This window comes from Sturnus vulgaris, chromosome 14 (assembly GCF_052056855.1).
Source record: "Sturnus vulgaris isolate bStuVul1 chromosome 14, bStuVul1.hap1, whole genome shotgun sequence".
Taxonomy (NCBI): domain Eukaryota; kingdom Metazoa; phylum Chordata; class Aves; order Passeriformes; family Sturnidae; genus Sturnus; species Sturnus vulgaris.
Window position 1 is genome coordinate 11,055,323 of NC_142256.1, and position 64,323 is coordinate 11,119,645.

Consider the following 64,323-nt stretch of genomic DNA (forward strand, 5'->3'; position numbering starts at 1 on the left):
CTTCTCCCAAACCTCTGCAGGGCTGCCCCATCCCAGTCCATGGGCAGCCCCCAGGGCGCTCGGCAATGCCAGCAGGGCAGGCGAGGAGTTCCACAGCTTCTCAGCTTTGTTATTTTTGGTAAATTCTCTTTTTGTGCATTTATTTTCTGCACGCATCTTGTAAACATCTCTGGAATGTTATCCGAGGGGAGCATTGGAACATTCCCCAGGAGCCAGGCTCTGGAGCTGCTGGGGGTGGGAGCAGGGCAGTGCCCGGTGCCCCAGGGCGCTGGGTGCCCAGGGCTTGCACCAGCCACACGCACAGCAGGGAGCTGGGATGAGTGAAAAAGTCTTGCCAAATCATTTCCATTCACAAAGATTCTGTCAAAACGCCCACAGGATGCCAAAACAGAGGGGAGAGGAGGGAGCAGTCACCTGTCCATCTCCCACACAGCCTGGCTAAGGGGACATCCACAGTGTCCCCAGTCCTGGCCCTCGGTAGCACAGGCAGAGCCCTGTTCAGGCTGGGAGAGCTGGGGGTGCTCACCTGGAGAAGGGAAGGCTCCAGGGAGAGCTCAGAGCCCCTTCCAGGGCCTAAAGGGGCTCCAGGAGAGCAGGAGAGGGACTTGGGACAAGGGATGGAGGGACAGGACACAGAATGGCTTCCTTCCACCCCAAGACACAAAGAGAAGGGTCAGGGAATTTTTCCCTGTGTGGTGAGGCCCTGGCACAGGGTGCCCAGAGAAGCTGTGGGAGTTCCCTGGAAGTGTTCAAGGCTGTGCCACTTGCTTCACTACACAGGCCAGACAGAAGAGCCCTGAAACTTTTGGTCCAAATTAAAGATGGTTTGTTTTGAGATGCAAATAGTTTGTAATCAGAGGGGGGAAGGTGGAAATAGCCACAACTTAATTTCTACAGTCTAAAATGAACTGGCATATGTGGGGGATTTTTTTAATATGTATTTCTTTTAATAGGGTGAGTAACTTTTGTGTGGGCTGAATTAGCTCTAAATGAAAGCAAACAAGGCATAATTAGAAACTGGTTCCCTTTTTTCCTGGTTTCTTCCCCTGTGGAAGGGCAGCAAGGTGTGCATTCAAGGTGTGCATCTGGAAGAGATGGACGAGCCCTGCAGTGGGGTCCAGCTGGGGGGGTGAGGAGGGGGCAGCAGGAGCTGCCAGCACAGATGTCACAGGAGCTGGGCACACACTGGGGACCATCCAGTGGCTTTCAGGTTTCTGGAGGTGCAGGATAAGGTCCCCTCCCAGCTGCCAGCCCCACCAGTGGCTGTGTGTGGGTCCCTGTCCCCACAGCCAGACATCCCTCTGTGGGAACCTGCCTGTGCCCAGCAGCAGGAGAAGGGCTGCTTTGCACAGGCAGCTCCACGTGTAAATCTGGGAAGCTCCCACTTGGGAAGTACATGAGTTTCTCATTTAACGTGGTACCACACTGCATTCTTTCTTTATAAAGAGCCCTCATTTAACTTTAGGCGTGTTTGTACATCTAATTAAAAATGGGTCATGTTTAATTGATTTCATATATCACTGCTGCCGCCGCCAGCACAGTCCAGGGATGGTGGCAGTGCTGCATCCCTGCCACATGGCTGGGTCCCTGCTGTCCCTTCTGCTCTGCCCTCGTTCCCTTGACATTGCCACCATCCCCAGGGAGCTCCCCTGGCCAGAGGAGCACCAGGCTCAGCAGGGCAGGGAGAGCCTCTCCAGCTGTTCCATGGCTTCCCTCCAGCTCCGAGGTGCCCACACACAACCACTGTGGGCTGGTGGTTTCCAAATCCTTGGGCTGGGGAGGAGGACGCTGCTTCCAGGGCAAGGCAGGATCTGGAGAGCTCTCTCCACATCGCTGCCACCCCGGGCTGGGGCTGAGCTGGGCTCGTGGCACTGCCTGTGTTGCCCATCACCCTGTGCTCCATGTCCCCAATGTCCCTGCTCTGGTACCACCACGGCGAGGGACGCACCACTCCTCGGGGCAGGGCACAGCGACAACAGGACAGCAGAGAAGGGGGACAGCACTGGGGGACAGGGAGCATCACTGGGGATGTCACTGGAGACTCGCAGGACATGTGTTGGATTTTATAAATTTGGGATTTTTGAGTTTTTTGTGTTGTTTGGTATTGATTATTTTGAAGAACATTGTTTTTAATTTAAAGTTTTAAAGAAAGTGTTTAAATTTAATAACTTTAAAATTTTGAATGCATAATTAAATAAGTCGTGTGTTTTTCCATAGTAAAGAGTTTTCAATTTAAAATTTTTTACTATATAAAAACACATACTTTTATTTAATTATACACTCATAATTTTAACTTTATCACTTAAATATAGAAGCTTTCTTTAAGGCTTTAGGTTAAAAGCAGTGTTCTTCAGGGGGTCAGTGTCAGACAGCACAGAAAGCTCAAAAACCCCAAATTTCTAAAATCCAGCAGACATGTGCCCCGTGTGCGTGCCCCGTGCCTGTGCCCGCCCTGCCAGCCCCGGAGCTGCAGCAGGGCTGGGCTCTGCTCGTCCTGCTCCTGTCACAGCTCTCCCGGGAATGATCCCAACACAGCAAAGAGGGGATGATGAGTCAGCTCCCACCAAAGGCTACACTATTACCTAGCAGCTTAATAGTGAAAAGTGTCATCATTCCTGCAATAAGGAAAGATAAATAAGTTATTAAAAGAAGAGCCTGCCACCCTGCCCGGGCAGGGCGTTGTGCCAGAGGGATATTAACTGCTGCCCACAGCCTGTCAGGTTGGGGAACAGAGAGGGATGCCCTGAGTGCTCCCAGGAAGAGCTCTTTCTCCTCCAGCTGGCTTGGAGAGAGATTTGTGTGCCTGGCACAGCGAGAGCCACCACTCCTGCCCCAGCCACCCCTCCTGCCCCAGCCACCCCTCCTGCCCCATTCACCCCTCCTGCCCCATCCACCCCTCCTGCCCCATCCACCCCTCCTGCCCCATTCACCACTCCTGCCCCATCCACCCCTCCTGCCCCATTCACCACTCCTGCCCCATCCACCCCTCCTGCCCCATTCACCACTCCTGCTCCAGCCACTGTTCCTTTTCCCATTCCTACTCCTCAAGGCTGCAAAGAAAAATACAGGCCCGGGAAGGGAGATGGGGCTGGAGAGGAGGACTGAGGGTGAGGAGGGGCCAGAGCAGGCTCTGAAGATCTGATCACCCCAAATCCAGAGCAAGGAATGCATTAATGAGAGTTTTGCTGAGCACTGTCAGTGGGACCCTCCTCTGCAAGAGCACCAAGGCAGCAACCACCAGAGCATCCCTGTGGCAGGACCTGCAGCTGATGCTGTGCAGAGAAGGGGCTGCTGCAGCTTCCACACTGGACCCTGCTCAGATCCACAACCAAAACCACCTTCCCCTCCCTGCCAAGCTCCCCTGGTTGGGTCTCAACTTTAGCACCTGTCCATATGTGACACAGCTCTGATGTGGTGAGAGAACAGTAAAGGAAGGAGGAAAGAAGTGACCTTCCTTGCCCAGCTGTATTTTACTGGGAGAACATCCACGAGCTGTTCCATCTCTGGCCAGGAATGGTGAGGCCCTGGCTGCCCTACAGAGCTGAACAGAATAAATGACCATCATAACAATTTCACTCTGAAACCCTCCAACTTTCTGCTAATAAACAATGTGGTTGTCAGGGCAATCCAGTCACTTTATCTAAAAATTGCTCTTTCCTTCCTCCCTGAACAGTCAGAGAATCTTCCCTGGACCCTACAGCAACACATTCTTCTCCCTGCTGTCTTCTGGGGGTGAGTTCACCCCCTCCTGCATCCCCGGCTGTGCCCCTATCCCCACTGGTGTGAGCTTCTGGGGGCTTAAAAATATATATCCGCTATTGTGGAACCCTCCTCTCTGTCTGGGCTACCTCAGTGCCATTTTTAGCCTCAGCACAGCCCCTGGAACTGTTTTTTAATCGCCGTGTTTACACGCATCTTCACGGAGCTGCTGAAGTGTCCTGACAAGCCTCTGGAATCAAAGGCTTGGAGCCGCCCCAGGGGCAGGGAGCAGAGAGAAAGAATCACCTGGGCTGGCTGGGGATGGCCCAGGAAGGGCTGCAGGAACACGCCTGGCACGGGCGGGTGGGCTGCGTGCCACGGCCGTGCCACCCACGGCGGGGCGAGCCCCGGCACGCCGAGCTCTGGCTGCAGCTGCCAGCAGGGACCACAGAGAGCTCCCACCCTGGGCCAGGAAAGAGCTGTAAAGTTAGGGAACATCTTAAAAATTAAGCATCTAATGAGGCTCGTTGTGCAGCCTAGGGCTGGGTGCCAGCTGGGCGCTGGCTCCGCACCGTGCCCTGCCCAGATGGATCCCAAAGCGCCCGTGTGGGTGTGGGGCTGTGGGCACAGAGCTGGCCCCAGGACATGGCCACTGCTGCAATGGCCTGGGGACACTGCAGAGAACTGGGGAAGATCTGGCATGATACTGGCATCTCACCAAAACCCTTTTTCTTCGACTCACAGAAACGTTTTATTTCCTGAAAACCCACTTTCAGGTCTTGTTGTTCATGGTCCCTCAGCCACCAAGAGGTGGCTGGCTGGGAAAGATCAGCCTCCTGTGCCCTCAGGCTAAAGCCAAGGGCTTGTCCGTGGTGCCACCTCCTTCATGCCATGATGCCATCTCCTCTGTGCCATGGTGCCATGTCCTCCATGCCATGGTGCCACCTCCTCCGTGCTGTGCATCCTCACATTGGAGCTGGGCAGCAGCAGTCCCAGCTGTGGCCATCTCAGAGGGACCAGAGGGAAATTTGTCAGAGCTTTCCATCCCTCTGTGCATTCCTGGCTGTGAACAGCACAGTGTCCAGCATGTGGATGAGAAAGCCCTCGCATGTCCTGGCTCTGGCTGCAGGAGGGGACGGCCTCATCCCAGCCCACAGCGCAGGATTTCCTCTCACATCCCATTGCACAAAGCTGACCGGGGCTGTGCCCCCTCTCCAGCCACCCCTGCTCTGCCCTGCCTGTGCTGAACCTGACCCATCCCTCCTCCAGGTGCTGCTCCCCTGCCTCTGCCCCAGCCTAGACCCTGCTTCCAGGGTACTTGCCCACCTTGGTGCTCCTCTGGAGACTCTTTCCCCCACCCTCCCTCCTCCTGGCCAGCCTCCTACCGTCCCTGCCCTCTATTGCTCTCCTGCCGCCCATAAAAATATATAGAATATAGAACATTACTTTATGATGTTCTATAAAAAAAACAACAACCTGGAACTAGGAGACACGTGCCAAACCTCAGCAGCACATGCAGGAATGCCTTTGTCCCAGCTGTTGCTGGATTGCCTGAGTCTGAAGGCTTTTCAGGACAGGAACCTTGTTTTCTTGATTTATTGAATTTTTCCTGGCACTGGGCAGCAGTGGTGGCAGTGGCTGTGCACAGTCAGTGATGCCATCTGTCCTTTGGGTCCCATCTCCTGAGGGCCTGCCCAGGGCTCCTCAAACCAGAGCTGGGAGTGTGAGTATCAGTGGAACTGCAAAGTGAGGAGGGGCAGGAGCAGGGGACTCATTGTCCCAAGGATGCTGCTGCAGTTTTTGCTCCTCAGCTCCTGTACCTCTCAGAGCCCTCTCCCTATTCCCTCAGGGTTGATCCAGTGCCCATCTGGGACCCCTCAGCTTTTCACTGAACTTCTGGCTCCTGCACAGGTGGTTTGGGGCACCCATGAGCAGGGAACATCTCGTTTTTCCTATCAGGGCTGACATCAGACCATAAGCAACCAAGGGATTCCACCCCACACTGGTACCCACACCCTGAGGTGCCAGCCCCACACCAGGAGGTGCCAGCTCCTGGTCCTCTCTGTTTTCCTTCCCCTCCTGGGCTGGTGAACTCTCCTGCAGCCCTTCAGCCCTAGCTCCATAAAGCTCCCGATTCATTCCACAGATATTTCCTGCGCTGGGGCTTTCCGCAGCATCTGCTGGTTTGAAGTGCTCCGTTTATTCGTCCTGGGGGCACCATTACTTTCTGCTTTAGCAGTTCTGCCTGCTCTGAAGTCTCTGCCAGGCTCCATCCACGGGAGAGAAAATTGATGAAAGAATAATAATGATGATTGTTATAAATATATATTTCATTGCGGTGGCCCTTGGTGCACGTGTTCGTCACTGATGAGGAGACCAGAGGGTGAGGGGGTGCTCAGTTCCCAGCAGGCTCCCAAGGCAGATGTGTGTCCTCACCCTCCTGCCTTCCTCCTCCTCCTCCCCTTCCTCCTCCTCCCACTCCTCCTCCTCCCAAGGCACTCCTGTCTGTTCTCCCCAGAGGGTCTCAAGTGGGTCTTGTGGCCAGAAGAGCTGCACATCTCTGCAGACAGCATTCTGGTAGTGCCTGTGGGACATGTCCTGGGCAGGCTGGAGCCACTTCCAGGCTCATCCATCCATTGGGATGGCAGGAACAGGGATCAGGGGAGGAGAGCAGCTGAGATGGGAATAGAGCCTTACAAAGTGGGGCATGGGGAAGAGATGCACAGACAAGTCTCCTGGCCTCTGCCTCCATTTCTCCATGGATTTCTGCTCTCATACAGATGAGTGGAAACATAAATCACCAATAATTTCACCCATAAATGATGCCCACCGGCACCAGCAGCATATTTCCCCTCTCCTCAGGGGATTATCCAGCCAGGGATTCTGTGAGTGCGTGCAGAGGGGCTCTTTCCCCTTCTCTTTGAGGAAATCTTTTTCTTTTGTTTCACCAGCTGTGGATAATCCCTTTCCCTCCACATCCTCACCCAGGGCAAACTGAGGATGCTCTGGGCCAGTGTCCTGGCCCTCGTGGCCACTCAACCTCCTCCACTTCCATTTCCTGCTGCGCAGAGTTTCAGGTATTTCCTGTAGACACTTTAAAATTCCTCAAGGGCTTCTCCGTTTCAGCCGCAGTGGGATGGTCTGGAATCAGGACAGCAGGAGCAGTGTGGAGTGGGGTACCTGGGAAGGCTTTGCACAGATCAGAATTCCTTGGCTCATTTTCCTGCTGGCCTTCCCACTCGGAGCAGCCCTCCCCTCCCTGCAGATCAGAGTTGTACACGGGTCCTCCTGAGTCTGAATATCAGTAAATGCAATTCCATCTGCAGCAGGGATAACGTTACCACTGCTGGCTCATCCCTGCTCCGGCCAGGAGCCATCTGTGTGCTGGGGGCTGTTCTGGGGACACACATGGATGCATGCAGAGCACCAGCCCATGAGGGTACTGTTACCTACAGATGGAAATTCATCCCCGAGGTACTTGATCTCCCCTCAACTCCTTTGCTGTAACTCTTCCAGAGGACATCTGTTAAATCCCTCCAGGGATGGAGACTCCACCACTTCCCTGCGGAGCCTCTCTCAGTGCCTCACCACTCTTCTGGGGAAGAAATTATCCCTGATATCCAAGTGAACCTCCCCTGGCACAGCTTGAGGCCATTTCCTCTCATTTTGTCCCCTGTTCCCTGGGAGCAGAGCCTGATCCCGACCTGGCTGCACCCTCCTGTCAGGGAGTTGAACAAGAAATTCGACCCTGAACCTTCTTTTCTCTGAGCCCCTCCCGGCTCCCTCAGCCACTCCTGGTGCTCCAGACCTTTCCCCAGTCTTGTTCTCTTTCCTGGACATGCTCCAGCCACTCAGTGTCTTCCTTGTCTCTCCAACTCTACATCTTGCAGCCCAGGAAGACTGAAGAACGAGATGGAAATACATCAATCACCAGAGCTTGTGCAAATGCAGATGCAAAATCTGGGATTTTTTATTCCTTATCTGCTGTTAGACCAGCCATAACCTCTGCTGGAGTCCCCTCCCAGCATGGTCAGAGGCAGCAGAGCTCCCCTGTCCCCTCGGGGTCTCCTTCCCCACCTCCCATGCTGCTCCAGTGGTGCATCCTGCAGAAAGGAGCAGCTCCCTGCAGAGCACCCTGCTGTGGCCATCCCAGCCTCGTGCTTGTGTCAGATCCTTCCCAAGCACTGAGATCCAAATGCAAATGGACAAATCCATGGAAAACCCACAGCTCAGCTCAAGCAGCAGGTCAGGGAAAGGCTGAAAGGCTGTTTCAGAGCCCAGAGAGAGACCATGCAGCCCAGAGGGTCTCAGCTTCCCTTGTTTGCTCCCGAGGAAGTTGGTTCTTATGGCAATTTGTGCTTCAATAAACGTGAAATAAAATCCATTCTGCCCTTTCCCTGCTGGCGTCATCCCCATTTCCCTCTGTTTATCACATCATATCCATTGCCCCGGCAACCACGGCAGCCCAGGCAGGGATGTTGGTGCCAGGTGGGGCCTCTGCCAGACCCACACCCCGGCAGGAGGATCCTGCTGTCACACAGGTGTCTCCAGTGGGACACACCGCGGGGAGGGAGGGAGGGAGGGAGGGAGGCTGGGAACAAACCCAAAATGGGAGAGAACAGCCACAGAAAAGGATGCTCTCGGCAGGAGCAGGTGCTGGCCCCAGGCAGCACCCACGGGAGTGACTGTGGAAGTGTTTGCCTGTGGGATCTGCAGGTGTGGACGCCACCCCCATGGCCTGGCTCTGGCTGCAGGACGGACACAAACAGAACCCCCAGCTCAGACAGAGTGTCTGGGAGCAGTTTGGTGACCTGCTCCCAGTGCAGGTCGCTCTCTGCACTCACTCATGTCCTCACACCTCGTGGGACCGTCCTCTGCCTGTGCCTCCCCTGTCCTGTCACCCTCCGAGCTCACCCCTTCCCCCTGCAGTCAGGAGCTCATTCCCGGTGGATTCGTTCCCTTTAGCCCTGGATCGGTTCGGATTCAGAGCTCGTTGTGCCATCGCTCCCAACAGAGCTTTCGGACCTCACTGAGGACAGCGCAGCCCGCGGGGTTCCCCCCGCTCCCGGCTCGCCTCCATCCATGGTGGAGATGTTCCCATAGGAGCGAGATCCCGGCCCCGCGCTCCTCCCGCGGTCTCCGCCTGCCCCCGCGCGGCGGCTGCGGGCACGGACCCGCACCCACGGACGGACACACGGACAGACCCACGGACAGACCCGCACCCACGGGCAGATCACGGAAAGAGTCACAGAGAGAGCCACGGAGGGACCTACGGACAGACCCACACCCACGAACAGACACATGGACAGACCCACGGACAGACACACGGATAGACACACAGACAGACCCACACCCACGGACAGACCCATAGACACACCATGGACAGACACACGGACAGACCCACGGACAGACACGTGGACAGACACACGGATAGACACACAGAAAGACCCACACCCACGGACAGACACATAGACAGACACATGGGCAGACCCATGGACAGACACACGGACAGACCCGCAGCAGTCTGAGACAGACAGGGGTCACCGGGAGGGAAGAACGATGGGAAGGACGGGAGGGAAATGCTGAAACCCTGGGGGAGATTTACTGGAGAGGGAAGACTGAGACTGTTCAGAGGATGGGCAGGCCCTGGCACGGGTTCCCCAGGGAAGCTGTGGCTGCCCCATCCCTGGATGTATCCAAGGCCAGCTTGGAGCAACCTGGGCTAGTGGAAGGTTCCCTTAAGCTTCTCGAGGCAATGGGGATGGGATGGGTCCTGTCTGTGCTGGAAATGGAACCTCCTCGAGTCTCCAGAGGCTGCCTCGTGTCTCCCTGCCCCACACTCTCTGTGGGCACCAGAACCTCTCACTGCCACGTGTCCAGGAGGGACACAAGGGCTGTCCAGCAGCCCAGGGAGGGGGATGCATGCTGGGCTCACTAAGTCTTGTGCAAGGCCCCACTGGCAGTGTCAGTGAATGAAGATTAACCAGCCACAGGGAGTTGCTTCACCTCTTATCAGAGAGCTGCTCTCCCCTCCCCTGCAGTGACTCATGCTCTGTGAGCCCTTCCCACCTCATCTGGGACGTGTTACAGCCCTGGACCATACTCCCTCTCCATGCAGATGGGGATTCTGGAATGTCTGCCTCTTCCTCCTTCTTCTCCTCCTCCTCCTTCTCTCCAGTGTTTCTGCTTCTCAGGTGTCCCCTGCCCAGGTAACACAGCTGTCCCCTGAGCAGGGCTCCCTTTGCCTTGTCCCCACTCTGGAGCCAGCCCTGGAAAGGGGATGCTCCCCAAAGGCTCCCCCTTTGCCAGAAGCTGTTCATGCCCGTTTCTGCATGTTTGGTTTGGCTGCCAATCCTCCCCCAGGCCAGTGGAACTCTGCCCTGTAAGGGGAAGGAGGCAGACACCCAGATTGCAGGGAGTGAGCCCAGATCCATTGGTTCTTGGTGGTGAGCTGACATTTCTGAGGAGCTGAGCACGTGCCCCTCGGTGGGGTGAGGTTTAATTTAACCCTCTCAGAAGCACAGATGTCTTTCAGAGCCGGGGACAGCGGTGACTTGAGGAGGCAGCAGAGCTAAATCAGATGTCAAACACTCATTCCTCCACACATCTCCAGGGACTGACAGCTAGAGTCACTCTCACCATCTGTCTTCCCGCTGCAGCCCCCAGAGAAGACACACTCTGTTAGCTGTTCCTCCAGCTAACAATGGAGACAGCGAGACAACAAATGCACTCATTTCCAGTGCATTATGGATTTTCCATTCAGGAATTTCAGGAACACGCTGCATTGGGAAACATGCTCTGTTTGTCCCAGTAACAGGACACAGCTCCTGTGCTTTGCTGTTACAGGGACACTGATCCCTCCCCATCCCCTGCCCAGGGCACCCTTTGGGCAGGTGTTTTCTGGGCTTTCTGATCCCTGGAGGAAAAACTGTCTGAAAGATTGTATTTATTGTTCCTCCTGCTATCCTCCTCACCCCAGGCAAGCTTGGAGACCAAAGGGGTTGGCCAGAATCTTGGGACACATGATAAAAGCATTTTGTTTTTAGATAGGACACATCTTCTCGGGAACGAGTCCAGAATTAATAAACCATCTACCAGCAGCCAAGAGCATTGTGTTAACTCAGAAGTAATGAGGTCGTGGTGAATCACCAGGAGTCTGGGATGCAGGGGGAGAAACCAGCTCGGAAAAACACGGATTAGACCAAACCTGGATGCAAACCCTGCTTCTTTCTTCGTGACTGAAACCACTTATTAGTTTGTGTTCTGTCATTAGAGCTCCATTGCAAGCTCCCAGGGAAGCAGAAGGGGAAGAGCACAGGTACCACAGGAACCAGCCCAGCCAGGGGGATGCAGGAGCTGGTGAGGGGGTGGGGGGCTCAGGCAGGTCTGGTCTCTGCCCCCTTGGCAAAGGCCCCCTCAGGGATGCCAGAGCCCTGCCCTGGCCCTACAGGGACCTGTCCCCCCCCTCTGCCTGCAGCCAGTGCTGTGGGTGATGCTGCTGTGCCAAATGAACTGGGAGGGTTAAAAAATATTTATTTAAATTATTATTAAATTAAAAGAAAATTAAATTTAAAGGCAATAATTTATTTAAATTATTAAAAAGAAATAAATAACTCTAATAAATACACTAGCAATTTAACCAACACTAAACCCACCACAGAGGGCTGAAGGTTCTGCCAGCCAAACACATCCCAGGGAGCACAAGGAGGAGACTGAGGGCACCTTCCTGCTCTATGGAGTTGTCCCCCTCCACAGCAGCTGTCCCCAAAGAGTTCTTGCTCCTCACAAAATGTGGGCAGAGCATATTTCTGCAGAAGTTTTCCAGGTTACAGGTGTCTGGGGCTTTGGGAAAATGACTCCGTGGTAGGGTGACACCCAAATCAGAGTTCTCACATTGAGAGAGAGCTGCAGTGGGACAAACCCTTCTCCCCAGCTTTGCAAATTCATTAATTATGATTTACAGGCTAATCCTGTGCCCCTCCCTGCGCCCTGACAGCCTCAGCACCCACCCAAATTTGAATTACTTTTTCCCTGCAGACTCTGGCTTAGGCCACCCACGGGAGTGCCAAATCCTCCTCCTACCCCTGCTCGGTGTCTCAGGGGAGCCACCTCCCTCTGAGAGTCACCCAAGGGTGTGGAGAGCAGCTGGGGGCAAACCCCAGCTCTGAACATTCCTGTGCATGTGGGCTCAGCCTCAAAGCCCAGCCACGGCCCAGCCAGAGCTGGTCTCTGCTCTGCTCTGTCTCTGCCACACTCTTCCCCAGTCCTTCTTCCCAGGCTTGTGTTCTGGCAGGTTCTCCTCATCTTCTCCATCCAGCCACTCCAGAGGTCGCTTCCTCAGCCCCTGGAGGGGTGCAAGAACGTCTCTTTGCACAGGCACGGTGATGCCTCATCTTCCTCCTGTCCTCCCTGTGGGTCCCTGACCCACATTCCCACTCCCACTCTCAGTATTTAGCTGTGCCATCAGTCCACGAATCCCCGAGGCACTGCCTGCAACAGGAGCATCATTCCAGGGCTGGTGAAAACTCCCGGGGGCTGCTGGACAGAGGGTTCCTGCCCTCACTCCTCAGGAACTCTCTGCTTTTGTTCTGGAAATGCTCCTGGACAATCCCAGCACCGTGGAGGTTAATCCAGGTTTTCTTGGGCATGAAAACCAAGCCAGAAGAAGGGATCTATGAGCTCTTCAAGCTGCATAAGGACAGCAAATCCAACGGACCAAGGGTTCAGACACGTCCCACTCGGAGCAGTGATGTTTTATTCAGCACTGATTTTCAGGTCTTTCCATTCACAACAATTTTGAAATTACTCTGGTTTCCAACAATGGCAAAACCAGGCTTGGGCGGGAGGGGAGGGAGCTCATCCTCTCCCTCAGCATTTCACACTAGAGCAGGGAACAATTCTGCAAACCATGAGCTGAAAAGTGACATATCGCCCTCCTTTGTCTTCTCATCCATCAGCTCAAATTTTCCTCTTCCCTAGTTCCTGGAAGGCTCTCGTTGTAATTAACTTCCAGGAACACGAGCCCCGCCGTGCTCTGCGTTCCTCGGCAGCAGAGCAGGACAATCCATGGGAAGCTGCTTCGGGAACCCTTCCCCGAGGTCCCCCTGGGTGTGTGGACACGGATGGGATGTCCAGAGAGAGCAGGGCCTGAGCACACCCTGACCCCTGGAGGCTCATCCCACATCAAATCTGGTGGTTCCCCCATCCCAAAATCCCTGGATTTTGTTCAATCCAGGTGCACTTTTTATTGGATTTTGTTAAATTAAATATGTGATCCCATATTATCTGACCCAGCTCTTAAGTCTCCCAGGCCCAGGCAAACTCTGCTGCCTCAGCTTTTCATTTCCATGTTTATTTACTGCCTTTCAGATCGCCTGGGCTGCACGGTGCAGCCTCTGATGAATAAATAACCAGTGCCCTTCCAGGCCAGATTGATTAGATGGATTTAATTAACGAGTCCAGCTCCCCTTGAGGACTATCCCAACTAAAATACTGGAACCAGCCAGTGTATTACAGAGCCAGGACCTATTGATTTACTGGAATATGAACAAGGGATCATTTAGTGACTTCATCGATGCCATAACAAGAGGCTGTGAGGGGTTGGGTCACAGCTGGTTCATCAGAGAAGATTGTTCTCTCCCACTGCTCAGCCAAATAGTGCCTGCAAACATCCATCCATCCATCCATCCATCCATCCATCCATCCATCCATCCATCCATCCCCACCCCGACCTGTGTGGCCGGGGAGCAGGGAACCAGAGCAGCCCACTGGATCTCAGTGGGATTGAGCACACACGGGAGCTGGAAACCTCAGGGGGAAAGTGAAAATCTTCAGGAGAGCACAGGGGGGTTTCTCCACACTAAAGTCAAACCTGGAGCTTTGCCGGGCAGGGGAAGCAGGGCAGGAGCACAGAACCCACGCTGGGTTAAGAGGGAACTGTGCAGTGCTGGGGGAGCTGCCAGGACCAGCCCGAGCCCCCGTGTGCCCAGGGCCACCTCTCTGAAGGGGACAGACAGTGACAGGGCGCTCAGCCTAGCTGTCCCTCCCCATCCCCCTGGCAGACAGCAGCTCCCGCACACACCTCACCCCGGAGACCGTGCCGCATGGGTTTATTAATTAGTCCATTAAATTACTGCAGAAGTAATTGGGACCCGCGTGTTCCCCCTCCCCGCCAGCCGTGACACGGGATCTGAGGATAATGAGCGGCCGTGGGGAGCATCCAGTGCCGAGCGTGCCGTGCCACCTGCCCTGTCCCCTGCCACCTGCCCTGTCCCCATCCCTGTGTGCCACCTGCCCCTGTGTGCCACCTGCCCCTGTCCCCGTGCCACCTGTCCTGCCCCCGTGCCACCTCCCCTGTTCCTGTCCCCGTGCCGCCTGCCCTATCCCTGCCCCTGTCCCCACGCCACCTGCCCCTGTCCCTGTCCCCCCGCCGCCTGGCACGGGCAGCTGCCAGCCTCGTCGCGGTGACAATCGTCAGGTTTTAATTAGTCTCCAACACGACTCCTGTCACAAACACTCTGGCGGGGGTTGTTTGTTTTAATTTGATCAGGGACAGGCACAGAGAGGGGGAAGAAGGAAGGTAATTAAATGTGACTAAAAATCTTGGAATGCCATTAAAGCGGATATCCTCATTTGCATAATCCGCTCCCCGCGGCGCCCTAAACTGCCACCAGTTCATTGTGACTGTCCCGAGGTGTTCCAGGGCAGCCTGGTGTGGGTGACCCAGTCCCAACCAAGGGACAGGGGAACACGGGGGTGCCGTGTCCTGCTGGGGACAGGGCACCAGGGGCACGGTGACAAAGCAGATGTAGCCAGCTGTGCCCCTAGAGCCCAGCCTTGGGAATGCCAAAGCTCCTGGAGCTGTGGGTTCAGGCCCCTGCACAAGCCAAGCTGGAGATGGTGTAGGGTCAGAGCAGGTGTCTCTCCTCATTTTTCAGCCTTAAACACCAACTCTGCCCTTTGGTGCTTCTCTTTTCCTGCTTGTGTTTCCCTGTTTGACATGGAGAAAATGGTGTTCCCTATTGGTTGTCCATAGAGCAATTACCGGTAATTATTTCTGCTCATTGAGTGTTGTTACTAATGATGTTTGCTAAAGGTTTGATTATTACGGCAAATGCTGCTTCTACATCTGGAGTTGGGGCTGGGATAGGGGGCAAGTTTCTGGGAAAACAGGTTTCCCAGGGAGGGGTTGTGCTTTATGGAGATATCCCAGTTGGAACCAGAGATTGTGACGCTGTTGGGGTGGGGTTTGTTTGGTTGGGGGAGGTTTTATTATATTGATAAAATAACAGTTGTGATAAACTCACACCAGGTGACAAACAGGACTTTGATGAGAGACAGTGAAAATCCTGCATAGTTTGGGAAAAAACATGAAATGCCAGCAGCTCCTGGCTGGGCTGCAGAGGCAGCAGCACCTTTGGGAGAGCACTCACGGTGGAACTGCCATTTCTAGAGGCACTGAGGGAACAGCAAGAGCAGGGCAGGGCCAGGGCAGCAGGAGCTGCTCGCCTGCCAGCTGTCCCACAGCTGGTGATGTGACGTGTTCCTGCCCTAGAAAACCTCTCATAGCCCCCAGCAGAACCAGGATGTCATTGGAAGGAATTGCACTTGGGAGCAGGATCACATCTGTTGTTACCATGGATGTGGCCTGGGAGTGCCTCGATGCTGCCCCAGCTCTGCTGTAGCCACGTTCACTGGGATGGAGCAGCTGGGGGAGGATGGGATCCCCTCCTGACCTCTGCAACCACAGCAAGGGATCTGCAGGGTGTCATCATTCCAGATAAAAACCATGGCACTGACACGGTGACTGTCACTAAAAGGAGAGCTGGAGCATCCTCGGAGCCCAAACATCCTTCCATTCTGTTTTGTAGCTGTGCCTCTCATCCATCCCTTGCTTCTAAGAAACACTTGGTCTCCTGCTTCCTACGGCACCTGGGTTCTTCCCCTTGCCACGAGGACTGTCTGACTTCACTTACCTACACGATCTGGCCAGATTTGTGCAATCCCTTTCCCTCATGACACTGCCTGTGTTCCTTTTTTAACTTTCAAAGTCCCAGTTAAAGCAGTGTTATCTCCCATTTGCCCAGTTCCATCTCTTTTCTACCTGAAGAATCTCCTACATCTGAGGACAGGAAAAGAATGCAGAGCCCAGTGAGGAGCCTCAGGCTGGGGGCTGCAGATGGATAATCTGTGTTCTGAAATGGGCTCAGGATGCTGAGGATTCCTGCTGGGAGCACTTACCATCCCACAGGACACATGGCAGGCCCTTCTCCAAGCTGGGTGTGTGATCCCAGGAGGAGCCGTGTCTGCCAAGGTACCAGTGCTGTGCTGGCAGGGCCAGGAGCACTGCATGGGTTCACAGCCCTTTCTTTTATGTAAAAACCAATGGTTTTGTCCCAAATTTCTGTCAGCGGAGTCAGGTAGTGAGGATACCTGAAATCTCATCTCACCCATGACCAGACAATGCCTGTCCTGCAGGAATGCTGAAATCAGAGTGCCTGTTTGTGTGACTGCCAGGCCGGGCAGCTGGCATGGTCTTCATCCAGAGAGGGGGAAAAAGCTCCAGGGAAGCCAGAGTGAGAACTGAGGGATCATCCCAGTGGCAAACAAAGCAAAAGGAAAAGCTGGCTTGGTTTGCTCAAACACATTATCCAGTGGGAAGGGGCCTGTGCTGGAGCAAGGGCTGCCTGGGACATGACTGCAGAGCTCTGCCATGGAGGTCACACCTTTGAAATCCTGGGATTTAAATCTATGCTGTGAGGTTGCACAAGCCTTCCCTAAGCCCCTCAGGGTCTGTATTGTAACATTTGCTGGGCTGCACAGCCCAGAGGCTGAACCCATGTGGGGAAGTGTCCAACAGCCCTACATCATCCCAGGCTTGGGAAGAGATGCAGTCCCAGGAGCTGGACAAGGACTGCTGCCAAAGGGTGGGAAATTCTTGGACCACTAACAAAGCTCATGTTGAGAAATACAAGCAGAGTGTAAAGCTGCTGTGACAGCAGGGGATGGGTGAGTGTACTGGGCATCGCTTGTTTCTCCTGGGTTTTATTTCTTTCTCTTCATTAGCATGATAATGATTTTTTTTTTATTAATTGCTAAGCTGTTCTCATCTCAATCCACAAAGTTTCCCTTTTCTTTCCCATTCTCGACCCACATGGGGGGTGGTGGGATTGAGTGGCTGTGGTGGTGAGCTTCTGCCTGGGGTTAAAAAGCCCAATCTGAGTGAAGGAAGAGAAACCAGTTCACTCCTATTCCCTGAAAAAGTTATTCCAGCCCACTGGAAGCTTCCCAGCACAAAGATACTGCTTAAATCCCCTGAGACAAGGGGGTGTCTCCTGGCTGGGGCTGATTTAGGGCAAGAGGAACATTCTGCCCATGAAGTTGCCGAGCCTGGCACAGGTGTGGTACAGAGTGAGGTGTATTTGTGAAGGTGCAGGCTGGGTAGGTGAGGGGAGGGACAGGAAGACTCCACCAGCCAGGTACTACCTGTGCACTGAGAGCTGTGGTTGAGCAATGCCTTAAAAGATCCTTCTGCCAGGGCTGAGGTAACAGCCCAAGCATCCCAGAGATAGGTCAGGCTGGACAAGCATCATTCCTGTGCCAGGGATGGCCCACACAGCCAGCTGGGATGGCTGCAGCTTCTCTTTGGAAGGAGAGAATCATCATTAATTTTCCCTAGATGCACATTTTCAAGTACCTATAATGAAAGACAACTGTGCATGTTCCTCCCTGTAATTGGGCTGTTTGCACTCTAAATACAGTACAGCTTCTACCTGACTGGCTAATAAGGAATGATTTTCTCTCCTTTTATCTCTAATTAAGCCAAACTGAGCCTGGCATTGCTGTTCTGCAATCATTCCCCAGTGCAGGGGTTTGCTAAGTTGTAGGGATTGGCTTTCATAAGGTTTTAAAAGATTAATCTGTAACAATGTGCAGAGGAAAAACATAAATCTCTGTTAATGAAACTTGGAGGATTTCAGTAAGAAATTAATTTTAAGCGTTAGCGTCTGTAGAGCAGGGGTTGGAGGAAAACACCCCTGGAGTGATCAGCTGATTGTGCTGAGCAGAGGAGGATTTGGGAGCGTGGCTGGGCTAAGCCCAAAAGCCCTGGGATGGCTCCAACCAGCGTTGCAGAGGCTTTGGGGTGTTATTTAGTGTCTGCACCCAGCACAGCATCGTGCAGAGGGGTGGGGACCTTCTTCATTCAGTCTGCTGGGGATAGGGAGGATGTGGGGCAGGACAGGGCTCCCTGTGGGAGTGGGGGTCCCTGAGAGCCCACACCCCTCCAGCAGTGGGATGCCTGGGTGGGGCTGTGGAGTGCTGCCATCCTGCTGGGGCCCTGGGAGATGAGATGCCAGCCTGGCCTCCATCCCAGGATGGGGAGGGTACCCTCTCCATCCCAGTGCTGGAGCCCCAGCCATGAGTGGATTTGGGATGAGCCAGGGCTGCCCCACTATCTCTGCCAATTAATGCTAGAAGCCAGAGCAGTCCTGCTGCTGCCAATCCCACACTTTAGCCAAGCTCAGAGAGGGATTTCTTCCTCTCTAGGCTTTAATCTTGCAGCCTTCATCACCATCATCTACTCCAGCATGTTCCCATCACTACTTCCAAAACAGCAGCAAGAGGTGTCTGCTCCAGGGAATTCAACAGAACATTGTGGTTCTTCTTCATCAGCATCACTGATGCTGGATGCTCATCTTCCTCCTCCAGGTGCTCTCCCTGCTGCAGGTGGCAATGCCAGGAGAACTCCAAACCCTGGCAAGGCCCTGGAGCACAGCTGGATTCTGGGTTTGAGTCTCCTCACCCACACAGAGGCTGCCCCAAGGCTGCACATTGCTCAGCGTTGGGCTGCTCTGGTGCTGGAGAAGCCCTAAACACAGAGGCTTCATCATCAGCCAGCAGATCTCGTTAGTACTTTATTAATTGCACGGATGGGAAGAGCAGCCCGATCCAAGTCAAACAACTGCAGCAGTTTCATATGATACAAAACAAAAGTCCCTTAAATACAAAATACCCAGCTCTAAGTGAGCATCACCTGGTGCTGAGCTCTGCCACCAGACTTATATATTAATATTCCACCTGTACAAGTATTTATAGATAGAAAAAAAAAAAAAAAAGAAACACTTTAAAAAAATATCAGGAGAAAATTCACTCCCCCACCTGTTAGTTATATTTTTATATATATATAAAATACATATATATAAAAACACAGACTAGAGGCCGATTTGTGCTTTTCTTTTTACCAAAAGACAGACAGACAGTTATGGCCAAACTGACACTGGGGGTCCCCAGCTCATGGGTCGTGTTGCCTTCCAGTTGGAACAACATCTGGGAATTTGGGTCCCTGCCTGAATGAAGAAACCAGGTCATCTTCTGGGTGCTGACAGCTCCAGTGAACAGCTCCTTCATGAAGGGAAGGAAGGGATGGAAAGGGGAAGGATGTCTCTGCAGGGAGTAGGTGGGCAGGGGCCATGTGTAGCTGCCCAAAGAGGGGTGAATCCCAAATCACTGCCCCTCCTGCCACTCCTCCTCCCTCAACACAGAGGGCAGCACAAAGGGGGAGCAGCTCTGGGGAGTCTGTCCCCACCTCGATGCCTCTTTCCAGGCACTGCCCCCTCCCACTCAGGTGCAGCTGCTCCGGGGCTCCAGCAGTGTCCTGCTCCACTCAGTAACAGGTGGGCTGGCTGAGGGATGGCCTTGGCTCTGAACGTGGTCCACCCACCCCTCCTCTCAGTGGCTCCCAGTGCAGAGAGAGGGCTTTTAGCCAAGGAAAGCAAGGCACAGGAGTACAGGGCTGCTTCTTCCATGAACTCAGCACCAACGCTGCAACAGGTTCCATCTGCCCCTCCACAGGGGCTGGCACTTGAGCTGTACCTATGCATCTATAGGCAGCCCTCTCCTCCCAGAAGAGCAGCCTCTTCCACCACCACACAGTGACTCCCTGGCTGTCCCCACCCGGTGACACCACACACACAATCCCCCCCCTCGCTGCCCACCCTCCACTTCCCGACCCCGCACTGCGACCTGCGGACACGGCCCCTTTTCCCTGCTCGCTCCTCCTGCCTCACTCCACGCTCCTTCACCCCTGCTGGTGCTCCTGCCTTGTGTGGGGGCCCCAGCTCTTGCCACAGCCTGCATTCAGGGGTCACTCCATGGCCACTCTTTCCCTCTCCTGAGGGACACCACGGCTTCCCTTCTGTGGCCACCCTGCCCCGCAGCACCCGGGCCATGGGATGGGACTGCCCAGCCCGGGGTGAAAGGATGTTTTGTAAATATGTGCCTCTGTCTCCCCCTCCACGGGCACTGCACCACATCGTGCTTCCTGCTGAGAGCCCCAGTCTGGATCCACTGGCAAGTCCACGTCTGAAAGGACAGAGCATCCTCCTGGCTGCCTCAGATCTTTGTCTCGGGGCCGTTGGGACTCAGGGCTGGGAAAGAGTCTCGGATCCTCGCCAGCTCCATGGCACAGAGGTGGCCAAAGACCCTGTTATACCACTCGGGAGAACGGCCCCTGGAGAAGGGAAGGAGAAGAGGAGGAAGAGGGAAGGGAAGGGAAGGGAAGGGAAGGGAAGGGAAGGGAAGGGAAGGGAAGGGAAGGGAAGGGAAGGGAAGGGAAGGGAAGGGAAGGGAAGGGAAGGGAAGGGAAGGGAAGGGAAGGGAAGGGAAGGGAAGGGAAGGGAAGGGAAGGGAAGGGAAGGGAAGGGAAGGGAAGGTGAGTGAGCAGGAGAGATCGTGGCAGCATCATGGAGCAGCACATCCTGCTGCTCCATCCCCTCCCCAGAGGGTCCCTGAGCTTACCTGAGGTCAGCCCTGCAGATGTGGGTCACCCGGGAGCGCCCCATGGCGCTGGGCTCGATGAGGTACTGGGATGTCAGCACGATGGCCTTGACACCTCCCTCCACTGGCACCTTGTCGTGCTCCACCGACAGGGAGCTGAGCAGGCAGGCTCCCCGCGGCAGGTCCGTGCGCCAGCGCCTGCGACAGACAGGACTCACTGTGGGATCAAACAGTGGGGGATCCCACACAGAGGGGGAGATGGGGATGCACCAAACCGAGCCCAAACCCGCCGGCCCTCACCGGAGCACCATGCAGTCCCTGCGCGGGTGCGGGGCCATGCTGTCCATCACGTAGTGGTACACCTCCATGTCCTTGTCCAGCGCCTCCACCACCCTGCTCTGCAGCAGGTCCTCGTCCCACAGGTGACGCTCCCGCAGCACCCGGTGCAGCACCGTGGCAGGAGGGGCCTCAACATCCGTGGAGACCTTCCACAGGCGCAGAGGGTGCCCGTCCCCAACCTGAGGGGACGAGGTGAGGGTCACACAGACTGTCCCACAGGACCCTCCTGAGCAGCTTCACTGATGGCTCCCACTGCCACAGAGCAGCACAGTCCCATCTGCTGGCTAGTGAGGGATGGGGTGGGACCTGCTCTGGCTAGTGGAGTGGTCACCCCATACAGATTTCCCTGCATGTTCTCAAGCCCCTGCACACAGTGGCATTTACCTTTTTGCAGGACAGCTCCGTGTTCAGGGGTCCTGGTGTGCTCAGCCACCCCTTGAATTTCTCTGACGACTCTTTGAGCAGGTTCTGTACACTCTGCTCGAAGTAGGAGTGTAAATCTTTGCTCTCCCCCTGGCACACCAAGTCAGCCAGGGGGTGGGGATAGGCATCTGCAGCCATATAGGAGCTGCTCAGCTGCAGCAAAATGTCATGGGAGACCTGCAAGCCAAAAGCACACAGATGTTCAGTGAGGCAGAAAGATCCTGTGGGGACTTTGTGAGTGGTCTTGGACAGACAGAGAATTATAACTCATTGCCCAGGGAGTGGGGAGAATGGGCATATAGCCTGCACCACCTCCTGCCCCAGGACACAGCTGGGCTTGGCTCCAGGGTGAATGGCTGGTGGCTGCTGTCCCACTGAGGGAAGGGTCCCTCAGCTCGCCCCAGGACCAGCACCTGCTGGCAAGGTCACACCTCCCACTGGGCTGGGACACCATTGCCACCCACCTGGAAGAGCTTCTTGCAGTCAGTGATCATGTGGGAGAGCCCCTGTGTCGCAGCCATGTTCTCATTGAGGTCCTTCTGGTCCGGCTTCCCCATGGTGCCCCTCTTGTGTATGGCCCTGTGGGGGATCAGATAGTGCTGGCACCAGTGGGCACTTCTAGACCGCCCATGGCTCTCATTTGTGTCAGAGAGCAGAGCCAGCAGCTCCCCCATGCCTCACCATTCCCTGCTGGCCCCCTCCCACAGCGGGCAGGGAAGGGGCACTGGGGAGCTGGGGCTCAGCCTGCCCATACCTGGGTGATGTGCTTTCTTTCTTGGACACGTTGAGGTGGAAGATGGAGGGGGCCAGGCACACAGCCAGGTTCCCGGCTGTCATCTGGTTCTCCTCAGCCGAGGCAATATCGCTCAGGAAGTAGAGCAGGGTCTGCAGCACCTCCCTGTTCTCATCTGGCATGAGGATGATGGCAGCCTGCACCGCCTGCAGCCGCTGCTCCTTGGACACGACTGCGGGCACGGGGTGGCAATCAGTGGGGTGTCCCCACGGCCACCACCCACCCCCTCCATCCAAACAGAGGGACCCCTCTTCCCTGATGACCCCGAGCTGTCCCCAGCCCCGCCCTTACACTGGTAGATCTGCAGGAAGGTGTCAGTGAGCTTGCTGGTGAAGATGGGCTCGGGCAGGTCACGGAAGTATTGCTTCAGCAGGTCGGCCACGTCGTACGCTGACTGCCCCGAGTAGTTGACGTTGTCAGGGCTGGTCTCGTTCATGTGCCGGAGCGCCTGGATCCGGGACTTCACCCCGGACTTGCGGAAAATGCCAACCTGCCAGAGCAGAGCAGGGGGTGGGCACTGTGGGACAGGCAACGACACTCCCTCCCCAAGGGGATCATCAACCCAGAGGAGACACTGAGTGAGGGATGCTGCAGGATTCCCACAGACAATCCCACCCTCCCACTTCAGCACACACCACAAGAGATGAACACCAGGATCCCTAAAGCTTTTTTCCCCCAAATCCCAGTGCTGCTGCACTCACCTGGTCCAGGCACTGGCTGCGTAAGTAACGCATGGCCTGCTGGATGCTCTGGGGCAGGGGCTGCCCTGTTCGCTGCACGTTGACGATGGGGGGCACCCCAAAAACCATCTTGTCCCTATAGTCAGGGACTTTACTCCGCTTCATGAACTTGGGGACAGTCCTGCAGAGTGCGACAGAGAGACATCAGTGCAACGATCAGTGGTCTCAGCACCCCCTGAGAGAGAGCAGGACCTGGGAACACACACACACACATTTCTGCAGTATTTGGAATACAAGCAAGGCAGCTTCCCAGCAGGAATGGCAGCACCTTTTGTTAAGCTAAAATATTTTAATATTTGGCTATGAAAAGAAACCACTGTCCCACTCTTTTATGTTGCTGCAGGGCTTACAATGCTCCACGAACACCTGCAGCCACCAAAGTGGCAGATGATGCCAGGAGCCCCTCTGGAAGCCAGGATGATGCCAGGAGCCTGGGGCTCAGCTCTAGCTCACACTTGCCAGAGCAGACAGTTCTGGTTTAGGTTTTCCCCCACCACACCCCAAAGCTGCCCCAGCTGGGGTGACAGCATGAGCTTCAGCCTGTGGGCCCCCTCCTGGTCGCCCTCGCCCCAGCTCACCAGGTCCAGGCCTGCTTGTGGGGTACAGAGTACTTCTCCATGATGGCTGTGAGCCGCAGCAGGGAGCACTTCTGGAGCAGGTTGAGCTGGGCTGATGACTGGCGATTGATCTCCAGCGAGGCCGAGTTCAGGCTGGGCCGGTGTGAGTTCTGGAAGCTGTGCCAACGCAGCTTTCTGGGGACACACGAGACATTCCCAGGTAAGGAAACCCCCACTGCTCTCCACTCCTTCATTACTGCCACATCACCCTCTGGCACCAGCCAAACTGGGCGAGGAAAGCCACAGAATGCAGCAACAACCGTAGCTCTCCTGGGGAAAGCTCCAGGGAATACTGGCACAGGAGAGGCACGTACCCCCAAACTTTATGCTTGTTATTAATTAATGAAAAACCTTTTATTCACGGGTCTGTGCATGCAGGCAGTGGTGGCAGTGGTGTCCTGCGGCCACCAGAGCGCACCAGCGCCCCGCGCTGCGCTCCCCTGCCCGCACCGTGCGGCTCCAGCGACACTGCCCTCCCTCCTTCCCTCCTTCCCTCCTTCCCTCCTCCCGGGAACAGACGATCATCCAGCCCCCCCAGGAACGGCATCAGGGGCTGTTCCCCAGACCCATGGGCTGTGCACCCCACCCTGCTACAGCAGCCCCGTCGCTAGGACAGCTCAAGGCCAGGCTGGACGGGGGCTTGGAGCTATATGGTCTAGTGGAAAGTGTCCCTGTCTATAGCAAAGGGAGTGGAATGAGATGGTCCCCATGGTCCCTTCCCACCCAAACCACCTCGGGATTCCGCGATACCTGCAGGGTCTTGTGAGTGATGCTCCCACCCCCGAATCCCGGCGCTCCCGTGTCTCGATCTCTTCAGCCTCGTTGAGGGAGTTCCCAGTGCTATCAAAGTCACTGGCAGAGGTGCCGACATCCGACATGGACCTCTCTTCGAAATGCAGGTTGGAGGGTTCCCCTCCCGAGTCCGACTCCTCCTCATCCTCCTCTTCCTCGCCCCCTTCCTCCCCATCCAGGCCAGGCGAGACGGCTTTACACCAGAGCTCCACCTTCTGCTGCAGCCCCCACACGTGCTGCAGGATGTCGTCGAGGTTCTCGTAGGTGACCTCCCCGTCCTTGCAGAAATCCTCGCTGCTGCCGAACTCCGGCACGTTGTCGTAGACGCTGACACGGCTGCCCAGGGAGCTGCAGGAGCCCCGGCGCCGCCGGGCAAAGCCCCTGGGCGAGGACGAGCCCTCCACGCTGCTGCTGCTGCCGCCCCCGCCCAGCCCCACGGCCCCGCTCCCTGCGCTCCAGTGGCTCAGGGAGCTGCCGGCCAGGGGACACAAACTCTCGATGGAGAGAGATCTGGGGAAGGTGCCGGGCTTGTGGTCACAGGGGATATAGACCAGGCAGTCGCCATGGCGAGCCCGGCGCTGGCACTCGGCAGCAGCGGCTGTGTCGTAATCCTCCAGGTAGATTCCACTGCGTTTGGGGTCAGAGCTCCCCTTGGTGTCCCCGGGGCCGAGCAGGCGGTTAGTCCTGTATGATACCGAGAAGAAGTGTTTTTTGCTGTGGAAAGAGGCAGGGATCCCTCTTTTAGAGGAGTTGGTCCTGGTGGCCCCAAAGTCCCCGTTACTCTTCAGAGAGCCCCATCCCGGTGGCAGAGTGGCGCTGCCGTGTGGAGCCACCCTCCTGTCTGGGCTGGGTTTCTCCTTGTCCTTCCTCCGCAGAGACTCGATCCTCTTCAGGAAGCTGCGAGAACGTCGCTTCTTCAGCTTCTCCTTGGAGCCCTCTCCGCGGCCCGAGGGCTGCTCCGGCGCAGAGCCCTCGCTCTGGCTGCAGCTGGAGGCGTTGGCAGTGGCACGGAGAGGGGACGGGGGCTCGGATGGCGTGGCCGCAGTGCCCAGCGTGCCACCTGTGCCACCCACGCTGCCCACACTGCCCGTGCTGTGCAGGGACGTGGCCTCGGGGTTGGTGCTGAGGTCTGTGAGGACGCTCTCGCGGCTGGACACCGGGCGCATGGTGCAGCTCGGGGCCTCCGAGCCCTGCAACAGGACATCGGCGGACCCCACCCGGGACCACCTTTTGCTGTCCCTCTGGAAGGCCCACCGGCTGCTGATGGCACACTGCTCCTCCTCCTCAGAGTCTTCATTCTGTGGGCCATTGAGAACAGGGGATGATCAATCAGCTGGAGCTGAGGAGGGTCGGCACATTCCCCCACCTCAGAGGGGCACAGCCACCAGCATGGCCCCAGCTGGGGAGGAGAGCAGCGTGTTCACCCCTTAAACCAGCTCGGGATCCTTTGGCAGTGGAGGCCTCCAGGAGCCACTCTGTGCCCAGGGCAGTCCCCGAGCTCACCAGGACACTGCCCCACCATCGAGCACATGATCCCCTGCACCCCTCAGCCCTTCATCTGCCTCCAGCATCCAGGACTTACCTGTTTACGCTGAAAGTGAACATCCAGCTTCATGGAGGCACAAGTGTTCAGGGTCATCAGCCTCCTGCAAGAAACAGAGTGGCTTTACCCTGGTCCCAGCCTCTGTCCCAGCCCTGCTGTGGTCACAGGGATGGCTTTGGCTTCTTTTGATTTTCCTGCCCTATAGGCTTGGCTGTGCCTGTCACCTGTCACTCACTGCTGTGGCTCCACGGTCAGAGGGACACCTGACTAACAAGGGGACAATGCCAGCAGATGGTAGCCCAAGCTAGACCATGCCCATGCTAGCTGCTGGGGCCACCGGTTCTGCAAGTGAGCAGGAGTGTCTGCTCCAGGCTATTAAAGCAAAATCTCCTCAGAAGCTCCTGTGCCCCAGACAGGGAATGACTAAAGGACCTGAAAACTCAGAGAGGGAGGGACAGGCAGAGACTTCCCATCACCTCTTGCCTCACTGCACCCAGGAAACGGCACGGGGATCTCCTCCTGCCCTGCACAGCCTCTCTGCTGGGAAACCAATAGGAAACAGACCCCGTTCCTGCCTCTTCTCTGTTCTGGATGGGAGGGACAGTGCAGGGACATGGGTGTGATGACGTGTCTCGAGAGCCAAGGCAGGGCTGAGTCACCCGCAGCACCAAGTGACACATGGCCCATCCAGACTGACCATCTGGTCAGTGCCCTGCTTTGGGTGCCAGCCCTGGCTTGCTCTGCCTGAGTCCCCCACATGCTGCTCCCTGCACAGCTCCCAAACCTGCAGCTATGCCCAGGTGGAAATGTGCAGCCACGCTGGTTTCCTGGTACTTGGATGAGCTGCATCACATGGAGCATAAAAACCTCTAGTTTCCCTGGAACCAGTCAACACCAGCGATGTTCCCTGATCTGAACGACTGAATTCTCACTGCAGAGGGAGTGACAGTGCTGGAGCAGGCTCTGAGCCCAGCCAAGGTGCAAGGCAGGCACCCTACTAAGCCCACAGCCCCATCAGGCATGCCCCTGAGCCCACCACTCCATCAGCCTGGGCCACGGCCCTTGTCTGTGTCTGATTCCATGTGCAGGGGAGGGCAAGGGAGCATTACCTGCACAGGGATTTGAGGGAATCCTGGTCCAGGAAGCTGTGGTCCTTCTTCACAGCACTGATGTCAAGAGGGAATGATGACTCTGGGGAGGGAAGTGACATCAGTGGCAGATCCCGAGCCAGCTGCTCCATCAGGGCCAAAGGGCAGCAGTGGGCATGGGAAAAGGAGGAGAAACCCAAGTGGCTGGAGATGACCTGGAGGTGGTGCATGGCCAGGGTCCCTGGGCATGGCTCTTCCCAGGTGCATTAGGTGAGGGTGATAAGGTGCCCAAGGGCCTCCATTCAGTTCCCTGCTCATCCCTGTGCATTCAGAGACAGCTCTGCTGGGATCATGCCTGTGGGACCTGGACCTTCAGCCCCAAGGCTCTCAACCCATCTTTTCATGAAGCCATGGAGTGTGATCACCACAGGAAGGGAAACAGAGGGAAACACTGGGAGGATGTGGGAAGTTCTGTGGACAGAGGCTGGAGAAAAGTTCATTCACACACTCCAGCAGCAGCACCGCTCCTCGCTGCCCAGCTGTGAGCACTGTCTGGGGCCAGCACCTGGGGCTGGGGGTCCCAGCAGGAACCCAGGCTGTCCTTGCACGTGGGACCTGCCCCCCAAAATAGTCACTGGCAGCAAACAGGCTGCTCATAAAGCCATCACCAGGGAGCTGGTGCTGCAGGGGGTGGGGGAAGTGCCCGAATGGCCGAACAATGGCCACGGCTGCGGCCACCGGACCCCGCTTCCCGCTATTGTCCAGCACGGCGGGGCTGGCTGCAGCCACTGCTCCTCACCCCAGCCAGCACCAGGATCCCACCATGGCTCCAAAATAAACACAGCTGAGCCCGAGGCAAGAGCCACTACCACTACAGCCACCCTGCCATCGCCCTGGGCGCCTGGCACAGGAGCTGCGAGTGAGGAATAGCAAAGGAGGCACATGGTGTGCTCCAGGCAGGGCTCAGGGAGGACAAGCTGGAGCAGGGCAGGGCTGTGGGAGTGGGGAGGGATGGAAGGAGGGAGAACATGCTGGCTCTCCACATTTCCTACACTGGCTGCCCCTATGCTCCCACCCACGGCAAACACTCCCTGAACCACTTCAGAGCTGATGGCTCTCCAAAGCCTGGCTGCCCTTGGCCAAAGCAGCCGCCCCAGGATTCCTCAGAGCCCTGCCTGAAGGGGAAAAGTTCAGGAATGCAGGGAAGTTAACTGGCTGGTTCTCCAGGCCGTGGCCAAGGGCTCAAAGTGTAACAAACAATCACATAATCAGTGAACAATCCCTTCTGTCCCTACCTATCCTGAAGCCCCCCTTGGAATCTGGATGAGACACAGACTCTGAGCAGGTACAGAGCAGGGTCAGAGGCAGGAGGCAGCTCTCACCTTCGTACAGCTGGGCATACTGGGGGAATCCTGCTGCCCGGAGCCAGTCACACGCTTTCTTGGCTTCAATTTCTGCAAGAAAGCAAAGAACCAGCCTGACTGTTGGAACCCTGAAGCCTGGGAGTTTTGAACTTTCTGTGTTTTCTGACACCAATCCCCAAAAGAACACTTGAAGCCTTGGAGAAGGCTTCCAAATTTGAGTAATAAAGTTCGAATCACTAGTGTGTAGTTAAAATAAAAGCGTGTAATTTCGCATGGTAAAAAGTTTTGAATTTAGGGTTTTAGAATATAGTAATAGGTATGGAACAAAATGGACATTCTTAAGCATTGTTTCTTCCTTCTTGTTTCTTCTTCTTCATGATTTCAGGTAGTAGTTTTTGGTCGGACAAAAAATCCTGCAGTGTGGGTCACAAGTGTTCAGTTATTAGGTCAAAAGTTTAAATAATATAAATTATAGTTTTCAATTAAATAATTAGCATTTTAAAAACCTTGTAACTAACTAAATTCACCTCCATTTTCTCGCTTTTGGCCTGATAACTGAAAGTCCTAAAAAAACTCTCTGTACTTAAAATAAAATTTAATAAACAACCAAGTCTGAACAAGAAATATGTCTCTTGAGCACTCAATCCTGAGTAAAAAAAAAAAAAAAAGCTAACCACTATCACCTGAGCATTCCACCAGCAGCAGCAACACCACGAGAACACAGCCCACTCCCCCAGTGCCCTGACAGCGAGCCCACATTCCATGTGCACAGAGCAAAGGAGAGGCACAACTGCAGAGCCAGGGGTCCCACCAGCAGTGGGCACACACAGCTCAGCTGCACTCTCTGCCAGTACCAGGCAGAGAGCAGGAGGTGACAGCGATGCCACCCAAATGACAGGGCTATAAGAAGCAGTTTTAACCTTCTGATGAAACGTTTGGTTTCTGAACGCACCAAACAAAACACAATTTTTGGCCAGGCAGGAGAGGAAGATCTTTCTTTGTAATCATGAGTTCAGAGCTCATCAAAGCTCGGTGCTGATCACTTCTGCAAACATCCCCGAGCAAAGGCTGCCAAAGGAGCCTTTCCTCCCCACCTCCTTCCCACCACCCAGCCCTCCCCACTTCTTCTTTCAAGCTGGTGTTCATCCCAGTGGACACCAAATCCCTGGTGGGGTTCTTCACCCCTCGCCCAGCTGGCTCCCACTCCTCACACAGGGATCAGCCATCACGCAGATGAGCCCATTCAGCAGCCGGCAGCATTTCCTGGGAAATTCCTCCCGTTTAACTTGAGGGAAATCAGCCCAGAGCTCCCGCAGCCACAGCAAGTCATTGCCAAATGTCAGCACCCATCGGCCTGATGACATTTCTGCTGCTGAGGGTGACCTCAAGCGTAGAAAATGCCTTGGCAGCCTCAGGGTCTGGTCTGTCCCTCCTGGAGGCACCACCCAGCACAGACTGGGTTGAGGCCAGACCCACCCAGCACTGGAATACCCTGATTCCATCCTCATCCACCCACTGCCTCAGCCCAGAGCTCTGGCTACAGCTTGCATTCCCAATTCCAAACTTACAAAAGCAAAAAAACCAAAAAACTAAGCAACTCAGTTCAGGACACGACCAAGCCAAAACCCCGGACCCAAACACTTGGCAAGTTTTGGGAAGAAGTTTTGGAATGATCATCTGGATCTGGGTCCAAACCGCACAGCTGTCATTAACCATGCTATGAGTCCTGCCAAAACCCAGGGCTGACCCCTCCTGCCCCCAACAGGGCTCAGACCCAGCAATCCCAGTGGAGAGTTCAACCCTGGAGCTATCCCGGGTCAGCTGGTCCATGTGGAGCAGCACATCCCTCCCAAAGAACCCAGCAGCCCGTGGGGAGGGCACCCCATGGCTGCATCTGTCCAGCAGGAGGGCACCAAGACTGGTGGTCCCTGGGAATGCTCTTTGGCCATGCCAGCTCTGGACACAGATCCCTCCCACCCTCCTGGAGTGGGCAGGACCCAGGGACAGACATTTCCCACAGCCCCTGCCAATGGACCTGCCAGTTTCCCACCCCTGCCCACTCTGCTGCCCCTTCATCCCAATGGGAATTCCATGGGGTCAATCCCAGCGACTGCAGCTCCGTGTGCCCCCAGCCATGAGCAAAACCAGCAACCTCCTACCTGTGCCATGGATCCTGCCCCAGGGATGGGTCTGGTGGAGGGCAGCAGGAGCAGGGCAGTGGCTGAGCTTACCCCTGCCCACAGCAGGGCTCAGCTGGTACCAGAGCATGGCTGGGCACTGACTGGGGTCAGGCTGGAGCCTGTGACACCCAGCGTGACCACGGCCACCCGAGCAGCCCGGGCCCAGGGCTGCAGCAGGATGCTCTGTGCAGGACTGAGCTCAGCCACCCATCACCGTGGTGGAAATGCGGAGTCAGAACACGACATTTCCTTCCCTCCGCTGCCTCCCCCGTGCATGGGCTGGCAGGGGGCCAGGGCCCCAAACCTCCACCTCTCCTTTTTGGGAGCCGGGTTTCAGGCTCTGCCTGCTGTGGAAAAGTCCTGCATCACCCCAGAGCCCCTCGAAGACGGAGAAGCCCCCTGGAGGAGGGGGGCTTTGAGCAGCTGAGCCCTCCTCATGTAGAAGTGCTGTCACAGAAAAGGTTTCCAAGTGTCCTGTCCCAGAGGGAGCCAGCAGCCAGCTTCCTCCTCTTCCCACCCTTCCCATGGACGTGCTTTCCCAGGGAAGTGCAGGAAAGGCCGGGCAGGCAAACACTCCTGGGCACAGGGTCACCCATTCCAGCCGTGTTCCCAGCCCTCCCTGTCACCTCTCAGCAGCCTCACTGTCGGGCAAGGTGATGGAACCTGAGCCCAGCACACATCCCTGGCTACAGCCTCCACTGAGAATCCAGCCTGAGCCTGGGGATTGCTGCCTGGAGACCCTCCACCCTGTTCAGCCTGAGCCCCAGGCACCAGCGACAGAGACCCCAACACTTCCAGATGCCAGGATTCTCTGATGTCTAATGTGGGCTCATCAAACACTACACTCACCCTCAGCAGGGCACAAAAAGGGTCTCCTTGCCTCCACTGGTCAATAAACAATTTCCAGGAGTTTGAGATCTGTGGTTTAAACGGTGCAGAAATCCCTGCATGGCAGGAGGGGCAGGCACAGGGCACCAGTAGAGTGCATGCATCCCTGAGAAACAAGGGGATAAATCCCACCAGCTTCCCGACTGCAGGCAGGGAAGGGACATCAGCAACCCCATTATGTTTCATGCTCCAGAGGAAGCTCCCCATGGGAGATGGAGAATGAATTCTCTCAGGAAATGCCTGGACAACCCCACAGGGGAAGCCAGCAGCAACGCCTTCAGTGGAAAAAGCTCCCAATGTGCACAATCCTCTGAGCCAACAGAGAATCCTCCCCCAGCAAAGCCTTTGCCCTTGTCCAGCAGCTCTTGAGGCTGGGTGGTGTTTCCCAAGGAAAAGGTATCCACAGCAGCTCTCCCATCCCCTGCACCCAGCAAGGTGCAGAGATGTAACCCAAGTGTCACCACGGTCTGTCAGGAACCCCCAGGCTGGTCCCCCCCAGCCAGGGAACCCTGATGTCCCAACATCCTCAGGAAGGGGTGGAAATCAAAAATTAAGGAAGAGGCTCACATTGCTCCAGAAGGATGAAAACCAACACTGAAGTGGAAAAAAAAAGGACAAAATTCCCCAATCCCCTTCTTGCACTCACTGCACTGTGCCATTTCCCTGGGGCAACCCACTGGAGCCTCCAGCAGGAATAACTCCTGGCTGTGGGGTGTCTGGTGCCTGATGGATCTATCTCAAGTGCTTTTAGTGCTCCATCCACCTCACACTGGCCTGGAACAGGCATGGACAGGGAAAAGCCCAGAACATTCCATAAAAGCTCTAAAATGTGCAACCTGGAACGCTGGAGGCCAGCAGAATTACAGGCAGGAAAGCCACTTCCCAGAAACACAGCTCTGCACTTTCACTTTAACAATCAGAACTGACAAAAAGTCCCAGGCCAGGTTCTCAGCTTCCCACAGCAAGTTTCCAAATCCCCATAAAACGTCCCACACAGCCAATTAGTGTGTGAGGAGAAAACCCCACCACAAAATCGCTCACACGTTACCTCATGGAAAGCTGGAAGCAGCTGCCTGGCACTGCGGGGGAAGCTTCAACCCCAGCACCAAGGGGAGAAAATTGCTCTTTTTTTCTTTCTTTTTGGTGTGATTTCTTTCCATTCTGCCTGAAAGTAAAACTGCCTACAACAGGGACTTTCCTTCCTGGCTATAAGCAGAAGTTTCTTGCCTGCTTTTTACAGGAACGATAGAAAGTCCCAACACCTCTCCTGAACCAGGGGTTGTGCCTTCACTGAGAACATGAGGAGCTGAAGCAGGTGTCCCATGGGAAAGGTGCATGCTACTCATGCCAAAGCTACCAGGAACAGAGGGACTGACTGCCTGGAGAAATCAGAGCTGCCTTTCTGAACAGGGCATCACTCCCACAGCAGCCAAATGACAATCCCAGACCCTGCCAGTGGGTTTTGGAGGAAACCCCACAGTGCCCTGCCAGCACTGGGCACAGCTGGGACTCCCTGCCCACCCAGCTGGGCTCTTGGGGCAGGAGGCACACAGAGCTCCACACAGCCACGGGCACCTCCTGCTTCCAGCTCCCAGCTCCACTCAGCAAAGTGCAGAGATTTTGGAGCTGCCAGCACAGACATGGACAGGGCACACGGACAGGAATGAGGAATGCTCTTGGATGTTCTCCCAGACACGGAGTGTTTCCATATTAACCTTCACACAGCACATAGGTCTCATAAGCTTTGGGAACTGCTCCTTGCTGTGTCACCAACCAGGAATTGCTCAAATGCCTCCTTCACCTCCAGCCCTGAAATGTCTGCTCCAAGGGCACTGCTCCCAGGGAATGGCACCTGGCAAGGGGGATGGCAGCAGAGCCTTCTGCCACCCCACTCCTGCCCCAGACAGCTGCTGGGAACACGAACAGAAGGGACATCCAGGGGTAAAAATGGTCCTAGAAGTTGCATGGGAATTGTTGGATGGTGTCTGCAAGCACCAGCAGGTACAACCCAGCCAGGAACCCCTCTGGCCACCACGGGGCAGGGAGACTGTAGCTGTTGGGTGTCTGGATCAGATCTGGATCTAATCCATGCAGGTTGGGCACAGGAACCCCCAGCAGCACCATCAGAGCCCCCCAGAGCATTCCACACCTCATCCCTCAGCTGGGCTCCGGGGCTGTGTGTGACTACCCTTATCAGCTCAGTGTGGTAGCTCTGATTTCCTCCCCTCAAACGAGCCCAACAGCAGCCTCAGGTCTGGTTTATTGTGTTCTAAAAGCTCCACCAGCCCTTTGCACCTGCAGTGTGCAGAGCTTTGTGCTGCACAATGCAGGAACGTGGCTCTGACCACCCAAAAGCAGCTCCTGCCCTCGCAGGCTGGTACCTGGGAGAGGAGCTGGGCCTAACCTGCACAGAGAGCACCTCTGCTTCCACATACATCACTCAGAACAACCTCAATTCAGGTCTGCACCAGTGCTGTCATTAATAAAGATGAGAAGGAAGCACTGCAGCAGACACATTAGCCACAACAAAATGACGCACAGGATCATGGAATTATGGAATGGTTTAAGCTGGGAAAGCTGTTCCAGATCATTGAGTCCAAGGCCACCACTAACCCAAGTCCCTTCTTCACACCAAAACATCTTCACATACTGGAGAGGGCAGGGTTGAACAGGGGACAGCCACACTCAGGGGCACGGGATGCACCAGGAGGGAAGGACCAGGAGGCTCTGGGACATGGTGGGGTGGCAGAGACCAAGTCAGTGTCCCCTGGCACTGCTGTGATGGCTACAGGAGTGTCCTACAGCATATTAGAGATTCCTGCTCCCCCAGGCAGCTCCTCAGAGTCTTGTAGCCCCTTTGGCCTGCAGGACACCTCCTGCCAGCAGCTCCAGAGCACTCAGGAGCAGCTCTGTGGCAGCTCGGGGGTTACACGTCCCACTGCTCGGGCTGCAGCTGCACAGCAGATGTCTGGGGGGAATGAGGGATGGAAAAAGAGGAACAGAAACAAAGGGCCAGGAAGGTGAAGACCCTGATCCGTCCTTGCCTCCCCCACCTGCATTTCTGCAGCTGCTCTGACCCCAGAGGAATAACAGGGAGGGCAGGACCATCCCACTGTGTCAGGAGCACAGAGCAGCAGCCCCCCCATGTCCATGGGAGGGAAGCTCAGCATGGAGGGAACCTGGGGTTCCATCTCTGAAAATGCAATGGCAAAGCAAGCTCAGAGTAGAGAGTCTCTGGCTCTGTCAGTGCCAGCACAGCCACCTCTGTCGGATCTAAGCTCGGGGTGAAGTTTCATCCTTCTCTTTGGTGTTTGCTGAAGCCAGAAACAAAAATCCAGGAGAGAATCCCGGAATAGTTTGGGTTGGAAGGGATCTTAGAGATCATCTCATTCTGGCCCTCTGCCATGGGCAGGGACACCTTCTACTACCCCAGGTTGCTCCAACTTCGAGTCATGAGGCATCCACAAGGAGCAAGATGAAAACAGCTACTCAGATGCTGAAGAAAATTAATCCATCTTGCCCATCCTGTAGTCCACCCTTCCTAAAACTGCAGGGTTTTCCTGTTGACCATCCCATGTATCTCACTTTGTTTGGACAAGCAGACGCCATCACTCCAAGGGCAGCCAGTGGTGCCAGAGCTCCAGCAGCATCCACCACCCACCACAGGTACCAGCCAGGCTGCAATCCCTGTGAGGAGCCATCACATCTCATGTTTCTTTAAACAGACAACAGCAAAAGTCCAGTTTTCACCACCTGGAAGAGCGTTAAACCCAGCATGGACTGAGGTCAACGTCCGCAGCGCTGCACAAGACCCAACAGCAGCCACCACCCAAGGCCAGGGAAGGCCAAGTCAAAGGAAAACACCAACAGTTCTGCTAAAAAAACAGAACCAGCAGCAGCTCTGGCTCTGCAGGGACCTCCAATCACCCTGGAGCACTTGCATCTCCCATGGATGTGACCTGCTGCAGCTGCTCTCCTGCTTCCCACGCCGAGGAACGACCCCCAGCTCCTACTGCTAAATCCAGGCACTAAAGAGCAGTTATTTCCTTAATACACGAGAGAATTCCCTCCTACTTTTATGCATTTATTTAGCATAAACACGTGTGTTACCAGAGGAACCCATGGAGCAGAATTCCCTTGTGGTCTTGGTGCAGCTTTTTCCATGTTGTACAGAATCACAAACCCACCCTGTTCCTGGCTCAAGAATGCTCAGGCTCCAGCAGCTTTGGTGGGAGCCCTACATGCCCCCAGGGACAGGGAGGCCAGACCATGTCTGTCACACGCAGCAGTGGCCACTGCCACAGCCCTGGCATGGGCACAAGCCCTTGCAGGAAGGAACAGGCACTGAATTCTCAGCAGAGACATGAATGGTTACTTTAGGGCTCTCTTCTTCCCTTTTTAAAGGCTGCAATACAAAAATAAACCCAAATCAAGTATTTTCCAGCTCTGCACAAGATCCTGCCTCCTTCCCCACCACACTCAGCTTTGGTTTATTGACCAGTCCCTGCTGCCCAGGGGAAGTTCGGGTGCCTGCATGTGCTCCTTGCTAAACTCCTGAAATCCCATCCCACAGCAGAAAGATCTGCAAAATTCACGAGGTTAACCCCAAGGATGTGCAGCCAAGCATGAGGTCCCCCTCAGCTCACAGGGGTGCAGGCTCAGAACCCGTCTGTGCAGGGACCCCCTCCAGGCACAGCCACACATGGAGGCATAACCCAAACTCCGAGTTTCCAAACGCAGCGAAGGGACATTTCTCAGCGGGACACAGGTCTGTGCACACAGGGGAAGGACTGTCACCAGCTCACAGGTCTGTCCCATCAGGATCCCCTCCTGCTGCACCCCACACCCACCAGCACCGCTTGGGCATTGCTCACCACAGCTCCAGCTCCACCCCACAGCTCCAAACCCCTCTCTTTTCTCTTTTCTCATCTCCTCCTTCTGAAAACGGCTTTGAAATCAGTGAACTGGTGTTAGCAGGTGATGCCACATCCCGGAGCACGGCTGGCACCAGCACCATGGCACCCCTGGCCATGCCTGGCACCTGCACCATGGCACCCCTGGCCATGCCAGGCAGGGCAGGGGGATTGGGCTCACACAAAAGGATTTTGGCTCAGGCAACAATGGGAGATCAGGAGGCGCTCCCACCAGCTCAGCTCGCTGTGGCAGAAATAAACCCAAATATTGCCAGGACTGCAGGTCCCTTCTGCACCTTCAGTGGGGAGCAGAGCGGGGAAGGAAAAAAGGGGGGAAAAAAAACGCCAAGGAAGGAAAAGCCCCAGGCGGTGTGACCGAGGCCAGCCCGTGCTCTGTCACTGCCATCTCCCCTCTCTGTCCCATCCCTGCCCCGCTCAGCCGCATCCCCGGTGCCAGCGCCGTGTCCCAGCCGGGCACAGGGCTCCGGGCACACCCGCTCCGGACACAGCACTTCATGGGGAAAAAAAAAAAAAAAAGTGATGGAAATTCTGGTTTTCAAGAAAAGATTTTTAAAGAAACCCCGCAATTTAACAACAACACAAGCGACACCTCTGAACCCTGCCCTCGCCCCGCTGTGTAAAAGCCAGAGCAAACCGCCCTGCTGCACAGGAAACGCTGCTTCCAAGAAATCTCTAACAAGAAAAAAGGTCATTTTACAGCCTTTCCCACCTCCCCCGAGAGCGTTTGCTGGCTGGAGCCTCCCAATCCGAACACAGAGCCGGGACACGAGCAGACTCACCATGGCAGGAGCTGTTAATCCCGGCTTTGTTCATTGGAACCCGTGGATTAAATGCCGAATAAAGTATCAGCATGACCCGCAGCCTCCTTCACGCCCTCCTCGGCCACCCAGCACTGTCCAGAGACCTTCCCGCAGGCAGTCCATGGCAGAGCCGCAGGTTTGTCCCGCAGGGCTGTGCCGAGCCGAGCCGAGCCGCCCCGCCGTGTCCCCGCCGCCCCGGCAGACAGGACATCCCGGCTGAGCGGGGGTGGGAGCGGCGGGGAGGGCTCCATCCGGCCCCGCTCCCGGCTCCCAGCTCCTGTCCTGCCCAGCACGGCACCCCGGTGCTGCCGGCTGAGCCGCAGCTTTCCATTCCAGCCAGAAAAACTGAGAGCAAAGAGTCCTGCAGGGCGGCTCCGGGGCCGATGGGGTCTGACACTGTCCGGCAGTACACCGGGACCGAGGAGAGGGATGGACACCCCAAAACCTCCTCTCATCATCAAACATCAACTACTCAAACCTCAAAGCTGAGGCTCTTCTCAGCTGGCTGGCAAATTGCAGGAGCTGCAAGGGATGGGAAAACTGAGAGCCAAGGCTGGGCTGTCATAAATTTCCCAGTCCCTCAAGATACCAAAGAGGACTAAAAACTAAAAAAGATGGTTCAGGGACAAGAACATCAGTGCCTGCAATCAGAGATATCCAGATTAAATCACCCAATTCCCTACAAATTTCCAGTTTGTCCCGAGCCCAGTGTGTTCCACCTGCCCTGGGAATGCTTCTTCCCCATGCAGCAGGAGTCAGCTCACCTCTCAGCCCAAAGCAGAGAGGTCAGCATGGCTCAAGCAAAGAGCTGCGGTTGACACAGGATCAGTCTCCCCAGTTAAAATCCCTTTCCCTGTGCCTGCCCTTCCCAAACCACAAATCATTCCCAGAATGAGCTGTAGGATCCCTGCAGCTGAGCATCATCTCACCTTGCTTCTGATTCCCGGTGAGAAACACCACAGGTCTCTCATCCCTATCCAGGGATACAATATTGCAAAACATCCCATCCTTGCAGGTCAGACCCTGCAGACCCAGCCCCAGGGACCAGGGGGGACCCCAGCCCGTCCTGCTGTCCTGACGGGCTGTGACAACAATGGAAGCTCAGGTAACAGTCCCAATATAATCCCAAAAGCATGGAGAGCAGTGAAACCTGCAGGCAGAGGTGGAAACACAGCAGGGACATGAGATTTAGGGAGGTCACTGAGTTAAAGAGGAGCACATGGTCTGCCTCTTTCTTTGTTCCCCTTTCTCCCAAATGGAAGGAGATGTTGTTGGGGCTGGAGTTGAAACTCAAGGCTTCCCATTCTTTATGGAGCTAACAGGAGATGCCAGGACAGCAGGAAAATGGCATTTTGAAGAAGTCTTAAAAGATGTCACAGTTCTCCAAAGAGACGAAGGAACATTTCAAAAAAAGCACAGAAGTCTCCTTGCCAGGAATGTGGGGAATGTCAGGGAATATTATAAAACAGGTATAAAAGCTGGCCTCAAGCAATATTAAAGACTCTGGTCTGAAAGTCAAGATGCTGAACCCCAATGGAAGACCAATCATAGGAATGGCAGAGTCAGCTTACATGGTCCCATCCATCTGCCTTCCACCAGAGAATCCAGCACAGCCAGGTCTGCCTGTGCCCCTCCCCACAGCCAAGCCCACTCTGCACCCAGGCATAGACCAAAACAGGGCCCTTTGTGTAAAAACCAGCATTTCTGAGGAGCCAAGGCAAGCAAAGCCTTGCAGGACACAGGGGAGAGGCATGGATCAGGAAGAATCCAAGGATGCACAAAGGGATCTGGGCTGCTCTGTGGCTAAAAGACAGTCCCAAATCCAAGACCTTTGCTGTAAGCCAGGTGGAACTCTTCCCGGAGATGGTTCAAACAACTCCTCTTCAGTTTGGTTAATTAACCAAGCACTTCCCGGCCTTCTGAGGGATTTACAGCTCACTCCTGGCACAGCTACTCCGGCTCATGGGAAGTTGTGACGCCGAGCACACCGGAGCCAGAGTGGTGGCTGCCGACAGCAGGGTCAGGAGCAGAGGAACAGCTCCCAGGGTCAGGGCAAAGAGAAGCCCAGGGGTCAGCAGGCAGCAGGAAGCCCCAATTCCACACATCAACCACTTGCAGTAGGAAGCAGAGGCCAGTTACTGGCAGAGCAGCACCTTTGGCAGGAACGGGCATGTTTGTTCCAGCTCCCCTTCCATGTGAAAGCCCCTCTGTAAGGAAAAGATTTGTCACAGCCAGACCTGCTTGGGGTTTTCTTGTCTGGGCCTGACTGCACAAGGGCCTCGCTGGTGCTCACAGCTGGACATGCTGAGGATGGGGCTCATGGCTGACTGATCCCCTCCTGATGGTGGGCTGATGCCAGGGCTGGCAAAGGCTCCAGCCTGCGTTCAGAGCTTCCCAGGGGTGATAGTAAGAACACTTGGCCCTCAAGACAGTCATTCTGGAATAGCCACTGTGACCACACAGGGAGGAACCTCCCCAGCCAAACCCCCAGCACAGCAGCTGTGCACAGTGAGGGAGCCACCCCAGCAGTGAGGGCTGTGTCCTTCAGAACAACACTTTAAAATGCTCATCTGTCCCCAGGCAAACCTTCCTTTCCAGTCTCAGCAGTGTGCAGCAGTTGCCCCACTGGTGTTTCTGAGGAAGCCTTTGCCTCAGCAAAGCTCTCCCCCAGTGTTGCTGGCTGACGTGTTTGTGGTCAATCAGTTTACACTCTTCTAGAATATTCTCCATGTAATTTTATGACTAATTTTTGACTCACATGCGGGATTTTAGAAGGGACCCAAAACCCCAGCGCACTTCAGCATCTTCAGGGACAAGCAGCACCTGCCCCCAGCCCCATCTAAGACATCCCATGCCTTGATTTGCCCAAACCCCCAGTCCCAGTGCCTGGATGCATGGCTGCTCACCCAACACAGCCTCACTGAGCCACAGCCGTGCACACAGAGCCAGCCACGCTCCACTGCCCTGCCTGGCACGTCACAGGTGACACGGACCCGTGACAGGTGACACGGACCCGTGACCCGCACACAAGGACTTGCTGCTCAGCCAGCGTTTCATTCCCAGCTGCCTGCAGGGCTGTGCAGTGCCACAGGGTCTCTGAGAGCTGATCTTTGCTCTCCTCAGTGGCCAGAGAGTACAGGGAATAGGACAGCACTTCCAGCTCCTTGCAAGAAGTAAGGAAAAAATGGCCACAGAGGCAACTGCTACAAGGTCTTTTAAGGCTAAACAGTTCAATTAACACTTATATTATTTATACTTTTGACTTAACTAGATTTCCATGACGCTTAGAGTGATGCTGACTAAATAGGAACTACTACTTGAAAACCATGAAGGAAGAAGAAAGATGAACAAAGAAAGAGACAACGCTCAAAATTTTCTATCTTGTCCTATACCTATTACTATACTATAAAAACCTCAAAACTCATCACTCTGTGAAAGCACACCCATCTAACTCCTACACACACTTGTGATTTCTACTTCACCACTCATATTTAGAAGCCATCTCCAAGGCCTCAGGTCAAAAGCAGTGTTCTCCAGGGGGTCTGTGCCTGAAAGCACAGAAAGCTCAAAAACTCCAGATTTCTGGGATCCAACACTTGGTCTCCAGAGCATTCCCAGAGAGAGAGGTGGGATATGGCATCTCCTCCCCCTTCCACTGCACAACACTGCTGTGCCCATCCCCACCCAGGACCTTGGCAGAGCTGGAGAGGAGTAGAAGGGGAGCAGAGCTGGAAAAACACCAACAAAGCCACCAGTGCATCACTCCACGCCATGATGGGCTCAGGAGCCTGGCCAAGAAACACAAATGCTCAATAATCCACAGAACCCAGTCTTACACAACACCCTCCGTGCTGCCAGGAGCCCTTCACGGCTCAGTCCCTGCTCAAGGAGCAGCACGAACCACCTGAGAGCAGGTAAATCCCAGGTGAAGTGCTGGGCAGGTGACTGGCTCTGAGAGAACAGCAAAGAACAGCCAAGACCTCTGTGGGCACTGGCAGTAAGGAGAGACTGGGATCTCCAAGGATTTGAGCTCCATCCCCAGCCAGCACTGAGCACTCAGAGGGCATGTGGCCCTGCAAGACAGATGTTCTTAACTCACAATTTCCTTCTGTCCCCAGAGACCACTGATAAAATATCAGTGAACCTTATCAAACAGTAATCACTGAGACTCCTGACCTCGCTATCTCTGCCTTCTCCAACCACTGTGGCCAAAGAAACGGACACAAGACTCAGGATCCTTCCCCAGGACCCTGCCTGGGAGACCACAGCCCAACCCTCAAAGCAAAAGCACCCAAAGCATGGAGGGAGCAGGGGCTGAGGTGGGGCAGCCACAGCACAGCAAAGTGAGTTTGCTTTACTGAGAAGGGCAGGAAGGAAAAGCGTCAAACCACGAGCTCAGCCAAGGGTCCAGCACCGCTTCCTGCCACGGTTCTGCAGAGAACTTCATTAATGAGCCAGCAGCTGCAGCTCCCCAGCCTGTAACAGTGTTCATAGAAACAAAAAATTAATTAAAAAACAATCCCTGCTGCTCAAGCAGGTGGGAAGGCCATGGAGAGCAGAAGAGAGGCAGCCTCACGGTGTGGCTGCAGCACAGCGGCCATGCCCGAGCTGCAGGGACAGCGTGATCCCCACCACGGCTTCCTCAGTCAGAGGAAGAGATTTGGGCACACCCAGCTCCTCTCAAAGCAGGCTCTGCCGGTGGGGAAGGACGATCCACCCAAAACTCGCCAGGTCCTGCTCCTGCTGCAGCTCCCCAGAGCCGGCTGGAGCCGCAGCTGCCGGACACTCACCCAAGGTCAGGCTGGCAGGGGCGACGTGCCCAGGGGGAACACGAGCACAAAACTGCAGCTCAGCAACAAACTCTGAGTGTTAGCACTCCTTCGGTCCCACACCACATTCCACAACACCACAGGGATCACAGAATCACAGACTCTTGGAACTACGGGATGGTTTAGGTTGGAAGAGACCTTTCAGCTCATGCAGTTTCACTCACTGCCATGGGCAGGGACACCTTCCAGCAGACCAGGTTACTCCAAACCTCATCCAACCCGGCCTTGAACACTTCCAGGGATGGGACAGTGTCTTGGGATGCCCTAAACCAAAATAGGCAGCCACAGCTCCTCTGGGCAACCTGTGCCAGGGCCTCACCACCCTCACAGGAAAAAATGCTCAGTTTCTTCCCAGTGCCTCACCAACACCTGAGGGTCACCTCTTAACCATCTCTTTGCATTTAAACACTACAAAAAAAATTATATATATATTTATATGTATTAAAAACGTGTGCTGCTTCCTTTGTGCTGGCAACTGTCCTTCTCACCTTTATTTACCCCCTCTTCCCTGCCATGCAGACACCATCCATCAGAGGCTACCTCTGTTCCTGGCCCAGCACACAACAACCCCAGTCTGCAGGTGACGTTTGCAGCCAACCGAGCCAGCACCCTGCCAGCTCGCTGCCCTAAACCTGAGGCAGCCCCAGGGAGCCCCCCAGGTGCTTTCAGAGGCTGCCTACAGAGCACCAGTGCTCCCAGTGCAGCCATTCCATGCTGGGACCACCGCTCCTCCAGCTGCCAGAGCGGAGCGACACCCCAGCGTTGCTGGGGCCAGGAGCCAAGGCAAAACAATGGGAACCATTTACAGGGCAGGAAGCTGCATCTGCTGGATGAAACGCTATCTTCAAACAAGACGTGTTTGGATAACTCCAGTTTCATAACTCGCCTCTTCCGATGTTAGGAAATCACGGTAATAAAAAGAAAACAGAATGGGGGAGAAGAGATTTGGCACGGGGAACATCGGGGAGCAGCTCGAGCCCCAGCATTGCCTGGGGGAGCCCAGCCTGTGTCATCAGGGTCTGGCTGCAGCCCCTGCCCCAGCATCAAGGTCTGATCAAATATCCTCAGGGAAGGAGTTAAATCTGCATTACCGACCCCAGGGGCACAGTGAATGATGATGATCTGGTGCATTTGACCAGAAATTGAAAATTTGACTTTTCAATGGCAATCAAAGCTATCCTGGGGGAGGGAAGACAGCCACACCAAGCACAGGATATGGGGTTCAGCAGCTCTTATCTTCATCATCTTAAAGATAATGGAAGGGATGGCCTGAAAGCACCCTTGACACCCCGTGGATGCCAGCTCAGCATCACCACAGTGGCAGCAGCACTGCCAGGGCACACGTGGGACCCCACAGGACCCTGCTCCTCACCCTGCTGTGACAGCCAGCACCTCCTGCAGCTGCCACCTCCACAATTCGGGACAAGGAGCCAAAAGCTGAGGTCACCCAGCTCGGCCATAGACCCTCCCCAGCACCCACCTCCTCTCCCCACCCTCCCCAGGCCAAATATAAACTTGCTTACAGGAAATGCCTTAAAGAAAAGGCACCTCCCTGCGTCCCAAAGAATGCCCAGAAAATAAACCGTCTCTGGACATGAAGGAAATGGCTTTTTTTTTTTTAAATCACACTGCAAAGCAGCTTTAACCCCTTCAGTCCCTGCTGCAAATGCAGTGTCTCAGGCCTCAGGGAATCTCAAGGTGTCTGGACTCTGGAGTGGTGACGTGAGAGAAACCTCTTGCCAGAGGCCATCTGTGGCATCACCACATCCTGAAAAAAAAAGCCACAAAATCCAGAATCCAAACATAAACTCTCTGTCTGGCAAGGAAAGCACGGGACCCTGGAAAGGGGCTCATAGCTGGGGACCCACTCTTGATTTCACAAAAGCTCTGGCTCCATTCCCAGAGCCATTGGGCAGAACTTGCACAGCTGTTGGCATTGCTGGAGGTCCTGCATTGCAGCCAGGGGGGGCAGGGGGCTGCACCTGTGCCCCCCCTCCCCATCCAGACCCTTTCTTCAAGGGCCCCGGGTGGGGTGTGCCAGTCTCCCCCCTGTCCGAGGGTCCCTCAGGGGGTGTGCTGGGATCTCTGGCAGATGGAAATGTGGCTCCTGAGCTTCCTCAGAGGGCAGGGATGGGGTACCCCAGCAATGCAGGCCCCCCAGCCCCGTGCCAGCCCAGCACTGCAGCTGCTCCAGCCCAGCAGGGACACACGTGGAGGCTTAGGAAGCACAAATGCTGCCTTCACACCAACGTCCTGACACAAGGCACAAGAAAGCAAAAAGAGAAGAAATACAGGAAATCCAGGAGGTGGAGAAGCAGCTGCCTCAAACAGTCAGTCAAGGACAGAGCAAAGCCCTGTGTGGAGAGGAGAGAGCTCACTCTCCCCAGGCCCTCCACCATGGGACAGCACAATAAATAAAACAATAAATAAGCTCAGTGCCAGGATCTGGCAGTGTTCCCGTGCACTCACAGGTCACAGCCACAGAGAGGGTGATTCCACTCTCCCTCTACAGCAGAGGACACCGAAGCAGGAGCAAGGTCAAGGGCACAACCAAAGCACTCCCTGTGTCACCAGCCCCCCAGCACCCCCCTGAACATCCCCTTAATAACCACTTGTGGCTTTCAGCCTCGGAGGCACGTCGTGGTTTGATCCAACTCAGCTGCTGCTGCACAACGCCTCCAGTGCCTGCTGTGGTTTGGAATTTCTCAGCGGTGCTGGAAGAGCTGTGTGTGTGGAGGTGTGAGGCCAGGCGTGGGAAAGGGAAGCATGGGGTCAGCTGCCACTTGGCTGGGAAGCAAATTTCTGTCCAGAGCAGCAGCCAGGGCTCAGGGTTCAGCAGGAGATCGCCTGCCTGGAGAAGAGAGGCAATTTCTGCCTTGTCCCTGATTTTGCACTCTGTGTATGTTCATTATTTTTAGCAGGGGGAGAACCACTGCTTCCTACATTCTTGCTGCTCCTAAGAAAGCAGCACCACAGCTCCCAACACTTCATACCAGGAGGAATCACACAGCCACAGTCACTCACGCCAGTGGCTCTCACCGTGCAACATTCATCCTGGGATTTGCTCAGGAAGGTGCCTGAAGGCCATGGGGCAACCCTCTGCCTGGAAAAACAGAGCTGGAACACCAGCCCCAGCTGCCCAGACGTCCTTCTCTTGCCCAATGACACTGATGAAACGAGGTCAAGTGCGCTCTGCGTCACTGCTGTGGGCACCATCTGGCAGCCTTGTGACACCTCTGCCTGCCCCAGCCCAGGGTCAGTTCCAGTTTCGGCAGGAGCAGCAGAGGGAGCTGCCAGCCAACCTTCTCAAACCCCTCCTGCAGCCTCAGAACCACCCCTGCCCCCAGCCTGCCCCACTGCCCCAGCCCAGCCTTCAGCACTGGCAGCAAAGCATCATCCTCTTCACTCTTTTTCCTTTTTTCTTCCTTTTCCCTTTAAATGCCAGCTTTCTGGTCCTCTCCACCTGCAGGGCAGGAAATCCTCCAGCTCACCCAGGCTGGGGCCCACGGGCTCAGCACCAGGATGCCCTGGGAGAAGCTGCCAGCTCCTGCTCTCACTTAAGCAATGGGGCCAAGCCTTGGCTGCAGCACCCATGGAAATCCAGATGTTCATCCCAGGACCACGCCAGGTGTCCCAGGAGTTATCCTGACCACCCCAGCAGCCTTGCAGACCTCCAGACTTTGACACTGCAGCCCTGCTGGGATTCCTTGTGCCTCTAGGGCAATGGGATAAGAACTGGCTGAGCCCCTGGCGAGGTCCCCTGAGCTGTTGAAGTTGTTCCCAGCACTGGCAGTTAACGTTTGCTCTGCCTGGCACGGGGTGACAAGTGCCCTGTGGTGATAAGGGCTCTGCAAACAGCCAGGCCAGCACCCACGTGGCACGAGGACCTGTCAATGATTAACCCAGCAGCCTCAGGGGACAGCAGCAGGCTGGGGACACGGACACCCATAGGTGTCACAGCACCCAGAGGCAGAAAACGCATGGGGACCCACTAGAAGCCACATCCCGTGGGATCAGGATCACACCTGCATCATGGGGCAGAGGGTGACGAGCATGGAATGGGGCAGAGTGAGGCCAGCACAGCTCCACACTGACAACCATCCTCATGCAGAACACGCAGGTAACACACCCAATGAATCAGAAAGCAAACGTAACAAAAACCCTAAAACCTTCTAGCACCAGAAAAGTATCCTCTTACTGGAAATGTAGGGACAGACCCTGTCTCTTTAAATCCCCACACCCAGCCCCGCAGCCTGGAAAGGTTCACATGTTGCCGAGGTGCCTCTCCAAATGGCAGGAACCAAAGGGCCACAGCAGCTCAATCATTAACCCTGCAGAGACCCCCGGCCTCGCTGGAATGTGCTGCTGCTGCTGCCGGTCCCCTCCAGAGCTCTGCTCAAAGGTTCAGGCTCTCCTCTGCCCTGGCCACCAGCCCCTGGAGGCTCCAGCTGCTTTCCAGCACAGCTTTCCTCCAGTGCCCCCAACACCTCTGTCACACGTCCCAGCAGGGCTGGAACACCGTGTGCATGAAGTGAAGCTGAGAAATGAGAAACCCCAAGTTCCAGGGAAACATTCCCATGCTCAGTTCGCCTGAGACATGGTTTGGGGAGCTGTTACTCCCCATGGCTCCTCTTCCTTTGGAAAACCATTGCTGCTGCACCAGGGCACAGCGTGGGATGGGAAGACTGGCAGAGCAATGGCATCCCAGCTTTTACAGCCCCCATGCCACTTCTAAAGCTTTTTACATGAACAAAAACAGCTCAGCTTTCATCCCTGGGCTCTGGTAATTCTTGTCACCAAATCCAATCGGCAGAGCAACATCTCTGCTATGGGGCTGGGGGGAGGAAAGGAGACACACAAGTTAGAGGATGCTGTGCTGGGCCAGGGAGATGAGCCCTGGCATAGGGTAGGAGTGCCACCAACCCACAGGACCCCCCAGCTCCCCATGCATCAGGGCCAAAGTGACCACTCCAAAGGCATTCCCTTCCCCACAGCCCCACCGCCAGCACACTGCCTGAATTTGGGGATTAAACTCCCCCAGACACCAAATGCAAAGCCACACTGAGGGCAAAGGCAAATAAACCCCTGCAACAGGCAAACTGTCTGAGGCTTTTCATGGGGTGATCATTTGAAGGAAGGAGACTTCGTTCTTGTCTCTGCTGGCAGTGATTTACCCTCGGCACCGCCTGCGCCCTTCAGTGCCAGCCAACTTCCCAGCTTGGTCCTTCTGCCCAAAGTCACGCAGCAACCTCAGCATGCCCTCGGGGAAAGGGCGACCTTTCGTTCTCCCACTCACTTCAATTGACTTTGAGAACCTTCAAATCTTTTTGAAATTAGTAGAAAACCAAAGGGAAGTACTGACGTGCCCTTGGGCACAACCACATTTTATTCTCTTACGAAAGGAACCGCTGGCAGCCTGTCCTGTGAACACACACTGGGGTTTGGGCACTGCAGGCGATGCAGACAAGGAATGCTCAACGGAAGCACGGCTGGATTTATGCAGTCAGTCTTTTATCAGAAAAGGATTTCTTGGAGGAAGTGCAAGCACATGGCATGAACGTGAGCTGCTCCTCAGAAGGAGCTTTGATACCTGCTCTGTGCTGGGACTTCATGTTTTGCCACACATGGAAAATACTGACAAGCTTCCAGGATAAGGGTGGGAGCTGATTTTTCCCCTGCAGGAATGGAGGGAGACTGATGGGATGAGAGCTGGCCCCTGGTCGTGTTGGCACACGCGTGCTGAGAGTGGCGAGGGGCACAGCCACCTCCCCAGCTGGGCTTTGGTGAGAATGCAAACAGAAAAAGGCACAAACATTGATAACAGTTCACGTATGCAAGTGGAAAAGAGTGTGGATTTCTGCCAAAAATTCACGATATGCACTCCAACACCCAGGGACTGTACAAAGGTCTTAAAGTAGAAGAGGCTCTGCTGCCCTCGGCACACGGAGCATTTGAGAACACAAACCACAAATCCAAAGGCACAAAGAGCTGGTGTTTGAGCTCGGCAGGATCAAACAGCTCCTGAGGAAGCAGCTTCTCACCTTGGCAGCACGCTTCTCCAGAGCACGGCTGGGTCACAGTGTGACGAATGACACACGCACAGCGAACCCGTCCATCCCTACCAATGACAAAGGGCTCCAAAGGAGCCAATCCACTGCAAACATGTGCCCGTAGCACTGAAAGCCAGGCCTGCAGTGAGAGGGCCTGATCTGGAGTCTCCTGACATCAGCACAGTTTCTCCAAGAACTCACTGACTCCCTGAATCAGATGGCAAATCCGTGTTTTCCCAAGCACCGGGTTACCTGCACTAATCCCAGGTAGAGGAGGTGAGGACGAACCCTGGGAAAAGCCGGGTGGCCCAAACCCCACATCCCTCCTGAGCCCTGGCAGCAGCGTGCGGGTCAGCGCGGCAGAGCCGAGAGCTGAACATGCCAAAACCGAACCCCAAAGGCATCAGCGCATTCCCGCCCCACACACTGCCGTGACTCAGCCGGCAATGACAGAGGGGATCCAGTTACTGCACGAGGCTGTCAGGAGCTGTGTACCGGCTGTGTCCCGACACGGACACCAGAGCACACACATCCCACCTGGTGGAATTCTGGGGCTGCGGGGCTGAACAGCGTTCTCTGGAGCCACAGGTGAATCACAGAATTCATTCAGGTTAGAATGAATTGTGACCACCGAGCCCAGCTGATCCCCCAGCACTGCCAAGGCCACCACTAACCCACGTCCCCAAGTTCCACAGCTACATAGCTGGTAAATCCCTCCAGGGACAGAGACTCCGCCACTTAGGCAGCCTGTGCCAGGGCTGGACAGTCCTTTCAGGGAAGAAATTGTTCCTAATATCCAACTAAACCTCCCCTGGCACAACCCGAAGCCACTGTATCTCTCCATCACCTCCTATCTACTTAGTCCATTACACACAGAGCTGTAAGTGATTTCAGGAGAGGATTCTGCCATGCGTGTGCAACATTGGGAGCACAGCGCAGCCCAGCCAAGGAGCAAAGACAGCAGATTGCTGGGTTCTTTCTCCAAAAACCCACCTCCTCCTCTGCACTCACTCCTCGCACCCAACCCGATTTACCTTCAGGCTGTGCCCCGTCCAGCCGCGCTCTCGGGGACCTGTCGAAGGCGGGGGAGCGGAGAGGGGTCTGGAGGAGGATGGAGGGCGCAGAGGGGTCCCCCGGTGCCCGGGCCGCCGCGGGCAGCGGGCGGGCTGGGGCAGTGCCAGCCGGCGCTCCGGCTGTTGTCGGTGTGAGCGCGGCCGCGGCAGGTGCGGGGCTGTGCCGTGGGGACCGCCCGGGATCCGCCCCCCAGCCCGGGATCCGCCTCCCCATCCCCAGCACCGCCCGCCCCGGGATCCGCCCGCCGCCCCCGAGACCGCCCCCGGCCCCGGGCTGGAGGTGCGGGGGCTCCCCGGTGCCGCGACACAGGAGGGACATGGAGATGCCCCGAGGGCTGGAACCCCTCTGCCATGCATGGAGCCAAGCTGGGAGAGCTGGAGGTGTTCACCTGGAGAAGAGAAAGCACCAGAGAGACGATAGAGACCCTCCAAGAGAGCTTGGAGAAGGGATGGAGGGACAGAACAGAAGGAGAACAGGAGGAAGGATGGAGGAAAAGAAGGGGGAATGGCTTCCCACTGAAAAAGAGAAGGGTTAGGTGGGATATTGGGGTGAAATCCTTCCCTGTGAGGGTGGTGAGGCCCTGGCACAGGTTGCCCAGAGAAGCTGTGGCTGCCCCATTCCTGGAAGTATCCAAGGCCAGCTTGGATGGGGCTTGGAGCAAGCTGGGATAGTGGAAGGTGTCCCTTCGTGGCAGAGGTTGGAATGAGATGAATTCTAAGGTACCTTCCCCTCCATTCTGGGATTCTGTGCCACATGTGAAACCCAGTGGAACCCCAAACCCCATCCATATCCTGCACTGCCCCAGGCCCCCGTGCCCCCCCGGCTCAGCCATCCCATTCCCTCCCCTCTCAGACTGGCAGTAGCAACTGCAGGGCCTGGCCTGGCTCGTGGGACTGCAGGATGGGGACACCAACAGCTGCCACCTCCCTGCAGGGCTGAGCACCCAGGGGGATCCCTCAGGCTATTCCCCTCACAAAGAGGCGCCCCAGGACAATGTCTGGACACACCTGGCTGTCCCCAGCTCTCCCTGTCTGTCAGACCCAGCAGATGGAACAGCTGGGGTGGAAGCCACAGCGAGACATTGTGAGCAGCAGTGGGGCTGCTGGCAGGGACTCGTGTCCCCAAAGATGTCCTTGCACTGCTCTGTAGTTATTATTCCAACAGCAAAGAGTGAGGAGGACCTTCTTCACAGCACACACAACTTGGCTCTGGACCACACACTCCTGTCACATCAGAGGGGCACAGCCACAGGTGATTTGCAAGAGGGAAAAGCAGTGCTTAAAATGGACTTGAAGGATGATTTTTTTTGTGAGCAATGAGAGGTGAAAGTGCTGGAGGTCAGGAAGCACCAGCCCAAGCATGGAGGGAGAAGCAGAGGGTGAGAGGGTGAGAGGCAGGCAGCGATCTGGGGTGAGATGACCAGAAAAGCAGGAGAGAGACCAGGTACGTTGCAGGGATACCAGAAACCAGGTTTCCTCTGGAAATCACTGCTTGGAGGGATGCCCAAGCTCCCGACATGAGAGAATCAAGTTAAAAAACAGGATTTTTTCCCATTGTTTTCATAGTCTGAGAGGCACATCTCCTTCCTTCCTTCCCAAGCTCCTGACTCTCTTCCCTCCCAGCTCCCTCCTGCCTCTGCCCTGCCGCAGCCCCCCCTGCCCCGGCTCTCACCACGGAGGGAAGGGACTCCAGCACAGGCTGCTCAATGCGGCTCTTGTTGCCTACAAAGTCCTCCCGCAGCTTTGTGCGTGAGCCCCTCACCAGCTGGACCCCAGGGGCGGGCAGGGGGTGGCAGGGGGGTGACACGGGCAGCCGGGGTCAGCCCCAGCGAAGGGAGAAGCTGTTGATGTGGGGGGATCACTGGAAGGTCATTTAAGCGAGGAGCGAAGGGCTGTGAGCACCCGCGGGCAGAGGAGGGGTCAGGGAGACCCAGCCGAGCCTTGACCCCCACAAATCCCAACCCTGCCAGAATCCAGGCTGATGGGGAGGGGAGAAAAAGGGACAGAGCAAAGTCTCTGGAAGCAGGATGGGTGCAGAGCCTGACCAAGTCCCCATCCGGCACGCCAGGGGACAGCCGGGATCACGGTGACGGCCACTGGAAAAGCGCCGGGCTGAGAGGTTTCAGGCATTTCTCCGCTCGTCCCTTGCGTGAAGCAGGAACAAGGGAGGGTGTGGAGGCACAGAGCAGGAAATCTCGCGGAGACGCTGAGCTGGAAAGAGGCGGCGGCGGGGGCAGCGCGGGGCCCGGGGCTCCCAAAGGGACACGGCCCCGCAGGACACGGCTCCCTCTGCTGACCCCGCACAGGAAACCTCCCGGAAGAGTCCCCGGTGGAAAGGGACAAAAACTACTCCGAATCCACGGGAAAAAGACCTTTGCTCCAGCTGGGAACCCCCTGCAGAAGGGGAAGCCACGCACCCCGCGGACACATCCTGCACCAGCACGCCATGGACTTTTCACTGCTGCTCTTCTCCAACAACCCAAATAAACTGGGGGGGGGGGAAAGGTTACAGTTTTCTTTATACACCTTATTTATATACCTTTACAAGTATATAAATACAGAGCTCAGAAAGGCAGCCATAGGCGATGGTGTCTGGGGCATGGGTGTCACACCCAGCTGCCCGGGGACGCCTGCTCTGCTAATGCGTTATCCATGGCTCCTATTTTTGCACTGCTGTGAATGGAGAAGTGGAGAAACTCATGTTATTTTCACACAAAGGGTGCCACGCCCTGGCAGAGCTAGCCCAGCCTGTACTGGTGCCCTTGCCCACCTTGGGATGCCCCATTTATCTCTGTCCAGCTGCCCTAGTGCAGAACACTTGCTGGTTTTTCCCAATCTCAGCCCTAAAAGCATCACTCAGGCACTGTCACTGCTGCCACTGCAGCCCTTCCAACCACAGGGTACCCAGCAAATCCCACAAGGAGCCCCAGGCCCACAGGGTATCCCCAACACGCCTGAAAACCGTGAATCTGCAGCACAGAGAGCCCAGAAACCACCTTTGCCCCATCCACCTGGAGTTTCCAGGACCACAGGGATGTTTCAGCGCTGGCCTCAGCACTGAGCCTCACACCAGTGGGAAGTGAGCAACCCAGCTCCAGCCAAGAGAAGGAGGATGGCTTCAGTGTCCTTCATGAGAGGAAAATCAAGGGGAAGAGGTTGAGTAGCACACCCGAAATGGCAGCTGGAGCCGTGCTGCCAGCTGCACGAACACAGCAGGCGGGATCTCACCAGTGCCGAATTCCCCGGCTTCCAAAGGAGGAGGGTGAGAGGGAGGAAAAGAGAAGCTCAGAGACACACACAACAGCATCATTCATGGGAGCTGGGTTTGTGCAACAAGGGTCCTGTGTCTGGCTCGGAGCTCCGGGCAATTAAAACAGCAGCCACAGATCCAGGAGAAACAGCAGGAATTCATCTGAGGAATCTGGATTATGTGGCCACTGCTGTAGCAGAGCAGAAAGCCCCCAGCTCCTGGAAGGCAAAACGCTGGCAAGTGATGAGCAACCAGCTCCATTATCCAACTGTCCCTGCCTCACCCACTCGAGTCAGAGCCTCCTCTCTCCACATCGGGTGTGGAGGGATTACTGCTGCTGGTCCTGCCTCCAGACAGCCCCACCAAGGGGAGGGTGAGGACCCCGGTCCCCAGCCCACACGTGGGCCTGGCTGCAGCAGGCAGGGGCAGGAGGGACTCAGTGCTGCAGGGCAAGCCAAGCAGTCTGTAGTCCCAAAGATAAGGGCGGTGCTTTGCAAGTCTAAGAATGTGGTTTTCCATTCTGCTCCATCCTTGGAAGCACACACAGGGTTACCAGCACGTGTGAAAAGAGACAGGATGCTGAGCAATCTCGTGAAAATCTTTCTGGCAGGGCTGGCTCCTGGGAGCAACCACAGACCCTCCAGGAGACCCCAGGGAGGATCTGAGTGCTCCCTGCTCTCATGTGGATGATCCCAAAACAATCTCCTGTCCCCTGCAGGAACTTTGTCTCCTGATCCGCTTGGCTACAACTTGCCCAATATGCCACCACTGAGCCAGGCAACATCACTGGCACGGGGTCCAGCAGTGGGAGATCTTTAGAGAACTCCACTTCTCCCTCCCATACAACAAATTAAGCTTATCATCTCATCCCTGAGGAATAGCCACTGCCCACACAGCGTGTTTTGGGCCATTCCTGAAGGGATCATTTATAACTAGAAAGAATGAGTCTCCAGGTGTGAGGTGGAATTGTTCACAAAGCATCACAGCCGATGGAGAAACCGGGCAGCAGGAGTTTCCCCTTCACACAACCCAAAATAAATGGCTTTCAAGATCATTACCCACACCCTGTTATCACAGACATCTTTACAAGCCACATCAAACCAGTTTTAGCACTGGAGTTCCAAACGAACAAAAACTCCTTTAGCATTTTCACAGCCTTGACAAGATGACTGATACAAGCATCATTAAAACATTATCGAATACAAAAGAATGTTCTTTCTTTGATGAAAAGTGGAAGCTCTTTTCACCTGACCGACCCTCGGGCGGGTGATCTGCTTTACCAGTCGGCTTTGAGATCACTCAGACACTTAGACAGCCGGGCATGGCCCAGACCACCACCAAAATCGCTCGTTTTGGAAGGAAAGCAGAACCCGAGCCCCTCAGCCGAATCCCCTGTGCGCGCTCTTTGCATCCACCGCACTGACACGCACGGAGTCAGCCCCCCCGTCCTTCGCCTCGCCCGCAGCAAACGCGACATCTCCGCTCTCGGGCTGCTCGCAGCCCCCGCACCGGGCTCGCCCCGCAGCCCCGCAAGGCCCCGCACTCACCTGCCCGCCCGCGCCGTCCCCTCCCGCACGGAGCCGCGGCCGCAGCGCGGCGGAGCCGCAGCCCCAGGGAGCGCCCGGAGCCCCAACGCGGAGCCGCGACCCCGGCCCCGTCCCGGAGACCCATCGCTGCTCCGACGGGACGGAGAGAACAGCGGCTCCTCCCCCGCTGGGATGCCGGCACGGGACCGGGGCCGCTGCCGGGGAACGCCCGCTCCCCTTCCGCCCGTTCCCCCCGCGCCTCCGGCCGAGAAAAGCCACTCGCCCCGGTGGGCGCTCCCGCAGCATCCCCGGGACGCGTCGCCTGGGACGCTGCTCAGCCCCTTCCCCCGGGGCCGGGCATCACCAGGGGCCGAGGTGAAAGTGATGCTGAGGCACGTGTTCCACCTGCATCCTCCCAAAACTGAGTCACACCCGCCCGGTGCCACCCCGCGCCTGGGCGCGCTCGCTGCCGCCTCCGCTGCCGGGGGCGGGCGGGTGTTCAAAGCCCTGCGGATGCGCCGGGCAGGGCTCAGGGGCTCTTCATTAAGAAGAGAAGGAATTAACGTGATCAGACTGGCCTGCCTACACCTCACACTGCTTTTTCCCCGTCTGACCTCTCGGTCTTTGAAAACAAACTCCCGTGAGTATCACACAGCCCCAGGAGGCTCCCACAGCCCCATGCCTGCTCCCTTTGCACCAGCTTTGCCCAGGAGATAAGACGGGCTGCTTCAGGCACAGGATTACCTTCCTGTGCATGTTAGGGCAGTTTGCATGTCGAAGTTCTGACCAAAGAAAAACCACTGCCTAGCCAAACCTTTCCACCGGTTTTCAGTGTATTTTCTCATGATAATTTCAGGGAAATGACCACACTCGGAACTTCCCTCTCAATCCTTTCAGTCTCATGCAAACCACCCGAGGATGCAGATAGAAATGTACCTTCCTGCCTGCAGTTACTTTCCAGTCAGTCTCAATCACTCCTTGCTGCCAAGGGAAAAACTTGGTGACACTCTAGGCACGAGGTGGTTGAAGGGGCCTTTTCCCAGCTCATTCCCTGCACTTCCCAAGTGCTCTGAAGCTCATCAACACAGAAGAACCTTCTCTCTAATCCAGGCTCTTCCTTTCTGGCCTTCAAAGAAAATCCCCCAACCTGTGAGCGGATTCTGCTGTCCATAGGGGGGAATCTGTATTTTGTTAGCTACAGGAAACGGGAAAACTTCCAGCCCTGGAATTAAAGCCCAGAAGGAAGGAGCTGAGCTGGGGGAGGGGTCTCTGTCACTGCAGCAGTCATCAGGGGGTCAGAGCTACACAAATTTTACAGGCAAAAGGACACAAGAATGAAAACTGGTGATTCACCAGCCAAGCCTGAACCCAGGAGGGCATGGAAGAGGAAGAGGAAGGAGCAGCACAGAATCCCCCCATCACATGTCTTACCAAAACCACAAATAATCACATTCGGTTCAGCTTTCCTACTTCCCACCTCTCTGACCCACACCCAACCCCATGACTTTTTTTCCATGATTTTTTTTTTAAGAGCAGCAGTTTCTCAACGAGTTCCAGAAGTGCCCAGAACGGGTCCCTGTTTCCACATCCAGCATCCCACCCACTCCATGGGTCCCCTCTGATCTCCCTGGCTCTGATGCCACAGCCAGAGCATGGCCCGAGCACCCAGAGCAGCAGCACTGGCACACCCAAACATCCCAGGACAGCCCCTTGCCAGCTCCCAGCCCCTCTCCCTTCCAACACATTCAATGTCAAAACCAAATCCCAGTCTCTGTTTCTCCCCCCAAAAGCCAGGGAACCACACTCATGGGCTCAGGTCAGGTGAGGAAGGAGGGCCTCGTGCTTAGGCCACAAACCCACCAAGTCAGTGCAGGAGATTTTTGTGTGAGGAGAGAAGAACAGCTCAGCTGTGACAACACATCAACAACAGCTAAATTTAGCAGGTTATTTTCGGTAATCCAGATGCTGGGTAAATACAACCTTATTATTTCACGCAGGGGCAAAAGTTCAGCTGAGTCCCTCATGCTGCTTTTCCCTCTTAGTTCACCACATCCAGCCGCAGGAGCCCACCCCGAAATGCTGCAATGTCACCACTGTCTGGCTGTGCTGGCAGGAGCCACCAGCTCTGTCCCTGTTCCTTAGCAGCAAGAGGAGCCACTGCTCCATGACATGGACAGAGAACCTCCTGATCCCTTTTGGAGGGGCCTGGTGCTGCTGTTGGTAGGAATTTTTTCTGAGGATGCAGTTTTCAGGTGCATGGCCAGGCTGTGAGCCTTTCCTTTCTTCAAGCTTTTCCTTTCTGCTCAGTCCAGAACAATACATGGGAAATGAATGCTGGAGAGGAAGCAGAGGGTAAGGAAATCCATGGAAACCTGACCCAGCTGGGATTGTTCCAGTAGTTCAGTTTGGGGGGCTCTGTGTCCCACCCAGCCGAGGGTGCTGCTCAAGGGGACTGCAGGGTGGGCCAGGGAGGGCTTTGCTGTGGAGCAGGGCAGCAGGAGTGAGAGAGGGACACAAGAGTCTCCATGTGCTCCACGGCTGAAACATCACCTCCAAGAAGGCAGATGAAACCCAAGTTGTTTTCCACCATCACTGCTGCGGGAGCTGCCATGGTGTACCCAGGTATTTGAATGCTGGGGAAGCCACAGTGACCTCACCCTGCCAGTGTTCAAAGAAGGGGATGTGGCAGCACAGCCACAGCTCCAAACAGGGGGCTGGGAATGGGTCTGTCCATGCCTGGAAAGCAGCTCAGGGAGTTTGCCAGTGTGCTGGAAGAGAGGCAGTGCTGAAGGGGGAAAGTCAGAGGCAAGCTCTGGGAACTGATGGAAGAGACACTTTGCCAAGAGCTACTGGGATGAACCAGAATCAACTCCACCCTGCCCCATGCCACCATGTGGGGAGCTGAGGTCCTCGTGCCAAAGAAACTGAAAACCGTCATAAGGGAAGGGAATGGTGCCCCCCAGCCCATGGCCCGAATGCCTCCTTTGTTTGAGCATCTTCTGCAGACAATGAGTGAAGAGAACAGCAGGGACCTGCCCTGGCCCCTTCCCAGTGGATGGCACAACCCCCCTGCAGTCTTGGTCCCTGACCAATGGAATCCATGGGAAAGGGAGAACTCCAGCCTGCCCCAGGCACCGTGCTGCTGCACCAGGAGCATCACATCAAGCCACAGGTGACAAATCCCACAGTGAGAAACTGTGCAGCTGCTCAGGACATGAGGCTCCCGCTCCTCCTGCTCCTCCTGCTCCTCCTGCTCCCAGAGCCCGTGGCTGCCCAGCATCCCTCCAGCAGCCAGAGCTGGGACAGGGACATGTGACAGGCAGGTGTCAGCTGGGGTCATGTGAGTGTCATTGAGCCTTCACCAGGAGAGACTTGGATTCTACAGGCAGTTTTAACCAAGGGGAAAACACCTACAAACATTCTTTGTCCCAAAATCCCCATTACAGTGTGATCCATAGGAGCCTTCCATCCCTTTCCCTTCCACAGGGCTCTTTAACTCTTTTTAACAAGCTCTTGACATTTATGTTCTTAATCTCTCCTGTGCAAGGGCCAGAGACCACCCAAGATACTCTGGGGCTCTCTCACAAAGCACCTTTTGTTACCCAGAGCTCTCCTGTGCTCTGGGCTCTCACTGGCCAGACTCAGAGCTCACTTCACCCTTACATGAGTGAAACCAAGAGGCCCTCAGTGCCTCACCCTTTGGGCAAGGAACTGCCTGGAGATCCCCAGGCACATCCCATGGGCTCCCTGCACGGTGAGGTTCCCTTTTCATGGTGGCTCCAGCCAGCAGTGCAGGCAGCCCCACTGCCCCCACCTCTGACACTGGAGCTGCCATCCATGGGGTGTATCCTCAGCCCTGTCCCCAAAGCAGCAGAGCCACCCCAGCTCCAGGTCCCTGCACTTCCAGGGCCACCAGAGCCAATGGCCATGGGCCACCACATGTAGGATGGGACAGGTTTGACTCTGGGGGTGTCACTGCACAAAGACCCCCATTGCACCAACCAGTGGGATGATGAAAGGCAGGACCTCTACCCCCCTCCCACAGCCCCATCCCTGGCTCCTGGTCCTGCTGGCACACACACACACCCTCCCCCTCCTCTTGCTCCCAGAGACCACCACCAGCCTCCCTAACACCCACAAACCCCTCATGGCAGGGCAGCCCCAAGCCCAGCCTCCACCCCCACCTTGGCAGAGGTTTGATCAGGGCAGCAGCAGCCGTGCACAATCCCCATGGATCAGCAGCTGCACTGCCAGTCCCTCCTACCTATGGCACAGTCACAGGTGAGACACTCCAGTCACACAAAGCCGAGGGGCTCCGAGCCAGGGGTGACCTTCCTGTCCCTGGCACTGCAGTGCCAAGGCTCTGGAGCTCCCCATGGGATCATCTGCTGAGCACAAAGCTGCTCGCCACAAAGACAGGATGACTTGAAAAGGAACCAAGGTCTCTTTGTAAATATATTATCTTCAAAATAACAGTTTTGGGGGAAAATCACACTGCTGGCAGAACCCAGCAAGGGGACATTCCATTTCCCGTGACCCCTGCTCAGCCCACAGCAAGGGCACTCCTGCCCCAAAAATTATTGCTGCAGCTTACCTGCATCTTTTTTATCTTCTAACAACGTGAATTTCTGTGAAAAGAAAGAAAGAAATAAAATAGGAATAATTTTTAAAAATCATTTTGATTCTCGCATTTGTGGAATGCTACCCCTCACATCTGGGCTTGGTCCCTGCTCCAGCCTCCCCTCTGCCCAGAGGTGACCTGAGACCAGCAGTGCTGATCCAGAGCTGGACCAGCAATAGCCACAGGACAAGCAGGGCCTTGGCAATGGCTTCTCCCAAGGGCATCAGCCCCACTGCTTTCAAAACACCACTGTCACTCCCAAAGGCCCTAAGCACTGGGCAAACATGGTGTGCCCAGCACACACCCACCACCCACGAGAAATGGATTCACAGCAGCAGAGCCTCAGCAGCACTTGGGACACAGCAGCAATTTGCAGAGGTGGAGGAGCAGCAGCAGGTCCCCATTCCTGGTCCTGAGAAGAGCACAGAGCCCGGGATGCTCCCCAGTGTCTCTCTGGGTGCAGCCAGCCCCTCCAGCAGCCAGAGGTGCCGGCGGGATCAGTGCAGGAATGCACAGCGCTGCTGAGCCGGACTTTCCCACGGAGCCCCGGGACCCCTCTTCCTGCCGGGGCAGCAGGGCTGAGGATGAGCCAGGGAGGACAGGCTTAACCAGCCAGGGAGGACAGGCTTAACCATGTCCCTGCTGCTGTGCAGCACTGCCTGCCCGAGAGGAGCCATCACCAGGGCTGGAGTCATCGCTGCGACCCCGCAGTGTACCCGTGTCCACGGGGAGGTCACACAGTTCCTCTGGATCCTTTGCCATTGCCCAGTCTGTTCCCACACCTTCCTTTTCCCACGAGATCTTCCACCACAGATCTACTTCATTTAACTTGGAAAGCTTTAATCCCACAAAGCCCAGCAGGTTTCTCCCTGTTCAAGAAATTCCTCAGCAAGGAAGGTGAGAATTCCTCGCCTGTTCGTGGTGAGCAGCTGAGCAGCATTGGTATGGGGAGGAGAGCAAGTCCAGGCTGAAGCAGAAGCCTCAGCCCTAAAGGAGGCCACTGGTGTCCACATAAGGCATCCAGCAGGATGGTGCCCTGGCCAGCTGGGCCACCAGACCCCATGTTGGGCTGAAGCCAGTGGATTGCTGGGTGCTTCCAAGGAGGCTGAAAGCTCTGGGCGCCAGAGTCTGTGCAGGCCAGGCTGCAGCCATCCGAAGCTGCAGCTCTGCCAGTGGTGATGCAGGACCCGGTGTCCATGTCTGTGCCACCACCAGTATGATGGCAATGCCAGCAGGCAGCACACAGGGATGAGCAGGGTTAATGAGGACAGCTGAGCTCTCCAGAGACAGGGGACGAGACAGCAGGGACAAGACAGCCACTAATATTACCAATGAATTTCACAAATGTCATTTTTAGACTCAACTATTTTAAGCATTGCACTGAAAGCCCGGGGGACAGCGTGCATTCCACATCCATTTCACCACAGAATATCCACTCACCCAGCACAGCCCGGTGTACAGCACTGCCTGTGAAGGAATTTCACCACTTTTCCCAACCTGAAACTCCCGAAATTCACACTAACTATAACTGCAGAACCTCCCTAGCTCACTTCCCACCACACTGCATAGGCTGGAACACAATGAACCAACAGTGATCAGGAGCAGGCAGGGAGAGTCATTTGTTATTAAGGCGACAGATGAAGAATTAAACCCTAATGAAAAATCTCAGATGCCATACCATGAGAACTGCTGCTGCAGGAAATGAAAACCTGAGAGTCCTTGGCCTCGCTGCTCTTTTGTCATCCTGCTCAGAGCTGCCCTGACCCTGCAGGTCGGCCGTGGTCCCATAGCCACGCCATGGGCGACCTGAGACTTTGGGTTCAGAAGGATGTTCCAGCCCGGCCACAGCATACAAGCAGGCACAGCAGGACCCTCTTGGCATGTGCTGACCACCTCGGGGGGCTGAGGGTGCTCACACACACACAGAGCGAACACAGCCAGGTACAGCCCCCTGCTCGCCAAAGGGACACGGCGACCCAGTAAAGGGCAGCGGGCGAGTTGTTTAGGGGACAGGGACCAGCACATCTACACATGGCCCAGCCAAAATTAGAACCGCTCACATGCACGCGGGGCACGGGCACGACACCCCCAGAGCAGACTCGACACCGTGAGCAAGCTGAGCCCCGAAACCGGAGCGTGTCAGGGACGGAGCCCTGCAGCAGCGCTGCCTTACCTTGGCTCTCTTGAAGCAAGCCCAGAAGAAATCCAGTAATGGCATGATGTGCGGGCGGGGGCTCGGCAGACCCCCCCCTAGACCGCGGAGCTGCCCCCGGCCGTGGGGAGAGCCCCCCAGGGCACCCCCATGGCAGAGCCCGGTGCGGGCACAGCCCCGAGCCCCGTGCGGGCAGAGCAGGAGCGGCCGGAGCGCAGGGAAGGAGGGAGGGAGGAGCGGGAGGCAGCGGCGGAGGCGGGCCAGCATTCAAACCCTGCACCGTTATTCAGTTGGTTGGGAACGGGCTTGGACGCGATTGAAATTCCCCGAAGATTGCGAGTTTTAAACAGCTCCAGGCTTTCCTTCCTGCCTGGAGCGCTCCGAGCTGCTCCCATTCCCAGGCAATGGGAAGGGGCGAGGGGTGGCCGGCACTCCCGAGCAGGAGAAGGGGGAGTTTGGCTGTCAAAGGCACATGGAGGACATTAGAAACTCAAACTCTGTACGGTTCAGATTGTCACTGCGGTCCTGCCCGAGCTGACTGGCACCTCCTGGCTCTCTCCCCTGCGAGGCACAAGGTGTACCCAGCCACGCTGCCATCCCTGGGTGCTCAGGTGCTGCTGGCCTCACTGCGGGCACAGAGCAGAAACACCCAGGGCCAGCCTGCTGGTGGGATCCCAGCGGGGCAGTCCTCCCAGGGGAATTGGGAATTCACAGGGGAGTCCCCCCAGCCATCAAACATGGCTGAGCCCTTCACTCCAGCTATTCACAGCTCCTTATCTGCCTTCTGCAAACATCATTCGTCCACAAGCGCCACATTTGTGCCAGCCCCTGACTCGCAGTCCCCTGGGCCAGGATTCTTCCTGCAGGCACATAAGAACACCCCACAAACTGGTGATTTGTGTCGGCAGTTCAGAAGGAGCAAGGGCAAGCAGATCCACAGTGGTGATGCCGGGGCTCGACTCTGCTCCCACAGGACCCTTGGTGGCTGTCACCCACCCTGGACTGGCATCAGGCTCTGCAGTGGCATCGCTCCTGCCCACTGCCCATCCCGGGCTGCTGCCAGCTCCACTCTGACAGGACCTGCAGGTGGGAACACGAGCCAGAGCACAATGGTTCTGCTCAGGATGTTACACGTCTATACCCAACCCCTAGCAGCTGGTGCCTGTAGCAGCTGTGTCCAGTGCCACATGTCATAAGGGCAGGCCAGGACGGGGTGCTGGGACCCCAAACCATAAGGATAAGGCAAGGTCAAAAAGCACAGAAGGCCACGGAACAGAAGAGCTGGAGCAGATGCACCTGCCTGGAGAGGGTGGCATGAGGCACTGCCAGCATCCAGCAGACCTGACCAGCAGCAGTGCCCTGGTGGCACTGGCACAGCTCTGCCACAGCCCAGCATGGCCCCAGCAGAAGCTCACAGGCAGCATCAGCCCCGGCACCAGCTCCAGCTGCCTCCTTCCATCTCCCCTCACTCATTCCTCATTCCTCTGGCATTGCTCCCAGCCTTGGCACCAGCTGCAGCTCCTCTCCCTGTCCCCTGCATTACTGGTGTTACTGGACCAGTGCAGCAGGGTTGGGGACAACAAGCCACAGCACAAGCTTTGTATACCAATCCCTTTTCTCCTCCCTTAAAATCCCAGTGCTGGGAAGACAGACTCACCTCTATGGTACCAGGGTCACCTCTCCTAGCGAGGATTTTCCCCACAGGATTTAAAGCCCAAAGCTGCTGCCCGGCAGCCACCCACCCTCCATAACTCACCCACCTCTGCCTCAAGGGCTGCAGGTTTTACCCTAAGGACTTGCAAATAGTCCCCTGCAGGGATGAAGGCACCTGGGGCACTGCCAGACATCCCCATTCAGCTCACTGGGCACTGCTGTCACAGGGCTGAGGCTGCCAGGGGACCACCACCGTGGCCAGGACACAGAAGGGCATTGCCAGCACAGGGTCCCATTAAAGGCTCTGCCATCATCATTCTGGGGAGTCCAAGGGGACTCTTCAATGATTTTGCAGGCTCTGGTACATCTGAGTCTGGGCTGAGGCTGAAGGCAGCTCCCACAGGAGGGACTGTCCCTTCAGACAGGCAGGCATTGCCAGGCTTGGTGGCACTGGGCTCCTCTTCCCATCAGGGGTTCACCCTTCAGCACCGTGCACTGTTCTGGAGCAGGACAGGCACCTGGAGGGCAGACAGACACCCGACCATCCATCCATCCATCCATCTGTCTGTCCATCTGTCTGCCTGTCCATCCATACACCAGGCCCTCAGGACAGGCGGGGGAGGTGGCTCTGTCCTGCCCCAAACCAGACAAGCCCTTGCAGACAGGGGGGCAGCCCTGCTGCTTCAGCCATAACCCTGCCAGGACCCAAAGAATTGCCCCTGCTTGCTCCAGCGGCACCGGGTCCTTCTCCTACTTCCTCCAAAAGCCAAAAAAGCCAGGCTAGCACAAATAGAAGCAGGCTGTCTCCTTCCCAGGCCTGGGAGACAAACCACAGAGGTTTCTGCATACTTGTGTAGCTTCTTCCTACCCGGTCATCCCAAAAGCATTCCAGTAATGCTACATCTTGGATCCTTCCTCAGCATGCCAGGACACTATCCTCGGCAGGAATAGCTCCTGGGGACTGCATCCATGGGGAAGTGGCAGGAGCTGTGCACACCAAATGGATATTTCTGCTGAGTGGCACAGGGACACAGACCCCACTGCTGTATTTGGCTCTTCCCAAAATTCCTAATGTATCCACTCTGCAGACAAGCTTGCAGGACAAGCAAAAGCAACATCCATTCATTCTATAAATAAATATATGTGTGTGCATGTGTGTGTGTGTGTGTGTCACTATTGTCCTCAGACCCACATGAGAACACATTTTAAACCTGAGTTAATTTTAAGAAGCTGATTCTAAGGAAAACATCACCCTGTACACATTCACTTAGAGCTTCCCACTGCTGCCCACAGTGCCAAGAGCTGGGACAGCCACCAGGATGTCACCAACCAGCCCCAGCAGTGCCACACACATCCCACCTTCTCCGAAAGTCACAGGACAGGGCCGGTATTTTGGAGGACAGGTACAGCCTCTTCCCACAACAGATCATTGCCTGGAGGATCCCATGTCCCCACGGCCGGAGCTATTTCTGTGTCCTGATGAGCTATTGCTGTCCCGGCTGTCGCACAGATCAGTGACAGCCCAGGCTGGTGGCGCCCAGCCCGTGTCCCCGCTGGCACCGCGGGCTGTGAGCGGGGCTGTGAGCGGGGGGCTCCCCTCGGGCACACGGGGATTTTCCACTTTCCGCCGTGCACAGGCATTTCCCGAGGCTGGGAAGGGCGCAGCTCCCGCCGAGCTGGCGTTTCCCCATTAGCATAGCGGGAACAGGGACCCTTTTCTTCTCCCGACGCCGGGCACGGGGCGGGTGCTGGCGGTGCTGGGGCTGTGACAGACACCACGAGGGCGGTGAGACAGGGACGGGGGGAGGGAGAACACGTGGAAATTCAGCCCCCGGGAGCAAGGACAGGGATAAATCCCCCTTGTGCCCGGGGACAGCGAGGCTGTGCCCTGGAAGGGCCAGCACACAGAATCTCATGGAACCGCACAGCTCCACTGTGGGGCCACCCCTGCTCAGTCCTCGGTGCCCAGCTCCAGCCCAAGAGGCCAAATGTCTCTGCTGCCACCAAAGAGGCACGACCAGACCATAAGAAGCCAGCTGAGAGATGCCCAAAGGCAGCAGAAGACAGTCCCCAGCTGTCCCATGACACCAGTGAGCCCCCTGCTCACTTGCCACCACTCTTCCCCACTAAAAAATTCCTAATTTAAAATAATCCCGATGTGCTCCGGTCTCCAGTGGCTCAGGGGTGGGATGT

The 64,323-nt window shown here is 55.9% G+C and overlaps 1 protein-coding gene across 4 annotated transcripts; it reads right to left on the bottom strand.

Moving 5' to 3' along the window:
• Window positions 1-18,601: 18,601 nt before the first annotated feature.
• On the bottom strand, window positions 18,602-60,613 carry STARD8 (StAR related lipid transfer domain containing 8). Of its 4 annotated transcripts, XM_014887871.2 has the most exons (15): window positions 60,499-60,613; window positions 58,299-58,332; window positions 28,193-28,264; window positions 26,832-26,913; window positions 25,762-25,825; window positions 24,138-25,477; window positions 23,349-23,522; window positions 22,732-22,891; window positions 22,322-22,520; window positions 21,992-22,202; window positions 21,702-21,816; window positions 21,199-21,414; window positions 20,776-20,993; window positions 20,497-20,673; window positions 18,602-20,209 (listed from the first exon to the last, which is right to left on the bottom strand). In XM_014887871.2, exons 1-15 carry the CDS (start codon window positions 60,541-60,543, stop codon window positions 20,092-20,094), a joined length of 3,225 nt encoding a protein of 1,074 aa, XP_014743357.2. In that variant the 5' UTR covers window positions 60,544-60,613; the 3' UTR covers window positions 18,602-20,091. The 4 variants fall into 4 exon arrangements, with proteins under 4 accessions (XP_014743357.2, XP_014743348.2, XP_014743340.2 ...); XM_014887862.2 differs by lacking the exons at window positions 58,299-58,332; window positions 60,499-60,613 and adding an exon at window positions 48,890-49,000; XM_014887854.2 differs by lacking the exons at window positions 58,299-58,332; window positions 60,499-60,613 and adding an exon at window positions 36,956-37,146.
• Window positions 60,614-64,323: the final 3,710 nt, after the last annotated feature.

Bases quoted from the DNA above. Each gene is read 5' to 3' on its own strand.
- STARD8 (XM_014887878.2), bottom strand. From the start codon at position 30,442: ATGCTCTGGTACCAGCTGAGCCCTGCTGTGGGCAGGGGTAAGCTCAGC. The intron at 20,994-21,198 runs GTAAATGCCACT...TCGTCCCCTCAG, and splicing joins CGGAGCTGTCCTGCAAAAAG to GTTGGGGACGGGCACCCTCT. The intron at 20,210-20,496 runs GTAAGCTCAGGG...TCCCTTCTCCAG, and splicing joins ATCTGCAGGGCTGACCTCAG to GGGCCGTTCTCCCGAGTGGT.